We start from the raw sequence: 60,948 nt of genomic DNA on the forward strand, positions 1-60,948 counted from the left end.
CCCTTTAACCAATATATACTGGCCGAAATGTCTAACGCCCCACTTTTAATATTTTGAAATCTAAGATACCTTAATTAAGGTGGCTCACTACACCATAAAATATTTTCTCAAATCAGCAGAAAATTACTTGATTATGAATAGATATCATAATGGATAAGAAGTATTTAAGTCTAATAGGCAAAAAATGTCCAATTTTTTATTTAAAAAAATTACATTCTCAACAAATTAATTCAGTTAACATGAACAAAAGCTCCAGCTTGATTCGAACTCATGATCTGCGGTTCTGAAGCCCAATACTTTAACCACTGAGCTACGACGAAATGCAACCCAAACGAACGACATAATCAGTTTAACAAAGCATTTAAATCGCCATCTTGTGACGTAGTGTCTTTAAAAGTATAAGTCTGAATGTAGTGAGGTACCTTTAACATTGATTTTTACGTCGTTACCACTATCGTCTGCTTTTTAAATTGTTTAACTGTCCATGCGAAATAATTGTAATCGAGCGAAAAATCATTCGACCATGACCGTTTCTGTTGCAGACGTGGGGTGCGAATTCGATAGGTTTTTCGAGTGTGTTTTTGAAAACGGTTTGATTCAATCAGTTCCCTGCCTTAAGTTTCTTATGAAGACCATAAATCAAATTGTTATAATGCGGCGTATGACTGTGTAAGAACGTGCAAGAGCAGTTGGCTTAGTTCAAGCAGAGCGCAGTTAACAAGAGGTTTGTTTTCTTTAACAATAGGCCTAGTTGCTTTATTTACTTACAACTTTTTCAAATTTTGTTCTTAAACACTAAGAGGTAATCTAAATTCATAATATTCTTACAGGTCGCTAGAGTTTTGAACAGGGGCAAAAAAAAAACAATTCAAAGGCTTGTCCGAAGTTCAATGTGACCGGAACTGTTGACAATTTAGGTACCTCGCAAGGCAAAACGTCGTGTGACGACTCGTCAACAGGATCGTTACACTAGTGTAACTCACGTTCGAGATAGGAACCTTACAGAAGCGAAACAAAACGACACACTTTGGGATCGCATGAAAGGCCCCTAAGTGAACAAACTGTGCGAATCAGGGTGAGGAAGGGAGGATTGCGTGCGAGGCGACCTTGTGTAGGCTTAGTGTTGTCAGCCAGACACAGACAACTTCGTTAACTCGGCCAAGACGTCATCTGAGGTATACACGTGCAGATTTGGGGTCGAGTTCTCTTAAGAAAGTCAAGGTTCAATTTGCGGACGGAACCATGTCTATCGCAGAATGGGAGAACGTTATAAAGACGCATGTGTGAGAGAAAGGGGGCAATTCGGTGGTGGCTCAATAATGATATGGGCGGAAATATCATTACACACGAAAACTCCGATGGCCCCTATTCTCTAATTCTTCAGACAGTGGCGATTCCGCACATTAGAACATATCGTGAAATGGTTCTGATGCAAGATAATGCCACTCCCCCACACTGCCAGAACAACACGGCAAATGCTGCAGGCATATTACTTCCTCTTAATAGTACTTGACTAGCCCTCATGCAGTCCTGACCTCAACCCTAAAGAGAATGTATGGGACGAGATAAACAGGAGAGTTCAACAGCTTCCCCAGCCATGAAATTTAGCAGGACATTAGAGAGACCTTATACATACTTGGAATAACCTTCCTCAAAGGTTTTCCTGTGATTATGTTAATCCCATGAGAAGCAGATGTCTTGCCGTTATCCGTGCGAATGGAGGATGATACATGCGGTAAAATTGCTGTGATTTTTACATCACGTTTCTTGATTGTGTGAGAAAACCCTTGAATAAAGTTTGATTTCATTTTTTAAAAATGTTTACTTGATACTCTTTATTCTTTACACTTAAAAACAGTTACGGTCGAAATTTTGACTAGTATATATACATGTATATTGCTCAGTGGAAATTGGGTTTGATGTGTTTACTCACATAGATTAAGTCTGAAAAATATCTGTCCTTGATGTTGAACAGAACTGATGCATCGTTTAGGCAGATGAGTTCAGACATGTCCTCTACTTTGTGGTATTTTGGGGGGTTCATTTTCTGACACTCGTCCCTGGTCACTTTTACTTTCTTGCCACCTTCCTCCAGTAGGACTGTCAACATGTCCCCCTCCTCTGCAATGATCCCTGCCGCACAGAAACTCTGCACTTCATGCGGCACCCACACCAGTTTTCTGGCCAAATCAGACTGCATGGTTGGGGCATTTTCTTTTCGGTTAACAATTAAATATTTCAATTCTTCAGCCTCCATTGCTGATTCCATGAATATCACAATTTTTCCTGTACGTGACAGTTATGTCCAATGCAAAATTAAGTTTATTATCACGCTTCTATCATCAGGTGATAATATTTAGTGACATTATAGCACCAAAAGAGTTCGTGTTAAAAAGCAGTAAGTTAAAGCCATATCAAACACAACGACTGACACCGTGGAGCTATTCCAATGAACCACAGCATCAAATTCAACCCCTACACGGTCAATATATCCATGTCTCCCCACTCTCTATGTTTACGGTATAATTTCGCCCGCACACCCTCTAGGAACGACACCGTGTGTCCGCTATAAAAGCTATTACGGCCATTTACCTGAAAGCAATCTGCACTTTGAACATGTATCTTAAGTGAATCGATAGTTATCATATACCTGTTATCAAGATAATATATGATATATAACAGAGGGGGTATCTCCGCATAATTATAGGTTTCTAAGTAAACCACCTTTCTATGAAAGCAATGAATAGTCATATAATTTATAGCGGAACTACAAACAACTGGCCATTACACGATTTTGTAAATTGTGTATTTTAAATTACAGTGGACATTTCCTGTGTCTTCACGATTGACCCAGTTTATCAAATAGGGCTGATTATAAAGAAGAATCAGAATATGATTTAATCAGACTTAGTATATTTTCATGTATATATATGTGTGTGTGTGTAACGTGTCGAGGGGTCCGTTACCTAGTCAATTCTAGGGTCTGGGGGTTGAATATAAAAATATCAAACAATAATAATGTTCCTCTCTAAATGATTGGTGATTACAATTGACCTACAAATATTTACAAATTGCCTTCCCTTACTTAGGGTAAAATCACAGAATGAATATGGTCGGCCGGGATTGAGACTTTAATAATTCCACGGGATAAACTATATTTATGCCTTATTCAGGCGGTAGTCATGATTTCCCGCGGCACGCCCTAGCTGGATAACCTATTGAAGAGGTAAACCCCTAGTTGAGGCAGACACTGTGTTAATGGCTTATGCAGGACGGACAGTGTACAACCTCTAACTAAAGACGTACCCCTTCCCCACTACTAGAGTATCAGCGACGACGAAGCTAGGCTAACCTCCAAGAGGACAGCCTCTATAATAAGCAACTAGTGGTCAAACACGATTCGTCCTATTAATATCAATGTGGTAAGCCTCTCTCTCAAGGCAACCCACCTACCAAAACCGTAGCTTAGATTTGCAATTTCTATCTCTATTCTGCCTCTACTGCTAGGGAAAATAAACGCTGCGACTGCGACGTGATCGTTTATATACATGTATATATATAATCGGTGTAATATGTCAGTATTGAATACATGCATTCAAATCTACCACTGTTCCGTCGTATGCATAATCAAGAAAACGATAGAGCTACGCGTCAAAAGCCCTCTACAGACACCATTTATTTTAGAGGGTATATATATATATATATATATATATATATATATATATATATATATATATATATATATATATATATATATATATATATATATATATTCGGTGTAATGTGTATTGAATACATGCATTCAAATCTACCACTGTTCCGTCGTATGCATAATCAAGAAAACGATAGAGCTACGTCAAAAGCCCTCTACAGACACCATTTATTTTAGAGGGTATGGGCTAGGCCTTCTCTGGACATCCTATATTCTAAGGTGATGGACCAAGCCCTATCTGGGCATCATATATTCATGGGTGATGGACCAAGCCCTATCTGGACATTATATATTCTAGGGGGTGTGGGGTAAGCTCTCTTTTTCTCTGGACCCCATTTGTTCTAGGGAAATGGACTAAGCCTCTCTGGACATCATATATCAAGGGGGTATGAACTAATCTCTCTCTCTCTCTCCCACCATTTATTCTAGGGTTTTGACTAAGTTCTCTCTAGACACCATTTATTCTGGGGGTATTAAATAAGCCCTCTATGGACACCATATATTCAAGGGGGTATGGGCTAATCTCTCTCTCTCTCTCTCTCTCTCTCTCTCTCTCTCTCTCTCTCTCTCTCTCTCTCTCTCTATCTGTCTCTTTGACTGGACACCATTTATTCTAGGGAGTATGTACTAAGCTCTCTCTGGACATCATACATTCTGAAGGGTATGGGCTTAGCTCTCTCTTTCGACATTATCTGTTATAGGGGGTATATAGACTAAGCCCTCCGTGGACACCATTTATTCTCAGAGGTAAGGTCTAAGCCCTCTCTCTCTAGATCTGCCCCCCCCCCCCAAAAAAAGAGAAGAAAATATTGCAATGAATTACTTAACAAAGGTCTAAAATTGCCCAATTGCCATGCCCAAACTGATTTCTTAAAACAAGGATTTGTAACCCCCCCCCCCCCCCCCCCATGTAAAACCTACTGAATAACATAGTAAGGTGGAAACATACTTTTTTAAAAACATTATTTTATTTAAAAGTTACAATAGTAACAATAATACGTAAACAATACAGGAATGATAATTGAAAAACATAGATCTAATTATTGTCGACGAATACATAAATAGTTTGTAGATTTTTTTTAAAAACTATATTGGATGAATTATATTTAACCCCCACCCCCCCCCCCCCCCGTGGAAGGGGTGGGGGGGGGGGAGAAGTATACTTTTAACTTCAATTCCACTGTTTATTTCTTTATTTTCAAATCAATTTTTACATGGTCCTATAAAAGTGGCGGAGGAGGGGGGGGGGGGCAACTCCATGTTAAATTCAATTTTTTGTATGTAAATTTAAGAAAAATCTTTCCTGTGCAAAAAAGAGGGGCATATTGTTATTATATGTTGTTTTAAAATATCATTAGGTATATGTTATCGAAGTAACACCTTTGTTTACATTCGTTAAATGAGCTAAGTCTAAAGAGTTTGTTTGTAGAAAAGCGGAAGTTTGCCTATTCTATTTAGTTCATTTAAATTATAGTTTCAGAAAATTGTAAGACATAATTAAGATTTAAAATCGCTTTTTCCATAAAACTCTCAAAGATTTCAGATAGAGTGCCCTTAGAAGATACCATTAGCGGTATCCACGCTACTTTCAGAGCCTTGAACCTACTTTCAATATCTATAATTGATAAACCTCCATCTGTTATATCGCCTATCAAGGTATTTCGTCTGATTCTTTCATATTTGTCCCAAATGAAATTAAATAATAGTCTTTGGACCTTACAGACGTATTCTTTATCTGGTATACGTACATAATATAGATGCAATATAGATCTAAACTAGTTTTGAAGTTGATAATGTTTTGATTATACACGATTTGCCAAACACTGTTAGTTTTTTACGTTTCCACGATTCAAAAAACTTTTCAATGTCGTGATATATTTTCATCTAATTTTTATTGTAACATTCTTTTCTATCATGCCCTATGTAAATAACTAAGCACTTGACAGCTTTATTTGTTGCTTTAACACCGTTGATTTCATCATACACCGTTGCTTTCATATCATACATATTTTAAAGTCAAATAAGTATAATACAGCAGATATTGGACACCCCTTTAATCCCTCTTGTCATACTACATGTTTTAAATAACCATCCATCATTTCTCATTTTAAATTTAGGGTTTTTATATACATGTAATATCTCTACCTATTTAAGAAATTGATCGCCAATGATAATTTTTTAGTGTTTCCAAAAAAAAAAGGTTCAATTCTACAGAATCAAACGCCTATTCAGTCAAGAAATAATAATATGCCATCTTTGTTCGTTAGCGGGTTATGTTAATTTTTCTGCAATGTCGCTACCTTCATTAATATGTATATTATGACGTCATAAAGGCGTGAATTCATATACTTCTCCATGGCGGTATAGATTTAAACCACTATACGATACATCATGTGTTTTTCTCCAACTCCATAAAATTGATGTATTTATGATTAAAACATGTCTTATAATAACATTTTAAAGGAATTACTGTTATAACATATAATTGATTCTGTTGACAAATTTATATATTTACATCTACCTAGTAATATGTTTTACGGTGCGACCGTTGGGGCGAGCACAGCATGTGATCAAACAATGAATTATAATAAATAAAATAAAATTAACAACTTGAAATTTGAATGCCCAAAAATAAAACATACCTATTTTTCAGTAAATTTTCATTATTCATAGTTTATAAGATTTGTTATAATTTATTTATTTATATGTAGAACAATAGTTTAATCTCTTTAATTGTTAAATAATAAAGATTTTAATATATAAATATTCATTGCACTGCATCTCCTCTTTTAAAGTGATTGTGATTATGATTGATTGATTGATTTCCCCCCCTTTTTTTGCAGTAGACATTTTTTCTTAAACTTACATATAAAACTTGACTCATCATAGAGCTCCCCCCATGCTAATTTTTTTTTTTCATTTTTGTCAATTTAACGTGATGTTGGAACGTGAGGTTGGAAACCATTGGTACTATGAATTGTGGGTCAAAATTTACTGACTCCGAAAAAATATATCGGATCAATGTGTAAACGTTTGTGACGTCACACGATTATTTTTGATTGAAAGTGTACTGAGGTGAACTTTAGAGGTAACATTGACTGTATGTCGCTTACATCGTTATTGTTTTTACTGTCTAAATTTGTCTTGCTGATTCTCGTGAGAGTGTGAAGTGATAAAAATTGCCATGATTACAGGGAACTACTGGGACGATTTTCAATTTCTTTATTGCAAAGACATAAAACGATTAAAACGATGCATTACTGGTCCGATTTACTGACGCCAAAAAAATCTGTTGAATGAATGTTGAATTTTTTTTTATAGTCCGAATTTTCTATTCACACACGCCTTGCCGGTAGAGCTCGCTTCGCGCCGGCGCTCGCTATTATTCCCACTATTTCTTAAGAAAACTTATAGTTAATTCATAGCTCTATAGAAAAGGCCAGGCTGAAATCTACATGCCCCGTTTATCGATTGGTCGAAATATACAGCGGCTGAAACTTAAGAAGAAATTGACAGGTCTGAAATTGACACGCCCTGTTTATCGATTGGTGATAACCTACAGCGACCTACAAAACATCACGGACTGCACGAAATAATCATGATGATGTGAGACTCAAAGTCTCACAGGAGACGATTTGGCTGTTTCTTTTAGCTAACGTAATTATGTACGTTAACAGTAATTTAGTGAATTTTACTTACTTTTCAGAATTAATTTATTGATTTGTTAGAAGAGTGATGTTAATATAAACAAATATTTACATTCTACTGTGTTTTTTCATTAAATTCCGTGATGTTTAAATGCCTCTAAATGCAATACCTATTCACTGCGTATGAATTTACATGTAATTTACATAAGTAGATCTCAAAAAGTGATTTCTATGATATCGGTTAAAAAATGTATTTCATAAATGTTGTCAAAACACCATGTTTTATAATTATTCAACAAAACAGTTGACTTTATTGTTAAAAGCAACATTTCAATAGTTATTTTTCATGGATTATATTTTCATGCTCGTCGATCTCATCTCAACGGTCTCTGTGAAAACCAGTTTAAACCGGTTTTACAAATCGGCTGTTCTTGCTGTTACTAATTTACTCCCTCCGTGATCTGCACTTTATATCGATTTATTTCAGTAAACAATTGATTTCTTCAGTAAGGGAATGTAAATATAAGCATTAAATGATTTATTTTTGACGTCGTCGTGTCAATAACTGCCGTCAGGTGAGCAGACAAATTATCATAACGCGCTAACGCGCGTTATTCAATTTGTCTGCTCACCTGACGGCAGTTATTGACACGACGACGTCAAAAATAAATCATTCAATGCTATATAAAATACTTTCTTTGATGATTCATGCGGGTTATGAAGGTAGCGATCATTGCAGAAAAAATTTACTTCTGCAATGTCGCTACCTTCATATCCCGAATGAATCACCAAAGAAAGCATTTTATTGTTTAAGTGAATTAAAAGGATACATTACAGTCTGAATGTTTATTTTTGATGCAATAGCTAAATGTCAAGGTCTAGGCTAATACATGGTATTTGCGAGTGGTAAAATGCAAATATAAGTAATAAACAACGATTATTTAGTGAACATGGTGTTAAGAATAGCAACTGCTCTATTATTTCCTTTTGAGCCGAAAAGTAGGGGGAAACGATTTTTCAAATCAATTATGACGTCATAATGGATCTACCACCAAAAAGGCACTCTGGCATCATTTACTAGATCTTGACCTTAACATCAATGATTAAAAGTATATGTGGCATGTTTGGAGAAAATTTTTAGACATGAATTTTTTACAAACCCTAGGCCCATACAAAAAACATGTTGTGTCTTTAGTTATTTGTCTCTAAACTTTGCTACACGTCCGGTGAATATTTATGTGGTCCACCGTTTGTAACGCCACTGCATGGTGTTAAATGCAGAACTGTCCTTCAGGCGTGCCACCTTGATTTGCAGTTGGTTGACAGGATCAGTCCTGACGTTATTTTGCTTCAGCTGGGGGGTGACCGTAAGAAGAAACGGGTCTACAAATTCTCCATAAAGAAATTGCACCTACGTGCTTTGGAGAAGGGGAAGAAAGTTTTTTCCTCACAAACTCTTTAAGAAGAAACACTTTGACAGGGATGGAGTTCACCTCAATGATGATGGAAACAGGTGTTTCTAACACAGCATTTTTTCAGCCCTTCGTCTGGCCCTGTGATGCACAGCTGCCTCCTTCCTGTTTAGATTGGTACATATAGATTTTCTGTTAGCTGACCTTTGTTGTTGACCCTATCACATTCAGCCAAAACGGCCTTTTACAACGGCATCAAATGATTAGAAAGGATGTATCTATTACAATGCAGAAACATCATGTGTAAAAAAAATTCAAACAATAATGCTTAGTTTAATTACCTCGGATGATTAATTATATGAGTGCCAACTCAAAACAAGCAATTGTTTTATGTTTGTTGTGAGCCCTGTAAATAACAATGTAATTATTTTGGTATCTTATTGATAAGATCTTTTGTTTAATCAATAAAGTGACTGTTCTAATCCATCAATACACTCTACCTAATAATGCTTTCACACAAGTTTCAGCTTTCCGGGCCAAGTGGTTCTTGAGAAGAAGATTTTTGAAAATTTATAAAAAATTGTCAATAATTCCTCATTATCTTCCCCTTAAAAGAGGGCATGGTCCTTAATTTTAACAACTTTGAATCTCCTTTGCATAGGGACGCTTTGTGCAAAGTTTGGTTGAAATTGGCCCTGTGGTTCTGGAAAGATGTTGAAAATGTGAAAAGTTTACAGACAGACAGACAGATGACACACAAATGTGATCAGAAAAGCTCACATGAGCTTTCAGTTCAGGTGAGCTAACAAACCACAAGATAGTGATACTAGTACAATCTTTATTGATTTTTCTGATCAGTATCACATGGTATCTGCTTTGATAAAAAACAACAATGTTCATCTTCCTCCCTTCTTAATAACATAGGGGAATACAGTTAAGTTTTACACAACCAGTACCTGCTGGTCTCAGCATCTGCAAACAGAAACAATTATTACAATTATCAATAAATTAAGATATACTTTTAATTAGTCAAATTTTATGTATGATACATAAATAAAACTCAATAAATATTTTCAACACAAAAATGTTAAATGTGCCTTGAGAATGTTTGAATTGCTTAAACATTATTGGGATAGTGACCATATCAAAGGGCCCTGTTTTATTAATTAAGGATATTAAGATGGATAGCATGTTGACTTTAAACTCTAATGTATAAATTTAGTTCAAGATCATTGCACATCCTTTATCCAAGAAGCACTCTATGGGTGAAGTAAAAAGCAGATAGAAGAATAAATAAATATGATGAAGACAAGGATTTTTATAAAGGATTGTAATGACCTTCGCATTTGACATAGGAACTTAATTAAAGGCCACTACAAATCCTTTACCTAAAGACAGTTTTTTGGTAAAATCTGAATAAAATTAATTTTAATAAGAAAGGTTTTAATGAGTAAAAATTTACTTAAGGGGAGGATGATATGTTAATAGAGAGAATCAATTGCAGTATATATATTTACATTATCCAGTGTCTTTGCCTGTGATAACACTATGTATCGATTTTGTACTATATAACTCATAATACAAACGACGCCAAATCCAGGCGCCAGTGGGGTTTGTTTATTTATATTTAAATATTTAATCGTACGATGGCCTAAGATTATACAAATATAAGTAATAAGGAATCATTCTTTGAATATTATGAGGTGATAATTTCGGTCGGGGCGTGATCAAATCTATCATAAAGCCCTTTGGGCTTTATTGGATTTGATCACGCCCCGACCAAAATTATCACTTCATAATACTCAAAGAATGATTCCTTATTCCTTCAATATAAACAACCGATAGGGTCTTGCAAATGTTAAAAATTAGAAATATTGAATAAATTATCCCATATACACTTCTTGCCACCTGTAGCTTAAATACCTTGAATACTGAATCATACCTGAATTATTTTTTTGGTAAAAACTTCCTTTTTTTGCTAGGACTTTGATGACGTTTCAATCTGCTTAATTTTCTTGTCCTAAATAAATAAAAACCATGATAGGAATATCTAATTTGCTCACATGTGCTCTTTACCTCCATCATCAAACCTCACAGTGAGATTGTTTTGTATTATAAAATCATTCCACAGCAATTAATTATTGCTTAAACATTAGCCTCTAACTTTTTTGACATAGTTGGCTGATTTAGTATCACTTTGATGAAGAATAAACGGTGAATTGAAGCAAACATGCATTTCTATTTTCAATGTTTACAACAACTAGCTCTTACCTTATGTTTAATGCACAACAATGAAAAATTTTCTTCATCCATAAAGCACCCTATAACATAGAAAAATGTGTGAAACTGTTTAGATTGCATACAGGACATGTTCAACAATTTTTTTCAATATACATGAATACATTTAGTGTCAATGGTGGTAAAATGAAACCCACAAAAGACTCTGAGTATAAGTCTGCAACTTTTGTCAAACATTTACAAGAGACCCTGGGGCCACATTGCCTGAGTATCAATGATCAAAACTTTGATCAAAGTAGCATTATTAATTTTTCCTTGTTTAAAAGATGCTTTTGATAATTTACCACATTTCTAATGTTGAACTTTGAACCCTTTTTGGGCCCCAGTGTTGTTTAACAATTCAGACTAGCCTATACCAAGATGTATTAATACATAACTAGACAACATTGAGATGGTGACCATCTCAAAGGGCCCTGCTTAAATAATGGACAATAGGATGAAAAGAATTTCAGAGAATTTTGCTTTGACCTTGACCTATAACTTAACAATTTTCCATCTGGCATTGAACTTCTAATTCAATCTCGTTACCTCTTACAAACAGGCATTTTTGTTCAATCTGAGCGAGATTAATCAAATGGTAAATAATCTACAATCTTAAACTAATCATAAAGAGATCTGCTACGACCTTCACATTGTCTTGGTTCAAAGTAACTACACGCCATTAACCAAAAAGCTCTGTAAGTATCAGCCAAATAGGGTTAAGTGGAGAGTATATATATGCTCTTTAAAAGGGATTTTTGTGTGATTTAATATTACCTTGACACTTCACCTTCAAAAATCATTCAACGCCTTTTATCAAAGGCACTATGTAGGTAATGTATGAGCCAGATTGGAGCAAAGGGAGAGAGGATATTCTCCGGACAAGGATTTTACATATAACTCTGCTATGACCTTAACAACTGACTTTGAAAATTGGTTCAAGGTCACAACACACCCTTTACTTAAAGCTCTGTTTATGAAAAGTATGAGCCAAATAGGGCTAAGTGGAAAATATATATGTTCTGAAAAAAGGAATTTTTGGTGGTCTGATATGACCTTGACTCTTGACCTACAAACTTCATTCAAGGTCACTGCACACCCTTTGACCATAGACACTCTGTAAGTGAAGTATGAGCCAGATTGGGCCAAGGGGAGAGAAGATATGCCCCGGACAAGGATTGAATATATAATTCTGCTAAGACCTTAACCTTTGACCTAGAAACATGGTTTAAGGTCACTGCACACCCTTTGACCATAGACACTCTGTAAGTGAAGTATGAGCCAGATTGGACCAAGGGGAGAGAAGATATGCCCCAGACAAGAATTGAATATATAATTCTGCTATTACCTTAACCTTTGACCTAGAAACATGGTTCAAGGTCAATGAACATCCTTTTCCCAAAGGCACTCTGTGGGTGAAGTATGATTGGACCAAGGGGAGAGAAGATATGCTATGTTATAGAAGATACGATCTCGGACGAACAGATGGATGGAAAGATGGATAGACAGATGGACAGACGGACAGTCAGACTGATCACTATAAGGCGCCTGCAAAGCGGGGCCCTGATGATATTACAAACTAGACACGATCTTGTTACGAGCAACAAAGAGGACTTTCGTCTGATTTAAGAAGTTACATATGTACGACATTGAATTTGCTATTCAACAGCTAAACATGATTTTGAAATGGAAGAAAGGGGTCTTCATTCTAAGGGCCAGATACTAATTGATTGAAAACATTTAGACCCCTATTGGTTCGTGATTTGAGGAGCGAGCCCCTTTTTCTTGATATTAAATAAAAGGTCTTATAATTCTATATACATACTGTTTAACAAGTGTTTAGAAATTCATTACTGGTCTGGAGATATCTGGAAAAGATTGTTTCAGGGGCCGACCCTTTATCTCCTAATAGGGGGCGCCTGTAAAGTGCGAAACGAAATCGAAACCAAACGAAACGAAACAAATCGAAACCAAACGAAACAAAACCAAAAATCGAAACGAAACGAAACGGAATTTAAACAAAACTTATATCAATTTTGACTACATAAAAGTGAAAATAAATTTATTGAAATAATTTTTTGAACCATAAAATATAGCTACCTGTATGTTTCAGATTGCCGCTGTAAATTTTTGAGCCGATTATCCGAAATTTGCAAAAATTATATAATTATGTAAATAACTGATGTACATTCCTATACCTTTTAATGTTTCTAATTTGTTTCATTAAATGATATTCAGACGTTTAGAGAGAGAGAGAGAGAGGCCTTAAAACTTATCAGCGACATCACATAGCAAAATATATATACGCAAGTTTGGGAGAGATAGAAAGAAAAAGAGAGAAAGAGATGGAGATATGATGATGATAATGATGATGATACTGAATGGGAAATTCTAACAACAATTTTCTTTCTATCGATTTAAATAATTGTAAAAATGAAACAATCGAATACAATGTAATTTAGAGCATACTGGTTGGTTACCAGTTTCTAACATATAATAAGAATTGTTTTAATATGTATAGCATGAATTTGGACGTCGTAATTTGACAAAATAACTTGCAATTATAAAGAGATTTTTAATCTGTGTATTACCTTGAAAGAGAGAGAGAGAGAGAGAGAGAGATGCCTTAAAACTTATCAGCGACATCACATAGCAAAATATATACGCAAGTTTGGGAGAGAGAAAGAAAGGGAGAAAGAGATATGATGATGATGATGATGATGATGATACTGAATGGGAAATTCTAACAACAATTTTCTTTCTATCGATTTGAATTATTGTAAAAATGAAACGATCGAATACAATGTAATTTAGAGCATACTGGTTGGTTACCAGTTTCTAACATATAATAAGAATTGTTTTAATATGTATAGCATGAATTTGGACGTCGTAATTGACAAAATTAACTTGCTTTATAAAGAGGTTTTTTACCCGTGTATTACCTTAAATCAAACATAATCCCCTCTTTCTCTCCCTTTCACACGGACGCACATTTTATTTGATTCATTTTTACAATATTTCATATCAATATAAATCAAAGTACTGAAGTACTGTCGGGAATTGATTTTATTGAGCATTATTAATTTTAAAATTAACGATATGTTATTTTTCCTGGCAAGTAGTTTTTAATCTGTATTTGAATTTCGCACATATTTATAATATGAATTCTCCAACTTTTCTGACAAGAATTTCGAGAAAACCCCGTATGAATCATGTTGTGTAATATTTAAATATAGAATTAATTCCATCAAACTGTTAATCAGTAATCGAAATGTTTCTAAAAATTGTACACGTCTGGATCCAAGCAATATTGAACTCTAGTCTCGTTCAACCAGACGATCGGCTGTCTCCTCTGCTTGTCGGAAATTTACGGAGACAGCTGAGCGTCTGGTTGAACGAGACTATATTTAACTATGGCGTAGGAATACATGCAACTACAAAAAACAATTAAATTGTTCGTACCATATAAAATCTGACTATTTTCAAGGTATTTATAAGTACATTTCGTTTGAAAAACAATGGTACAGCATACAGTACACTAAATTAATCTATTATTTTCAAGATTTATGTCTTGTCAGCGCTGATGATTTGTGCTTAGGTCCAAACACTGTTTCACTTTCGGTTTGCCAGAGTAACTGCATAGGAGAGTTGAATAAAATCAACTCCCAAAAAATCATGTGGTTGGAATGTCTCCGTTAATACTGTTAACGTACTATATTTAGGGTGTACAATATTTGGCGGAATATAATTTTTCAACAAGTTAGCATGGATTTGATTTAGCGCATTTCTGAATTTACCTTTTTATCTACTTATGTATTTAACATTTGGCAATGTACTTGATTTTGCGGACGCCATTTTCCGCCAAAAACAGAATAGAATACACAGCCAAAGGACTAAAGACAGTTTTTTAATACGTTTGAATATCATTTAATGAAACAAATTTGAAACATTAAAAGGTATAGGAATGTACATCAGTTATTTACATAATTATATAATTTTTGCAAATTTCGGATAATCGGCTCAAAAATTTACAGCGGCAATCTGAAACATACAGGTAGTTATATTTTATGGTTCAAAAATTTATTTCAATGAATTTATTTTAACTTTTATGTCATCAAAATTGATATTCGTTTTGTTTAAATTCCGTTTCGTTTCGATTTTTGGTTTCGTTTCGATTGGTTTGGTTTTCGCTTTGATTGGTTTCGTTTCGTTCGATTTCGTTTCGTTTCGCACTTTACAGGCGCCCCCTAATAGGGGCCATTAACAAAATTTTGTTTGTTAACATCAAAATCATTTCGAGCATCTTCTCTTCAAAACTCAGTTAAGTGCTATTAAAGAATGACCTTCTGACCCCTTATTTGAGGGTCCAGTCCCTATTTCTTGATATCAAATGAAAGGTCTTTATGTATTGATCACATTCTGTTCAACAAGTGTTCAGAAATTCTTTACAGTTCTTGAGAAATCTATCTGGGAAAGAACATTTTAGGGGCTGACCCCTTATCTCCCTATTGGAGCCATTTAGCAAAATTTTGAGGGTTGAATATTGTTTAGAACATCTTTCTAAGCATCTTCTTCTCTATGTTGCATTTAAGAATATTTTTACTTTTCGAAATACAGAGGGTTCCCCTTAATCTGATAGTCAATTTGTCAGAGAAAAATTATCAGATTAACTGATTATTATATTAACCGATTTAGCGCTTTTGTGGTCTTTGATTTTGGTATAGAATAAAATATAACTTGTTTCAAGACATAAATTATCAATGAAAAGATATAATCTGTATGTCAATAGTTTGAATTGAAATAATTTACCTTGCATTAGCAAAGAAATTGCATTTCAGTCTTTATTTTGTTTTTAATGCTTGAAAGAAAATGTTTCTCTTTATCACAATGGTTTCAAAGTGGCCGCCATTTGACAGGAAGTAATAAGAGGAAATGGCTAATTGTCTGAACATTCCAACTATTCACCTGGACAATTTATTTTAATTCTTTTTCTGTTATATAAAATGCTCTAAAATAAATGATTATGCATGATAAAAAATTATTTGAATTGTATTCATTAAGTTTTCTACCCTGTTGAAAAATTGAAAAGTAATCAGAATTTCCTCAATGTCACATGTTCCAAAGCCAGTCACTTTTGATTCAGAAATTACATGTTTAAATAATTCTTAATGGTGCAAGCCCAGCATGTAATTAACACATGCAGTTGGTAAATAAACAATCAAATGTGAACACAGGTAAGGCCAGTCCTGTGTGCAGTCATCCAGAACAACTATAGATGTTGGTTGCTTTTATCTTCTAAGAAGGGAGCCACCCATGTGAGCTGAAGTGTAACTAATGCCCCGTAAAGAGTTACTGTGTACACAAGAGGGATGTCAAACAATAAACAAAGAAAATACAGGTGTAAGAGGGTGGGGATTACAATTAGAACAAGATATCTTTGAGCCAATGCTAACTAGTAGTACACCCGCTCTAATGTGAATATGCAAAACAAAATAAGCAAAGTGGACATTTAACAGGAAGTTGGCATCCGATTGGTACAAAAATTAATCCCACATTATGGCATGCCTAAACAAATAGTGTGTTAAAAATTTAAGCATCTGCAATAAATAGTTGCTGAGATATCTTCCACGAAAATTTGGATGAAAATTTAGGCTGAAAATAAACAAAGTTGTCATTTAACAGGAAGTTGACGTCCAATTGGTACAAAATTATATCTCACTATATGGTATGCCTAAACCAATAGTGTGTTAAAATTTAAAGCATTTGCAATAAATAGTTGCTGAGAAATCTATGTAGAAAATTTGCTTGAAAATTTAGGCTAAAATTAACAAAGTCGTCATTTAACAGGAAGCTGACGTCCGATTAATAAAAAAAATATATCCCACAATATGTCATGCCTAAACAAATAGTGTGTTAAAAGTTCAAGTGTCTGCAATGAATAGTTGCTGAGAAAAAATGTAACGGAAATTTGTTATGGACAGACAGACGCTGGACAAAAAGTATCAGGTGAGCTAAAAAGCTTACAATGGTGACAATGACAGAAAACTGACATATTTTTATCAGAAATGCTTTGGCTCTGTTGAGTTAATTTTTGTTTTTAAATTATCTAAATATTTTAGAAATTTTGTACACACCTGACTCTACAGCACAAATGTAATGAAACTTTTGGGAACATCCTTTGTGTAGACATCCAACCATAGCACCATTTTCTTTGCAAGCTGAACACATCTACAAAAAACACGTTTATAAAAAAGACAAAACTTACGCAAAACTCAAATACAACATAGGTATTCATATCAAATATAATCTGTATCTATACAGATATCCCAAGGGTCTTTAAGGCCATTGGGTTTAATACAACCCTAATAATGATTTACAAAATGGCAATTTAATATTACTTGATAATATATAATAAATTGATAGAGGAAAAGATGCTGATAAATAAATATTTATATGATTATGAAATAAAAGGGTCAGGAATTGTGAAGTTTTTAAAATATTTTATTTCATTCAATGACTGAATAACATTGTATGATATTGTACAATATAATATTGTATCAAATTGTACTGTAACAAGAGATGTTTGTGAATTATGCCCCCTCCCTTGGAAACATCCACAAAGAAAATGAACATAAACTGCAATTAAATAATTGGAAAATTCTCTACATCCAAGGGGCTGTTGAAAATTGCACAATCGTACCCAATATCAAACTTGACCTAGATATTATCATAATTAATCTGTATACCAAATTTCATTTCAATATGTGAAACTTCTGTGTAGAAAATGAACGAAAACTGCAATAAATAGAATTTCTACATTCAAGGGGCATAACTCTGTCGAAGCTCTATCATACCTAAAATCAAACTTGACCTAGATATTATTTAGATAAAGCTGCATACCAAATTTCATATCAATTAGTGCATCCTCTGATAAGAAAATTAGCGAAAACTGCAAATATTTGGAATTTTTCTACATCCAAAGGACATAACTCTGTCGAAAAATTGCTCAATCGTACCCAATATCGAACTTGACCTAGATATTATCATGATAATTTTTTTTACCAAATTTCATTTCAATATATTTATCCTATTAGCAGAAACTGCAAATAACTGGAATTTTTCTAAGTCCAAGGGCCATTACTCTGTCAAAAATTGCTGGATCGAACCCAATATCAAACTTGACCTAGTTATTATCATGATAAACTTGTATACTAAACCTCTGCTTTGCGTTGGTTGACAATGGTTTCCTCAGGGTGTCAATTTCAACGGTTACCCACCCAAACAGGCACTATCTATATAATATTGGCCAGCTCAAGTAGCCATTGATGATCGTAAACCAGTAGCTGATGTCAACAATTTACGTGTTCGAAAAGATTTAATAAGTAGATTAATCAGTAATGCACAGAGTCAATAATCTCTTAAACATATCTCAGAGAAATGAAGTAAATATCATAAATTCAATTGGAATGAATCAATAGGTATGGACAAATAATACTGCCTAGCAGAATGTGTGCTACCTTACACGTCATTGATTCATTGATCTGCTTTTAACATATTAAGCTTATAAATTTAAATATACAACTATCATTAAAAGGAGAACAATAGACAAACATGTGCTGACTATGTATTAAGTCTGTAAAAAAAGAGGGCGTCCTCATTATCCTATGGAGATAAAAAAAAAATGTAATGACCCTTACCTATGAAAACGACTTCATACTTTGTAAATTTGAACTTTTAATTAATATAATCGCATCAAGCTGCAGCTAAGACATTGAAAATTCCTACAATTTAAAGAAATATGCCCTTTTTAAAAATTTATTTTGTCGCAATTAAGTGCAGTCCTCCTTATCAGACTATTCTATAGGGAAGACAAAATTGCATCTACAGATAGACAAACAGACAGACAGGGTGAATCCAATATACCCCCTTTAAACTTTGTTTGTGGGGGTATAAAAACAGATAGCGATGGGTCACCTATATGACTTAGGAGACCTAGAAATTTATTTAGTTGGAATTTAGTTATTTAGTTATTTAGTTACAATGAGCAATTTAACTTTTCTCTATTGAATGATATACATGTATTGCTTACTGTGGTTGAGGCTATAGCTGTAGCCTCTTCAAGGCCATAGATTTTCTGCCCTATAAGTAGAACCCCATCAGCCCAGGCAATACAGTCTTCATGCACCCATACTTCGTCTGATCTGGACAAATCAGCTAAGTTTGTGCGCTTTTTAGTTTTCTGCTGCAAATCACCTACATCTAAATTAGTCACAATTTTCTGTTTGTGTTTTTTCAAATCTGAATTTGGTGTATCTTGCGGGCTAGATGAAGGAATATTTCCTTCACAAAAGTATGGTCCAAATAGATCCCCAAGGAATTTAAAACTACTGTGTTTATGACACAATTGACACACCCAATTTGTCTCTGTGAGGGAATTGCTAGGCACATGGATTGATTTCTCTGCCGAGAGTTTAGACATATGAACAGTAGACACAGTAATCGGTGTGGACACTTTCTTTGTAATCTTTTGGTCTGACATCTCAGACCCTTCCTCATACTGATTCACTACACGACAACAGCATGGTTCTGTGGTCTTGACACGTAAAAAGGGTCCAGTAATTCGACTTTTGTTCTCATCAAGTTTGACTCTCTCAGGTTTCTTGTGTTTCTTATTCATGATGCTGATGGCCTTTCTTAAGTTTATTTCTTCAGTTTCATCATCAAGCAGCTCAAACTTTGCATGAGATTTTTGCAGCTTTTTAAGTCTTCCTTTCCCACTTTTATTCCCACTTTTCACATTCTGTGATTTTAACTTCTTCTTGTCTTTTAATAATGATTTTTTCTGTTTTTCTTTCACCTCTTTTCCCAATTCATCATCACTGATAGAAATTACTTCACCATCTTCATTAACCAATTTTGCAATATAGGAATTCTTTTGCTGCTTGAGTTCTGAACAGTTATTTTTTGTCATAGTACCAGAAAAATCCTCCACTGACACATCTTCTAAAGTGACTTTTGCATTGGTTTTTGATTTTGTCCTCTTGCTGCCCTCAACAGCTGATAACACAGCTACATCCTTGTCTATTTTTGACTTATTATCATCACTATCATCATCATCATCATCATTTAATATGATTACATTAGCTTCCTCATTTTTCCCACAATCTTTAGTGCTACGGGAATTATTTTCCCTTCTTTCTATCTTACTTTTCTGTTCTACTTCTTCTTCAGAATCAAGGACATAATCAGCACTGTAATACAAATCACCATACTTTAATGATGAGGCAGTCCTTCTCTTTCTACTAGATCTCTTGGCAGGAGTTCTACTTGGAGTTTTATTGGCCGATTGTTTATTTTTGGTAACCATTTTCTCATCATCATCAGAGTCTTTCTTAACATTTTGGGCAGATGAATGGTTCTTAGATTTCCTAATTCTGCCTGATTTAGAGGTACTTTCAAACTTCCCATTTTTCTGCTCAGACTGAATATGGCCATTTTGGGTGTTAGTGGAATTTCTACTTAAGCCTTCGACTAGATTGCTTTTGTCATCTTTTTTTGCACATGGACTTGATTTACTTTTAACTTTTGCCTGATTTTTTGCACCATCAACAGCTAATGTTTGTGAATTCTTTGTTGTGTCTAAGGCTAATTCATGAATATTGATATTCTCCACAGATTGTACGGATCCCTCACCTTCTACTACAGAAGAAGGTGGAGAGGACTGATTCTCCTCTAGACTAATGATGTCATCCCTTTCTGTATCATTGGCAGAGCTGACATCTCCTTCTGGGGACACTTCATCTGACACATTGTCCAGTGGAAGGGGGGATCCCTGATCCTGAGTAAAATCTATATCCTCTCTGACTAAAAGTACACCACCATCATCACTGTCTGAATCAGTATAGTTAGCAGAACTGTACTGTGCAGCACTTGCCAATCTAGCTGGGACACCCCTTAGTGACATTGACCTGGGCATTTGTGACCTCCTCCATCGATATTTGGCTGCAAGTTGGTCTCTCCTAGAATATGTCTTTACCAATAATGGATTTTCCCTGACTTTAGCAAACATTTTTGAATTAAAATGAAAGCTTGAATTTATATTTAACTTTTTCTTTCGCTTTGTCTTTTTAATACACTTTGGTCTGTAATACTGTATACATGAATTTTCATCCCCATTTAACTGAGGAATTATCTCATTATTGTTTTCTTTGGCAACATTTTCATAATCAATTATTTCAGAGAGTATGTCATCATTTTCCTTACAACCTACTGATTTGCAGATTACCTGCTCACAACCATCAGTCTCTGGATTTATCATGGTTTTGCACTGAAGAAGACCACAGTTTGGATATGCATGAACCCCACTTTCAGATATTTCTTTCACATCAAGAGTCACATCTTCTGCATCACTTGAAAGCAAGTTTTCTTTATCTTTTACCAGTATTTCCTTTGTCATATCACCTTGCTGTACTTCTTTGTCACCTTGTGTTTCATTTTGTCCCTGATTTTCAAAATGTTCCTGTATTTCTTTACTATTCTGAGCTTCATCAGATAGCTGTTCAACCTCATGCTGCTGAGATATATTACATGTCTGAAGATCACTGTGATGTTTGGTTTCCAACATTTGTTCAGTTTCTTCCTTCACAAGCGAACTTTTCTCTCCAGATTGAATAAATTTTATATTTGATACATTTTTACTTTTGTCAGATTCTACACTGTTATCAGAAAACTCAATCTTTGAAAAGTCTGGAGATTCAACATGGCCAAGATCTCTATTTGAGGAATCTAATGAACATGATTCATGGGATAGGTCATTTGAAATGGCTAAAGTATCACTACATATAATATTTGAGGTCTTTGCCATTTTAGTTTTTACATCACTAATATTATCACAGCGTTCAGGACTGTTTGTTTTCGATGCCGAAACCTGGTCCTGGTTTTGAAACTGGTTGTCGACATCACTATTCAAGTTTTTTGGGTGTTCATTTGACTGTGTTAATTCAAGGCAAGCATCATTGATGACACTTTTAGGATCAATCACCTGATGGTCAGGTAACATACACAACTTTTGTAGAGACTGAAGAGGATTGGAGTTGGACTTTTCTTGAGGAGAAAGATTAGGTTCTGGAATGTCTGAAGCACTGTCACTAAAGAACTGACCAGAAATATTGGACAGGGGCATAGAGGACTTGTGCTGTGGACTATGCAATGAAGATCTGGATGAGTTACTGTATGGCGACACATTATGACTAGCAGGTGGGGTGACTGGGTTGGTCTTTGGTGAGTACTGATTCAAGGAGTTTTGTTGGTTTGGTGATGTTATCAGGCCTTGGTACACTGAGTGATTTCCACTTGGTACATTCACACACAGCTGTTGGTGGTGTGGAGATGCATTGGGAGCATTAACTTGACAGCTGATGGGAGAAGCCATCTGGCAAGGTGAACATACTTCTCCACCTGGAGAAGGTGCAACAGAACGGGGGGACTTGACACATGGTCCACTCATTCCATAAGTTGGGCTATGGATTGACTGTGGACTGGAATTGGGCATGCTTTGTCCACTGTGATGAGAAGTAGTTGGACTGTGTAGATATGCAGGATTTGGACTCATTGGAGATGCACATGGTCTTTGTGAGGCTTGATGTGGAGAAGAATTTGGGTAAGCAAATTGATGAGCTTGTCCCATGTGTTGCTGCTGCGATGTTGAGCTTGGACAGTTACCCTGCATAGAATAGCTGTTATGGGGAGATTTGGGTGGTATGTGATATGGTGCTGAACGATTTTTGGACAAAGGAACAGTAACCGTTTGATTTGGCATGTATGTAGATGCTGCCATTTGTAAAATATTGTTGGCAACTTCCTGTGGATTTTGGTTTACGGAGTTGTGGCGCATATGTGGATGCATCAATGTCTGTGGCACTTGTTGATTAGATACATTCTGAGACAGTGGTCTAGTATGGTAGCCTAAACAAATAAAATAAAATAATATTGTAATACATAAGATCAACATGTATTGGATAGAATTAAAAATAATTTGAGATACAATATTCCCCTAAAATACAGAGAGATGAATAAAAATGTCTGCAATCTGGAAAAAACGCCACAAAAACTTGTAACTTGCAACAAAGCTCCACCATAAAAAATGTTTGTACTTTGCACACCTTATTGGAGCCCATTATTGGAGGTCAAATTTTGAACTAAAATTGTCATAATGGGACTAATTACCCTACAAAGAATAGAGCAAATGTTAATTTTCCTTATTACAGTAACTAAAATTGTTGAAACACAAAGTTTTGTGAAACTTCAAAATATAATAGCAAAAATATATTGTTATGAATTTATTTCCTGTGTTTCCAATTACCAAACAACAACTAGTAGCCTAATTGTTCTCAAACAATTAGAGGTCTTTCCACCTCATTGATTTTTATGTTTGAAATAAGATTGCTTCAATAGAATAAAGTATTTTTTATAAAGTATTGCGTTACTTCGTAAAAAAGTGTCAAAAGATTAAGTTTGCAATTTTTTATTGCATGACCTTGACCTTTACGTCATTTTGATTGGACACATATATTTAGATAAATTCTCAAGATTGATCAACTAAAGGGGCATAGTCACCATTTTGATCAAATTTTATTTTTCTATTTTTATTTTTTATGATGCTTTAGAAATCGATTTCTAATGATCAACAAGAATTTAGATATCAGTCAAAGAGTTTATTTTTTTTTTACATTCATTTGGTTTAATAAACCGGTACAAGTGCTTTTTCAAGGTGATTGTTCTCTCTTCTAATTTGTTTTAAGCATAAATAAATAGTTCCCTGCGTTTATCGCATTCATTTTATATCTAAAACTGGAAATTTTACTTCAACATTTAAAACGTAAACTAAAGCTTTGTTTACATGACAGAGAATTGTGAGCCCCGTATCTCACTTATAACACGACGAATGACACTCAAATTTTGGTTGACTGTTAGAAATGCCTTACTAAAGCATTTTAAACATTTAAAATGGAAATATACATTTTGACCAAAATTGTGACCATGCCCCTATAAGCCTAATAAATAAACCAAGAAAACGTTAAAACTTTTAGAAAAATCCACAGAATACTGATGTATAATAGCTTTTTTTGACAGTTCTGAAGATTTTAGATACAGTTTGCAACCACAAATTTTCTTTGTATTGAAATTTACATGCATTATATAAAGCAAGGAACCGGTAATATGGGACTACTCCATATTGTGACATACTTCCTATTGAAATAAACAATAAAATTAAGTATATATAATTTTACAATTTTCTTCTTTTCAAATATTGTTACCTAATAGCGTACCACAACAGGTTAGAGCATTAACTACCAATCTGTAAGTTGGGTTAGAGTGTTATAGACTGTCCCAAGATATTTATGCAGCACATTTGGACGATTTTTAATAAAAATACACATACCTGTGAAAGAGAAATAGTTGAGAGGGATAATTTCCAAGATTGACACATTATAATCTTTCACTCGAAAAAAATGCACAGGAGTGAAAAAAGATTCCTTACAGAGATTTATAATGGGGAATGTTTACATCTTTTCTCCATTCAGAATACACTCGGAATACATTCTGCAATTTTACAACGTTATCATCCGGGCTTACAGATATACAAAATCCCCGTAGACATAACATTTTTGGGAGTTGATTTTAAACAACTCTCCTATGCAGTTACTCTGGCAAACCAAAAGTGAAACAGTGTTTGGACCTAAGTACAAATCATCACCGCTGACAAGATTTAGTTCTTGAAAATAATCGATAAATTCAATGTAATGTATCTTGATGCATTGGTTTTTAAGAAACTTATTTATGAATAACTTGAAAATAGTCAGATGTTAAATAATAAGAACACTTTAGATATTTTTTGCAGTTGTATTTATTCATACGCCAGAGTTCAATAAAGTCTCATTCAACCATCAGCTGTCTTCGTAAATATCAGACAAGCAGAGAGTCATTCTATATTTAGAGGTCGCGTCATCAAGTGATCACGTGATCTGATGTACACATTCTCTTGCTTGTTCAAGATAAACGGAGACAGCCAAGCATCTGGTTGAACAAAACTAGAGTTCATTATAGCTTGGATCCATACAATTTTTTGCATATTTCGATTACTTATACATAGTTTGATGGAATCAATTCTATCTTAAATCATTACACAACACGATTCATACGGGGTTTTTCTCAAAATTCTTGTCCGAAAAGTCTAAGAATTCATATTATAAAAATGTGCATAATTCAAAGACAGATTATAAACTACTTGCCAAGCAAAGTTATATATCGTTGATTTCAAATGAATAATAATTGATAAAATCAACTCCTGTCAGTACTTCAGTACTTTGATTTAGCATTGTATTGAAACCTGATAAGCTAACAGGTGCATTTCGACTGAGAAATCTTGGAAATTTTTCATACTTTTGAATGAACATTGTTTAAACCCTGAGGTATTTATAAATATCATGCAATTAAGCAAAATTTAAATCCATGATATCTTGGGACAGAGAATAACTATAGACTGTCCCAAGATATTAATGTTGCACTTTTGGGTGATTTTTTATAAAATTACACATGCCTGTGAAAGAAGTGCAATTGAGATTGATTAAAGAAAAAATTTCCAAGATAACTTCATTTACACATTTCCATTTTTCCATTGTAAAAATTCACAGAAACAAAATCAGATTTTCTACAGAGATTTATAATGGAGAATGTTTACACCTTTTTTCTTTAGGAGAATTTTTCAAGGTTATCATCTGGGTCTGTTTCAATGCAAAATCCCCGTATACATCACATTTTTTAGCCATGTATTGCAACCTGATAAGCTAAAAGGGGCGTTTCAATAAATTTTTATCCTTTTGAATGAACATTGTTTGAACTCTGAGGTATCTATAAATATCGAGTAATTAAACAAAATGTGAATCGAGGATATCTTGGGACACACTATACCAATCTATACGTCATGGTCAAAAGGTCAAAAGGTCAAAAGGTCAAAAATTTGAAAATCAAAGAATTTTGATTATAATGTACTTTTATCCACATTATATCGACAGGTACTCATACCACCTTAATAGTGTATTTCACACATGTGTGTTGGAGAGTACTCTAAAGATGTACTTTATTTTTAACATGTACTAAATAAAATAAGATTTATAAAACTTCACCATTCGGATTTCTTTGGGGTCCTATGTCAGAAGTATAACTGTTGCCTCCCCTCCTGTCTACGGCAGAATATTGATATTGTCTGGGCTCAGCAGAACCTCCGTATCCCAGGTATGCACCATGCTGACTCATAGAGTACATTGAATTGTGCCCAAGGTACTGTGTTTGCTGGTGCTGTTGTTGTATCATTGAAGCTTGATTATTCAAATAACTTTGGGAATTATATCCTGTCATATTTCTCTGAATACTATTCATGGGCTGAAATGTAAAAAATCATCATTTAACCTCATGAATCATTTGTAAATTTTAAAATATTAAAAAAGTACAGTACTCTATAATAATAGTGCTGCCATGATTAAGAGATCTTTCCGTTGCTTTGGTTTAAAAAATCAAACTTTAGTTTTCACAGTTTTTAGTTTTATATCTTTTAGAAATAGGGTCTTTCCACCTTTCAGGTGAAAGACCTTTTGTATTTCTTATGTTTTTTATTATTTTTTTCTTCTCTTTTTTTCCAGGGACAGTTTTTTTTATTTCTAGAGATATTGAAACAATTTTTTCTTTCTGTTATTAACCATTAAAAGTTATGGTACCAAATGACCCTTTGCTTGATAACTCCCAGAACTTACAAAGTTATTGCCCTTGTGTACTAAAAGCATGTTATCGCTGCTCCTCTGAAACCAAAAGGGATAGATACTTGAAACTTTTACTAATGTCTTCAGTACACACAGAGGGTTCTTCAGTCTATTCGTACCTAAAGGATCTGAGGCACCCTTCTAGTAGTTATTGCCCCTGAATGTATTTGAATTTCTATAAAATCACTTTAACTTTTTTATTATTTGTCACATAGACTTCGGACCACTTGGGATGAAAGCGTCTAACTTGGCCAAACAAAATGACGTAAAGGTCAAAGGTCAAGGTCATTTGGAAATCTGTTTATTAATGAGTTTTTAGATCTATTTTGTTTAGGGTGGTAGGGAAAATTTTTTCATGGATGTAGTAGGACATCTTAAGACATATTAAAATATAGCCCATTGGCTCCTACCTTAAAACAATTATAGAGTTATTGCCCCTATTGTACAAAAAGCTTGTTATTTTTAAACTTTACATCGTAGGCCCATCAAACCACTTTAAGGAGGCCGACTTTAGTTTGCATTGCGCATGTTTTTGCGCATTCTAATATGATACAGTTGTTTTATACTTCTTATGAATTTTTTTCGATATCATTTATAAAATTGAACACAATAAACAAAATACAGATAATTTTTTTTAGATTTTTCAAGGAAATTTTTATTTTTAACACGATTTTTACGTTGTGTGGTAGGGGAGCATTGCCATTGCGCTTTTATGACGTTATGATAAAATGAAGCTTTGTAGGAGTACGTTATAAGAAATAACATAAAAGAAAAAGTAAAAATTGTACGCTGTTGAAATTTTATATACAGAATGATGCTATCCTCGAGGATATTTTCCTCATTTTTGGAATGAATCCATTATACCAATCATCATTCGTGATGATCCAAATATATAGCAAAATTTGGTGCATTTTAATATTTTGAGATGGCCCCCACTAAAAACCAGACGGTAGAATTTTGTGTTTTTTACATATAAGGTAGGAAATGATATTACTTATCATATATAACAATTTGAGAAAAAAAGCTATTGTAGTATTTTTTAAAACTGCTTTGATGTGCGGAAAATGACAGTTTCCTATACATTCCTATAGTAAATGTACCTCTATTTTGAGATGGTCCCTTAAAAGAACCAGACGGTCGATTTTCATGAACCTTCGCATATAAACTAGAGTTGGTTTAAATCACATATGGTTAAAAAATAAAGAGTTTTGCTATTGTAGTTTTTCCGCAAAAAAAACCCAAATCGGCCTCCTTAAATTGTAATGTTGACCTTTGCACGTCAATATGACGTAAAGGTCAAAGGTCAAGGTAAAAAAAAAATTGCAAATTTAAGTTTTTGACTTTATTTCATCAAGTCACACAGAGAAAATGATTTACTGGTATTAATTATGTTGAAACAAAACATTAAAAAAATAATGAGGTGGAAAGACCTCTAATTGTTCGAAAACAATTAGTCTACTAGTTTATATATCTTTTTTTTTTAGAAATTTCTACAAGCATAAAATACACAGGCAGTAAGAGATGTTTGTGAAACACTTATGCCCCCCTCCCTTGGAAACATTCACAAAGAAATGAACGTAAACTGCAAATATTTTTCTAAGTCCAAGGGGCATAACTCTGTCGGAAATTGCTCCATCATACCCAAAATCAAACTTGACCAAGATATTATTTAGATAAACCTGCATACCAAATTTCCTATCAATATGTGCACTCTCTGCGAAGAAAATGAGCAGAAACTGCAATTAACTCGAATTTTTCTAAGTCCAAGGGCCATAACTCTGTCAAAAATTACTCGATCAAACCCAATATAAAACTTGACCTAGATATTATCAAGATAAACCTGTATACCAAATTTCATTTCAATATTTTTATCCTATGCGAAGAAAATGAGCAGAAACTGCAAATAACTCGAATTTTTCTAAGTCCAAGGGCCATAACTCTGTCGAAAATTGCTCGATCAAACCCAATATCGAACTTGACCTAGATATTATTAAGATAAACCTGTATACCAAATTTCATTTTCATTGGTAGAGGGCTTCATGGACATCATAATCATGTATTCAGTTTTTTGCCCACATGTTTGGGAGTAAAGAAGAAGATTTTTGACACAGGGGTCATGAATTTCACAATTTTGGTAAAGGACTTTATGGACATCACAATAATGCATTTAGTTTTTAACAAATATATACGGGAGTAAAGAAGAAAATTTTCAAAGATTTAATACATTTTTACTATATGGCCATTTTGGCCCCACCCTAGAGCCTGAATCCCTGACCCAGGGGCCATGATTTTCACAATTTTGGTAGAGGTCTTCATGGACATCATAATCATGCATTTAGTTTTTAACAAATATACATGGGAGTAGAGAAGAAGACTTTCTAAGATTTAATACATTTTTACTATATGGCCATATTGGCCCCACCCTAGAGCCAGGAGCCCCAGGACCCAGGGGCCATGAATTTCACAATTTTGGTAAAGGGCTTAATGGACATCATAACCATGCAACCAGTTTTTTCCTCACATGTGTGGGAGTAGAGAAGAAGATTTTTGAAATTTGTCTTTTTTTTTTGCATATTTTGACCCAGTTGTGGTGCCCCGGGGACGTTAGAGCCAGGAATTTTACAATTTAGATTCCTCTTACAATAGAGACGCCTCACGCCTAAATGGTAACTATTAGCTTTCTAGTTTTTAAGAAGTTAAAAAAGTAAAATTGTTAACAGTCGACGCACGATGACGGACGAAAACGGATAGCAATAGGTCACCTGAGTTTACTCAGATGACCTAAAAATCCATTTTTTTCCACTGAATATTCTTATGTTTGTTTTTAAGCCCCTTCTCTAACAGGATGATTTTATAGTCTTAACGCATACTGAGCATTGCAGTTCTCAAAAAGAACAAGGGATCATGATTTCTACAAAACTGGAATCTACATTAACTGAGGATGCTTCCACACAAGTTACAGCTTTTCTGGCCAATTGGTTCTTGACAAGATTTTTAAATATTTTTTTCTATATAATTGTATGTAAAAATTTGACCCCCAATGGTGGCCCCACCATACCACCGGAGATCATGATTTGAACAAACTTTTAACTACACTACTTGGGGATGTTTCAATGCAAAATACAGCTTTTCTGGCCAATTGGTTTTTGAAAAGAAGATTTTTTAAAGATACCAACAAATTGTTAATAATTCTTATTTATCTCCCTTTAAAAGAGGGTGTGGCCCTTCATGTTAACAAACTTGAATCACCTTCACCTAAGGTTGCTTTGTACCAAGTTTGGTTGGAATGGGCCCAGTGGTTCTGGAGAAGAAGTCGAAAATGTAAAAAGTTTACAGACGGAGGGACAGACAAATGGACGCTGGACAAACATCAGGTGAGCTTAAAGGATTTTTAAAGATTTACTCTCCATATTCCTATGTATTGCATTGTGGCCCCACCCTAACTCTGGGGATCATGATTTGTACAAACTTGAAGCTACTTTAACTGAGGATGCTTCCACACAAGTTTCAGCTTTTCTGGCCAATTGGTTTTTGAGAAGATTTTTAAAGATTTACTTATATACCGGTATTTCTCTGTAAAATTTGATCCCTTATTGTGGCCCCATCCTACCCCCAGGGATCATCATTTGAACAAACTTAAATCTACCCTACCTGAGGAGGCATTCACACAAGTTTCAGCTTTCCTGGCTGTGTGATTTCTGAGAAGAGTTTTAAGGATTTACTCTATATATTCCTATGTAAAATTCAACAACCCCCCCCCCCCCATTGTGGCCTCACCTTACCCCAAGGGATTATGATTTGAACAAATTTAATATATATATACTACCTGAGGATGCTTCCACACAAGTTTCAGCCTTCCTTGCCAAATGGTTTTTGAGAAGAATATTTTTGAAAAATATCAACAAATTTTCAATAATTTTAGTTATCACTCCTTAAAAGTGGGCCTGGTTTTTCATTTCAACAAACTTGAATTCCCTTCATCAAATGATGCTTTGCTCCAAGTTTGGTTGAAATTTGCCCTGTGCTTCTAAAGAAGTTGAAAATGTTAAAAGTTTACAGATGGACAGAGAGATGCGGAGGAAAGCTGGTGAAACGTCAGGAGACTAATAAAGTTATACTGCATAAAAATGTTACCTAATATATTCTGGTCTTTATTTTTCTAAATACTCACTCTTTGTGATAGCATGATTCAAGTTTTAAAGAACTAGGCACAGTTTCAGTCATATTTTGCCCTGTTTTAGAGTGATTATTAAAATATCACAAGAAATTGAAATGTAACACTTATTTACAAAAGAATACCCATGAACAAAGAATCTATGAACAGTAACCTGATTAGACATTCACATAGGTATTTGTGGCATCGTAAACAGTCCATTTTCTGGTAATTTTCATAAAACTGAGCAGTAGACACTAATGTCTGCAGCCATCGCCCACAATGATACTCACATTTTAACTTTCTCATGTGATATCACATAAAACATATCAATTTCTTGGTGGGTGGTGGCTGCGGACACATTTTCCTCTTTAAAAAACTATGAGAAAATGCTATTTTTCATCCTTATTGACAAAATCTTAAAAATATGCCATAACATTGAAGTCATTTTTTTTTTTGAAACAAGATTTTAAAGTGTATAACTTGGTACTTAATATACACACATATTCAAGATAATATATGACTGTGTATTTTCATTTGATTTCAATATATACATTTAAATTTTTTACCACTGGCACTGCTGGACTATTGTGATGCATTGGACCAATGTTAGAGGGTCTGTTGCCATATGCATTGTACATGCTATCCTGATAATGGTTTATGCCACTGGTACCTGAGAAAAAACAAAAAATGTAAAATTTTAAAAGTAAACATATAATTATATGGTTATAATAAAGTATGTGGTTGAGTTGTACATTTAAATGGGAAGGAAACAAAGAATATGCAGGCCTCTCGATTCTCTATAATTGGGGCCGATATTCGGCCCCGTTCCCAACGTGAAAAAGGCATCTTTTTTCCCAAAATTGAGAGTTTTTTTCCCCAATTTGAGATTGCCTTAAATTAATAATGTAATTTAAAAGAAAATTATTCTAATTCTAAATTTATATCATGTATGTTCAGCAGTCATAAAAGCTCTGTGAAGATGTGCAACACTACCGCGTTGTAAATTGTTTTTTTGTGATCGGTAACTTAGCCAGAATTTCCTCAAACAGAGACAGTTTGATTTTAATAAAAACGATGTTTATTACTTTTAATCCTGATATTACAGATAGTTGATAAGATGTTAATAATTTATAATTCTGCAATAAATGTTAACATTTTTATAGAAATGTTTGTCTAAACAGATCCTCTACAAAACGGTTGTAAGTGGGTCAAAGGGTTGGACTATACCCCAAATACACAGAAGTACAGAGACTGATTAAATATTGTCATTGAGCTAACACAATCAAGAAACATTTATCTGTAAAAGGTATAAATACAAAAATAGTTTAAATTTTACATTAATACAAATAAGATAACTTTTTTAAAATTCTAAAGAAAACTGTTTCATTTCTTTTTCTTTGTCATTTGGCATATAGTAATTACACAAAAACCTTTTGGGAAATTTTACATCTTCTTTTTAAACTTGTATTACACATTGTGGATAAACTTTTTTCCCTCTCATTATTTATACACACATGTTCCCAGTTTTTAAAATATTTTTTTTTAAAATAATTTTTTAAAAATCCTATCGATCTACCCTAGTTTTTTGTTCAGGGGACTGTACATAAAGCAAGGAAAAACATTCTCAATTTCTATCAAAACGTCGCATTTTTCCCAATCCATTGGCCCCGGCCCCAGTACCAAAAATGGGTGTGAGAGGTCTGATATGTTATACAACAAATTAATTAATAATCATCTAATGTCAGTGAATTATTCTACACCCATTTGGGTCTGAATATCGGCCCTTTCCCCCAGTAAAAATTTCCGATTTTTCCCAATTTGATCTGGGTTTTTTTCCCCAATAAAAAAAGTGTAAAATATTTACGTTGTTGTTCTTATTTACTTGAATTTTTCTCGTATGACTTATCTACAATTGAACGCAATGAATCTTCGTCATTCAGACTCTTCCGTCAATACTGAAAATACAGGTGCTATATGATGCATATAAAAGACCAAGACAACACACATGGTTCAGGGGAAAAAAGACAGAGTTATTCATTAATCTGTCTGAAATCATATGTCGCATAATGCAAAATATTATATTAAACGACTTCGCATTATGTAATTGTAAGTTGCATTTATTTTCACTGAATAATCCCAGAACAATGAATAAATCAAGAAATATCAATCGCTTAATTTAAATTTCCAGACATTATTGGAGCTGTACCATTGAGATGTCACGCCATCTGATTTGATTCATTTTATATAAAAAGTAGTTTATCGATTTTCTCTCATAATTTTTTGATTTCCCATTGAATTTTTTGATTTCCCATTGAATTTTTTCTTTAAAAAAAAAAATCTATTTAATTTTCTAAAAATATTTTTTATCCATAGATGTAAATAATAAGGCTGGTACAACCATTTTTCATATAGTAACTATAGATTCATTCATTGAATAATTGTAGCACATGTTTTATTTTCTTATTCCACCCGATCAACAAACTGCTTTAAAATGTATTGTGCCAAATGTATCTACATAACTAGCAATGCTGATAATTTTTGTCTTATAAAAAGAAAAAACATACGTTCAAGAGGAAAATTTATGTTCAGTGCAAGAATTCTCACAATTTCAATGATAAAAAATTCATCCTATTTTTCTTTAATTTGCAGCAATGGAGCACTGATATTGGTGAGTCTTGGAGAGTAAAATTGCTTCACATTGCTTTTCTTTCCCGGATTTTTCAAATTTAATTGGAATTTTTTATTTATTTGAAATACATCATAAATATCTCGCACTTAAAAGAGTGTTTTTATTACTGTAAAGACTAAAGAGAGATGATCTCGCTTTAGCGAGACTATCTCTCGATCATAGGGGAATTTCTTCCCAACCTGTTTAACACTGACCTATATAACAGATGTATAACAAATACCAATACATGCAGTGGGACAAATGCATGGTAAATCATACTTTCATTTATTACTGTGTCATATTTGAAAGGATTATTAATGAACCATACCACCCAATATTGACTGTCTGAGAATATCCACATTGTCCAAAATCTGCTCACAATGTTCTTGTGCAACTCCCATTATTTGCAATTGTTGAAGTTGAATCTGACAAAGCTGAAAATGTATTAGTATTAGATTCACAGATTGAATTAATAAAAAATAATTTAGGCTTTCTCATTTTCTTTAGTTTACCAGTAGCAAAATAAAGGACGCCATTTTGATTTTAAAAAAACATGAACAACTTACTGATTGAAGAGTTTTAAACCCATATGCCTCGAAAGTCTCTGCATATTGTTTACACATAAACGTTTCGAGCCACCGTTCCACCTGTCCAGGCATCTTTTGCACCTCCGTTTTCTCTAAAATAAGATTGTGTTAACCCATTGCCTTACACATTCCTAAACTTAGCATAATGGCTGAAGTCACGTGATCACGTATAATTTTTCTTTTCGTGGGATTTTAATTTACAATGGGCAGTTTAGGATAAAGGAACGGTTTACAAACAATGCAAGCAATTATCAATTAGAGTCGATTATAGCATATCTTCACAACATGTTGTGTTTACAATCCGGATACACAATGAAAACCGTTCAGCTGTTACTTTCTACTGAGCATTTCCGTGTTTTAAAAATTCGCCAGAGCAGGAAAGCAAAACCATGTGAAATCATTTTAAACAAAACTTTAAAAGTACTTTGCAGAGAGTGCATTTTTGAAAAATTATTGGTATGTGATAATTATGTCATAATTACACCCAAGTTGTACCCATGAGATAATATACCCGACGAACACCGACCCTACCCCCTCTTCTCCATATATCTGTATATGTATATGCATATATCAGTTATAGAGGTTAGAATTTTATGGCCAGAAATTAGTCCTGACTTTTACCCTATTTCATATGTAACCAGTAACAAGGCACTGTTTTCTGGTGACAAAAGTATCATAACCTTTGACAAAACTGTTTATTTTCTTTCCGCTGGATGGTTTAATTTCATCCATCAACAATGGTTACATTACTATTCTATTGGTGACAAAAGGTAACAGAGGTGACGAGCCTTTTTCTGTTTATCAGGGGTTCTTATTTTATTTGGTTACAATGATTACAACTATATTCTATAGGTAACATAGGTGACGAGCCTTTTTCTGTTTATTTTCAACCTATATGGCTATATTGGAGAATAATGTCCGCGGCATCTCTTTGATCTCGGCAATAACTGTAGTAGAATGTCTCATAACACGTTTTTATTGATTTGCAGCATTGAACAAATAATGCCGATCAGAACATATATTAATAACTACTGATACCCAAGTAACAGGGACCAATTTCTAAATTTAAATGACAGTCGTGATTCAGAATGAAATGATCGATCGTCATTATATCCTTATTGACACAAAAAGAAAAATAAACTCAAAGAAAAATAACAAACAAGACAAACAAAATCACATCTGAGCTGGATGGATCATTTAATTGAATTTAATTTTTTTATTCTTTATTTGAGCAGTTATCATTCTGAATAATTTGTGACATATAACTGAATGCCTGTGCAATATTTTTCAACCATTAACGCCCTCCCACAACTTTCACATCAACCATGCTGAAGCATAAATAATGAAAGTAGCATGTCAAGGATGTGTGAAAATCTCCATCTCAAAAGCGCTTAATCTCGGAAGGTCTGTAAATGTTAATTTTCAAATATCGTTTAATGATCAAAGATAGAAAGGCTTATAGTTTGTGATCAATGCATTTATTTATTTTTTCTGCTTCAATTTAAACAAAGTGACATAAAACACACACAAGACGACCCTGAATTGGCGACTTCACTGTAGTACATGAAGTCACTAATATGTAAACGATATGACCGTTGGACCAAGCGCATATTTAACACAGTGCAGTTTGATTTGGCCTTTAAACTTTTTTACAATACTTCTTTTCTAAAACCAACATGCCAATATGCCAATATGCTACGAAATAGAATATAACAAGGAACTGATGTTCGTTCAGGTGAACGATGTGGCCCATGGGCCTCTTCTTTTCTTTTTTGAAGATACTTTTTTCTTTAATTTTAAATGATCAGGAAATTTCCAGAATTAAGATTGTTATTGGTTTTTTAGCTCACCTGAGCTGAAAGCTTGATTGAGCTTTTCTGATCACTTTTTGTTCAGCGTCTGTCTGTCTGTTCATCTGTCTGTAATTTTTTTTTACATTTTCAACTTCTTTTCCAGAACCACTGGGCTAATTTTAACCAAATTTGGCACAAACATTATTGGGTAAAGAGGATTCAAGTTTTTAAAATGATGGATCACGCCATCTTTAAGGAGGAGATGATTAGGCATTATTGAAATTTTTTTGGTATTTTTTCAAAAATCTTCTTAAAGACTATTTGACCAGAAAATCTTAAAATTGTGTGAAAGCATCCTCAGGTGGTTTAGATTCAAGTTTGTTCAAATCATGATCCCTGTGTGTAGGGTAGGGCCACAATGTAGGGTTGAATTTTTACCTAGGAATATATTAAGAGAAATTTTTTTAAAATCTTCTTGTCAAAATCCATTTAGCCAGACAAGGTTAAACTTGTGTGAAAGAATCCTTAGGTGGTGTAGATTCAGGCTGGTTCAAACCATTATCCATGGGGGTAGGGTTAAGCCACAATGGGGGGAGGGCAAATTTTTACAAAGGAATCTATATAGAAATTTTTGAAAATTCTTCTCAAAAACCATTTGGACAGAAAAGCTGTAACTTGTGAGGAAACATCTTCAGGTAGTGTTGATTCATGTTTGTATAAATAATGATCCCCTGGGGTAGGGTTTGACCACTTAGTAGAGGAGGGTGTTAAACTTAATTATTATCAAAAACTTAAATGCTATGATATATGGTATTACTTACATGCAAGCATGTTGACATATTGTTGATTCTTAATAGTGTAGACTGTGGCCTTGGAGCAATTCTTGTGCTGTACTTAAAACGTGTCTAAGTCCCATTAAATATTATTTGCATAAAAATAAATGTGCACCATATTCAATGAATACTTTTACATTAAATATCAACTTCAAATTAATGTGTTTAAACAGTCTACACATACAATCACATAACCATATAAACTATCAAACATGCTTAATACCTTGTAATTGACGTCTACGAATGTTCAAGCACGAATCAAAAAGCAGTCACGAATATTCAAATATTTATGTATAATGTTTGTTCCAGCATTACATGTTATTCATGTGAGTGATATTTTGCCTCTTTTGATTGTCTTTCAGGAAAACTTTCAGAATGGAGAAACCAGATGAACCTACTGCAGTTATCAAAATGAAGCGGGACTTTGAACAGTTCTTGTCTGGCTCAAGGCACAATGGAAGTGGATTACAATTCAATCTGGATCAAGATATTACGGAAGACCTTGGTTTATCCTATGAGAGCTCATCTCTCTCTAGGAATTCCTTATTAGGTACATCTTCTGTTGACATGCTCTTTTTCTGCCACTTATTTACTGATATAGATATGCTTCAATTTTTTAGCAGTGAAATTTGTCAAAGAGCAATTCATTTTATGTCCCACATACCCCCAAGGAATGATAAAGAAATGAAAATTTATTATATTGTGATATTAGTATAATTTAGTAATGATTTATGAAAAGCTGAACAGAAAAGGCGTGACATGTTGTTTTAACAATCATTAATGTTGTTCCGACTGATTAATCAGTTAACTGGAAAAGATTGTCGTCCTTAATATTTTTTCATGTTTCTTTTCAAATTTTTTTTCAGCGAGAGAAAAGAAAGATGAAATGTTAAAAGACATAGAGATGAAGAAAGCAATGTGTGAAATTAATAAACTCAAAAGTGAGCTGATGTCTGAGCAAACTTCGAGAAAAAGATCTAGAGTTGAATTTGATAAGGATTTTGAATTCGTTCAAAGTGAGAAAGAGGTAATCAGAACAATTTTAGTTTTACTTAACTCCTTGAATACATATTAAAATGATAAACTATAAAATGTTATACATGTACATCTCATGAATATTTATGTCCCCAAATTTTCATTTTGTTAAAATATTGTAACTGATTAATCAATTTGATAGTGTGATTGATTGAACTTATAGAGACTGGAAGAGAAGGTGAGAGAGGTTCAGAGCAAGCTGTTGGTGTTGTGTGGCAGAGAGGAACAAGTGACAGCCGAGAACCAGGAGCTGAGAGCAGAGCTCGCCCACAAAAAGAAGCACTACAATGACAGTATGTCTGCCATGCAGAGTGACATCTTTAGACTGCAGGAAGAAGTGCAACAGGTCCTCTTAATGTTTTGTTGAAGATCTCTTGTTAGTGCATGTAATGATTATTTATAGGGCATGACATTTTGATTGAATCTATGGTTTTGAGTTTAGAAATTGGCATAAGAAAAAAGTGTATTTTATACATGTACAAAATACCGGTAATACAAGTAATAATACTTAATATTATTTTTTATCAATTGTAAGGTTCTTTTCTAGACCAAAGACATAGCCTCAGCTGAGCAAAGTGAATTGAGGAATCAGCTGTTTGAAGTTGAAGCCAAACAGAGAAACACAAAAAGTGATCTGGAGGAAACCAAGGCTCTACTAGAGCTCCAGAAGAGGTATATATAAAGTACTGCATTCATTGGGATAGCACATAAATGTAATACTTTCTGGGTTTTGTGTTCCTAAAATGCCACGTTTCACCAATTGATTTGTAATATCTTACTGTATACATTTATTTAATATGTGTACCAGTTTTTGATAAATGGTATTTCTGATGTTTTCAGTGCAGCAAAAGATTTACAAGTGAAAATTGCTGATCTTAACCAATACAAGGCAAAATTTGAAAAAGCAGAAATTAAAATCAAGGTAAAATCTATTTTTAAAAAAATATATTGTTTCTCTGGTTTTTTAATTGATAATGAAAAAGGTCGGGCTTTGTTTTAATTGGTCAACCTCTGTTTTGAAAGAAAATTGAAGTTTTTAGTAGTACATGTATTTCTATCCAGTTTATTCTGTTAGCTTCTCTATTCCATGACTCTTGGTGATTTTATGTAGGAGCTTGAGTACAAGATCAGCCAATCAGAAGAGGATGCCATAGTGAACAGGTCAATGAGGGAAAAACTGGTTTCTGTGTCTGGTCTTGAGAAGGAAATTCAAAAGTTAAAGCAGGAGAATGGGCACCTGAGGTTCATGTTTATTGCAATTTATATGTACTGGTAGGAAATAAATGATATTTAATTTCAAATACTTTGGTATCCAAAATCCATACTACAGGTACACATTTGAAATTGCGAATCAAAGTATCTGCTTGCAGAAACAATTAGTATAGACAGTTACACACAGTTGTGTGTAAATTAGTGAAAAAATGTTGTTCGGGTGTACAATACCCACCAAGACTTTTGACCAAACTGTCATTGTAATGCAGGGAAAAATATACAAGGAAATTTTAATGTACTAAAAAATTCAATAAACGATAATGATTCTGACACAAATTTTTTAAAAATCTTGACACTCTGCATAGTAGTTTTCTTCAAACAGCTCAATTTAATGAGTAAATATATGCAAGACTAGCCATTGGTTTCCGATGATGATATGTATAATTTAAAAATATTTTCTACAAACAGATCACTAAATATATCATAGTTTTATAGAGGATGCAAAAAAGCAACTTCCTTATGAAATATTGGCTTCAAAATATATGCCATATTACGTTCTGAGAGCATTGGCTTTGACTTTTTATATATATATATATATATATATATATATATATATATATATATATATATATATATATATATATATATATATATATATATATATATATATATATTTTCAATTTATTGATTTTTTAATTTATTAATCTAATAGAAGTAAAAAAAAAATTAAATTAACATGACATTATCATTTTTGACCAAAAAATATTCAATCGTAGTACTTTAGGGGATTCAAACTCCAATTATTAAAAAACACTTCAAACAAAAAAAACCTGAAATCATGCGAAGCATTGTTGGGCTGTGCTACAATACACATTGCATTTCTAACAACCCCTTATACTGCAATAAACAAACAGAAGTAGCATTTCTGTATAAAGGTTACGATATCCAATGCTTTACCTGTTAAAAAAGTGTCAAAATTCCATTGTGATGTAAAATACTTACTTCTTTTTCACAAATTAATATTCTAGAAAAAAAGTGTGTATTATTATATTAGGCAAAATACAGTAATATAATCTACACAAAGTATGACGTTCTGAATCCAGTACCGCAACTTAAACATTTAAGTCTTGTACAGGGACTGTAAAATAAGCAAAATCTCCATCATGCAAGCAACCAAGGATCAGAAATTTGACAGATGTAATTCTAAAACCTATTTTTAAATAAAAAGAAAGTTCAGTTCAGGTTTTTTTTTAAAAAATCTATTTTGCAAGCATATTTAATGGCTTAGATTTTTAAGTTTATACATATGTGTACTCAAGTTCCTCTGATATGATCAGATGAGTATTTTGTTAGATGTTTTAAATACTAAGTTATTTTGATTACTGTTGGATTGATTCAAACATTGAGGTACCGGTACATTTTATAAGTGTTTTGTTCATTTGTTTATAGTATGATTGATTTTGATGGAAGAATGGAGAGGTTAACAATTTAAACGTGTATGAGTATGTGTAACTTGGAGAATCCCCTAGTTTTATGTGTATTAGATCATAATTTCTGTACACTGCATAATTCTACAAGTAGTTCATAACTTGTAGAATCAAAAGTACATGGATGTTAAAACTTGTAGCAACTTTTGATAAAAATGTAGACTAAGTGTACATCAGACAATGTTTTATGTAAAGCAGACGATAAATTCAAGATGACTGTTTTCATCATGCAAATTCATTAAATCATTTCATTAACAGTTAGAGTAAACTGAAAGTGTTAAAAATGTTACCCGGTAATTATAATTATTTTACATGTAGGCATATGCCGGTACTTACAATTTATTAAACTTAACCAAATTTTGGTATGTGTACGTGTAAACATACTTGTAGCCCAACACATACCTATAGATGTACACGTTCAAATGCTAAACCTTTCTAATAGATACTGCTGGGCAGGTATTTGATTACAATTGAATGAAAAAAATTTTATGCAGAGAAACTCAAGAAAACAATGCTTTATTGAAAGAAGAAGTAGAGAACATGAAGCACAAATTGGAGAGAAATGAATTTCGCTGTGAGAGACTGTCTGTATTGGAAGCTGAAAATGAGGTAAGATAGCTTATATGCTACTTAATGGCCAGATTGATGCAAATGTGCAGTGTTTTATAAAAAGAAAGTAATAGTTTTGCTGTTAATATTTTTGGAATTTTCAATATCAGCATTAGATACAGATGATAGGCTTTAAAATTTATAAAAATTTTGTAGTAATTAATGGACCATTTCATACATTCTCAAGAAACAATAATATCTGTAAAATCATCCTTGCTTTTGTTCATCATCATATTTGGGGAAAGACTCTATCTAATTAATAAGTACCATAAAATCTAGTGTAAAGCACACACCTGTGTATAACACGCACCCCCAAAGTTTGTTGTAAAATAGTGAAAAAGCTGCTGTTCCTATTTATAAAATGCACCCAAAAAATGAAGAAACTGTTGATCAAGATTTTTGAAACATGAAGTACTTAAAAATTAACGTTTACAGATCTAAAGTAATAGTCTGGTGATAATGACAATTTCTGCATTGCATTATCAACATGTTATTATACCCCCCGCAAACGAAGTTTGGGGGGTATATAGGAATCACCTTGTCCGTCTGTCCGTCCATCTGTCTGTGCAATCGTGTTCGGTCCATATCTTTCTTATGGAGAAACATTGGTATGGCAGAAAAAATACAAAATTCGTGTCCGGTCCATATCTTTCTTATGGAGAATTATTGGAAGTTCTTACTTCACACAAAGATTGCTTATGACCTAAGGGTGTGTCATGACCTTGACCCAAGGTCATTTGGGCAAGGTCAAGGTCACTGGCAAAAAAAATACAGAATTCGTGTCCAGACCATATCTTTCTTATGGAGAGTTATTGGAAGTTCTTACTTCACACAAAGATTGCTAATGACCTGAGGGTGTGTCATGACCTTGACTCAAGGTCATTTGGGTAAGGTCAAGGTCACTGGCAGAAAAAGTGCAAAATTTGTGTCCCGTCCATATCTTTGTTATGGAGAAACATTGGAAGTTCTTACTTCACACAAAGATTGCTTATGACCTAAGGGTATGTCATGACCTTGACCCAAGGTCATTTGGGCAAGGTCAAGGTCGTTGGGAAAATAGTGCAAAATTCGTGTCCGGTCATTATCTTTCTTATGGAGAAGCATTGAATGTTCTAACTTCACACAAATATTACTTAGGGCCAAAGGGTGCGTCATGACCTTAACCCAAGGTCATTTGGGCATGGTCAAGGTCACTGGCAGAAAAAGTGCAAAATTTATGTCCGGTCATTATCTTTTTTATGGAGAAGCATTGAATGTTCTTACTTCACACAAATATTGCTTATGACCAACAGTTTTAAAAAAAATAGAGCAGTTGTTATTTATAGAAAATGGACGGTGAAATAGATTCATCCAATATTTTCTATAATTGGAAAAATACACGCATTATGATTTTTATCTTAGCGGGGGGTATCAATTGTGAGCTTGCTCACAGTACCTCTAGTTTACATCTATTTAACTGAGTGAACAGGTTCATATATTTCCTTATTTTTGAGTAAAAGCTATAATTGTTTTCTCTTCACAACCTAGCTGTAGGTTGTAGCTCCCAGTCTGAAAAAATTGAGACCTGGGAGCTACAATGCCTCCCATAGTAAAAATATGCATTTTACGGCTAGTTTTGGACTTATTTCCGAACACATTATATACAAATATTTTATTTTTAAAAAATTCCTTGGACATTTAACTACAGATATAAACACTTGTTTTAAAAACCATCACCTAGCTGCCCTGCAAAGTGAAGTGGTGCAGTTTGTTTACATACAAAAATGGCGACTCTAGATCTTGACAGTGAATTTAACATACTTCAATTTCTGAGATCAGCGTGTTTAAGAGAGAGTTTGAGGCAAGTTAAGTACCAATATTAGTAGTAAATTGACTGAAAAATAAAATGGTGCTAATTTTTTCCACAGAATTTGTGTGAAAATAAGGTTAATCAGTTTAAAACTAGCACAAATTTTTTTGCGCTGTAACTTGCAGATTTTTACTATGGGAGGCAGTGTAGCTCCAAGGTCATCCATCCGAACTTTTTCAGACCGATAGCTAAAGACCTGCAGCTATTCACAACTTAAAAAAGATCTTTTATTTATCATTAAATTTTGAAAAACTCATGATTTTGTACAATGTTGACATTACTAAATAAAGAGAAGCACAAAATTGAAAATTTATAGATTCCTTTTTCATACAGTTTTTAATTTCGGGATTCAACCATTTTGCATCAAATTGCGAGAATATAAAATTGCATATATCAAAATTTGATCATAGTTTCATTTATTATACATCTGTCCAAAAATAAAAGCGAGATTCCAAAATCAGCAAGATGTGCATTTCGCAATTTTTGTGGATATTACTGGTAATTCCTCATGTTTGATAAGGAATTTACAGTAATTGCTCACTAACAGTAAAACAAAGTAGAATATGAGCCATGTGTGTGTATATATATATATATATATATATATAAATCAGCAACTATTAAATGTTAAGTGCTTTTCTTTAGGAACTGAAGGACAAACTAATAAAGTGGGAAGAGGTCAAGTCTGAAAATGGATCACTTGAGTATGCTTTTGAATATTACACATTTGCAAAAGAAAGTTATTAATAAGCATGAGCCACAGCTTGATTAGACACAACTTGCTAACTTTAACCAATGTTAGAGGTCCTAGGTTAAGGTCATAGTAGAGTTATGTGTAAAATTCTTGTCCAGATCATATACTCCCTCCCCTTGGTCCAGTTTGGCTTATACTTCAACAACAAAGTACATGTGGTTAAAGTGTTTGTTGACCATGAACAAAGTCTCTAGGCCAAGGTTAAGGTCATAAGAGTAATAGCTTTTCAAAAAGCTTGCCTGACTAAACAAAATTATTCCATTGGAAGCATACATATTAATTAGTTTTTAGAAAATGAATTTTGATTTTTGCTGCTGTACATAAATTCATTAACGAAACATGCAGATTCAGAAAGTAATAAGTCTCTTTCTTCAACTTTATAGCATTATATTATTCAAAATTAAATTATTTCAATATTTCAAATTATTTCAAGAAAGCTTCAAATGATTGTAATCATGAAAGGGGGAAAGGAAACAGGTTTTATAATGTATTCGTTATATTAATTTGAAAAATCAAAGGCCTTCCTGACAATTCCAAAGGTTTCTCTTAAAGCAATATGAGCTGCATTTTCATGCTGAATTTATTTTTTATAAAAATGATTTTTTTCTACTAAAATGGCAAAAATAACATTACTGCTCTTGTTACTAAAAAAAATATGAAGTATTACACAACTAGTTTTGTTTAAAAATATTTTTCCAGAGTGACCACTGGTTATCAAAAATTGACAATTTTGAATTGTGTATTGCTACACATCCTACAATGTAATATTTCATTCTTAAATGATATGAAAGTCCACACAAATATAAGTAAAACATATAAAAAAGAGTAAAAAGTAAAAAAAAAAAAGTATATTGTTTGCAACATAATATAATAAAATTTATTACCTTGTTGCTGCCATTTAATGGTGTATCATATAAAATAATATTGATAACATTATAACTGACTCAATTAGAGGTTGTTTATACATGTATATGCAAGCTACACAGAGGTAATATTTTTTCACACATAACAAACATGTACAATATAGTTTCTATATCAGTGCCACAAAATCTACAACAGTCATCGGTTTTAATTTTGAATTTTTTTTAAGGTAATAACATACAGGAAGAATCGTATGAAGGATTCTGTACTGTTCTCATTTAATAAAATATTTTCAAGATAATAAGGTTAGAGATATGGACCACATATTTCTTCCACAACATTTCTGTTCAATGACACACATTTCAAAAAACTGGAAATAGCAGTAATAATACTATTGTACTGCATTACACATATTCTTGAAATATTGAAATTTTGCTGAAACATGTTTTTTGATAAAAATTACCGTCATTTGATAAAAAATCACCAACATTTTTAACACCATTTTGATACCATTGTTTAAAGAAAACATTGTTATTATTAATCCTTATATTAGAATTTAACCATACTGGAACATATGAAAAAATTGTTTTTCACATACATATACAATCATTTTCATTATTCTTCATTACATATATCCATGAGGTAAAAACATCATACCAAAAATCATTTTTAGGTATCAAAACATCTGAGATAAATGCATCACCAAAATCAAGTATTTTATTTACAATGTCTCTACCATTTATTGTTAACCATGACTTGTTATTTTTTGTTAATTTCTTAATCCAAAAGCATTTTAATGACTTGATAAAAAGCAGATAAGTCGTCTTGAGATTCAACAACTCTTTTTACTTTATCACATTTTTATTTCCACATAAATTCAAATCTTAACAAAGTAAAGTTATTTTTTCACATTTTGGTGAGGGAAGAACTGAGAAATAAATGAATGATTAAGTTTTGGCAAAATTAGGGTTTCAACAATTGTAACCCAGTCCTTTAAACCAGAAAATTTTGAAAAAAAAATTCTAAGTCATCAAGAGCAGCAAATAAAGAATTAAGTGAGTTGTCAAGAGTTAATTAGCAAATTATCGTCCGCATATTGTGAAAATTTATGTTCCTTATCATTAACAAAGATGCCTTAGTTTTATATTACTGTTTTGTTTTATAAGAATAGATAAAATTTCTGCACAGAGCAGGAATGAATATGGGGCAATAGGATCTTCCTGTCTACAACCTCTTCTATACTGATAGATAGATATGATAGATGTCCACATTGTAGAACAGATGCTTTAAAATTTGTGTTTAAAATATCAATCCAGTCTATATAGATTTTCCCCAAACCAAAGTAATTTAAAACCTTGTGTATAAAGGACCAGGAAATTGAACTGAAAGCTTTTTCAAAGTTGATCAAAACTAATAACCCATTTATATATTCTGATTTTGTGTAATGTATGCCATTATGTCATAAACAAATCTTGTGTTTTCACCAATATATCTACCTTTCATGAATCCCAACTGTGTATCAGAGATAATCAATTCAAGTATAGGTTTTAATCTATGACTCTAACATTGTTTGAAAAATGCTTAAAACCTGTGTGTCATGTCTTGTATGAATGGAAATGATTAGAAGGTAAAATTTAATACAAAGCTTCCTTTGTTAATTGTTAAATTATCATTCCCCCCCTCTGAAATGGCCGCGTTGATGTATTTTTATCCTTTTTAGCTCACCTGAACAAAGGTTCAAGTGAGCTTTTCTGATCACCAGTTGTCTGTCATCCATCTGTCTGTCCGTCTGTTAACTTTTCACATTTTTGACCTCTTCTCTAAAACTACTAGGCCAAATTTATCCAAATATGGTACAAAGCATCCTTATGGGAAGAGGATTATAAATTAAGTGCTAAGCCCTTTTTAAAGGGGAGATAATTGCAAAACAGTGAGTATAGGTTGTGTGTCTTTAAAAATCTTCTTCTCAAGTACCAATGCACCAGAAATGCCAATATTTACACAAAAGCTTGTAAATATTAAAAATCTTCTTCTCACGAACCTCAATGCTATAGTATATAGGATATTACTTTGCATACGTCCTTGGCTATTGTAGATTCTAACCCCAGGCTAAGACTATGCCACCAAGACGGGTTCAAAGGTTAACATACAAATTGAAAAATTGTTTAAAAATTTTCTTCTACACTACAGTGTTACAGTTGGTGAGATTACTATGCAAAGATCTTCAAACTGTAGATTCTAAATTGTAAAAACCATGACCCCCGGACCAACACTGGGGCCCCAGAAGGGGTCCAAAGTTTAACATAGAAGTATATAGGGAAAGTGTTTGAAAATCTTCTTTTCAAGAACTACAATGCTACAGTTTGTGAGATTATTATTCAATCATCCTCGAATTGTAAAGATTCTTAATTGTTAAAATTGTGATCCTAGTACTGGGGCCCAGGGGATGTTCAAAGTTATCATAGAAATATATAGGGAACATGTTTGAAAATTTTCTTCTCAAGATCACAGTGCAACAGATTGTGGGATTACTATACAAGCATCCTTGGCTATTGTAGATTCTAAATTGTTAAAATCATGACCCACGGACTAATACTGGGGCCCCAAGAGGGGTTCAAACTTTAACATAGAAGTAAATAGGGAAATGTTTAAAAATCTTCTTCTCAGGAACTACAATGCTACATTTTGCGGGATTACCATGCATGCAATGTTGGATAATATAGATTCAATATTTTTGAATTAGTGACCCCTGGACCAAGGACGGTTAAAACTTTAACATAGAAATATGTATGGAAAATTTGTCAATTTGTCAAAATACTATGTTAGCATTCTCAAAAAGTGTAAATTCTAAATTATTAATGCTGTGACGCTCAATCTAATACTGAGGCCCCAGAAGGGGGTCAAAATTTAACATACAATATTTAATATTCAGGGTTGTCTCTAAAAATTGAAGTAGGAGGAAGAAGTAAAAAAGTAGAAGGGGGTTTGGGGGTCTAGCTTATAGATAGATTGTGTTTGAAATGCAATATTAGCTGGGTAAGTAAGAAATTATAAGCGGGGGAATTCCCCGCCCCCCGGGTCTTAGAGACAACCCTGAATATTATAGAGGGAAAATGTTTTTAAAATCTTCTTCTGAAGAACTACAGTAAAACACGCTTATTACAAAGTGCTAGGGACGGGTGATGTTACTTTGTTATAAGCAAGCTTACAATATCTCTAGTTGTTTTTGGCTAAGAGTAATAAAAATATATACATTTAATAGCAAAATATAAAACTTGTATGCTTAATTAACTGAAAAAATTCACACCATAATGTCCTGTCACTCAATGAACTGTTAACATATGGTAGTTAGTGTTTGTATAATGTTTGACAAAATTAATGATTGATTTTTCAACAAGTTTGCATTGGTTTGAATTAAAGTTTTTCTGATAGTACCTATTTTCTTACATATATGCAAGGATTTAACTATTTACTTGATTTAATTGAAGCCACTTTCCTCCAAAAGCATTAAATAGACTAGAAAATCAAATATAATACCTTTACAGTAACTGATCATATTCCTATTACAGTGAAACTTGTATAGTACGAACACGGATATAACAAATTCTCAGATATAGCGAAGTTTTAAAAGTCCCCAATCAAATTCTTATCAAATCTTTGCCAAATTTTACGGATATAACGAATTCTCATATAACAAATTTACAGATATAGCAAACTTATTTTGAATCCCGTAGAGGTAAATAATAATGATGAAATTTAACACTTTTATAACGAATTTCTTTACAAAATAAAAAAGTTTGCACTACCATTTAACATAATAATTTGAATGAATTTATTTTCATATAAATTTTTCAATTCACAATCTGATTATTAAAGGTATCAAAGTAATGTGTTTTATTTAAAGCCCCAATTAGCAAAAATTATAGTCTGGTGAAAGAAAACATGAAGTGAATTTGTTATAGTTATTATTACAAATTTGTTATTATATAAATAGTGCCTGTTTGGGAGGGTAACAGTTGAAATTGACACCCCGAGGAAACCATTGTCAACCGACGCGAAGCAGAGGTTGACAATGGTTTTCAAGGGTTGTCAATTTCAACTGTTACCATCCCAAACAGGCTCTATTTATTTTATTATACTGAATGTCTTAATATTAGAGAATTTTTTTACTACTTTTATATAGAAATGACGTGAATTCTACACAGAACCGTATGCGCATAATTAACGCGCATGTAACAATTTGTTGTGTTACCCATTGCTAAGTGTGTTGCTAACGCTGAGGGTAATAGAACGGATTGTCAACTGTGTCTTAACCAATCAGATTTCAGTATTTAACATGAAAGTATAATAAACTGATATAACGAATTACGGATATAACAAAGTAAATCCATTGGTCCATAGGACTTCGCTATAACCGAGTTTTATTGTATATGAAACCTTTCGAACTAGACATTTCAAGTTAAACTTTGTTGAACTGTAAATTTACAAGTACTTTTTATGTGTAGAACTCCATCACAGTTAAACCAAAGATTAAAATACCTCCAAGAATCCCAAGCTATTATGTTGGAAAAGCAAGGTGAATTACAATCAAGGTTAGTGCTTTTGAAAACCAGTTGATATTTCAACTTAACATACCTGTGTTTAATATTATAAATTTTTTTTTATCAATGCTTAGTTATTTACATTCCTGCAAGCTCACCCATATTTTTAATTATAATTCTAGATTGCTTTTATATCATGATAAGATCTAAAAATAAATTATGTTGCCTGCAATGATCCAACACATAACACCTGAATGACCCAACATTTAATTATACAAGGTTGGCAGGTATTATAATTATGGGAAAGATGGATTTTTATTATTCTGAATAATGATGTTCAATAAAACGACAATGTTGACAGTGTGCATTTAAAAGAAGAAGCATTAAAAAAAGCTTCACAAAATCAGGAGAATTTGGTTGCCCAGCTGACCACAGAGAAAACAAAGACTCAGCAACAGATGCAGTTTATCAAAAGACTCCAGCGGAAGCTTCTCCTGATATCAAAGGTAAATTATAAGAGGTGTGATTTTCCTTGCAATTGTATTATAAAAATTTATCATTATGAAGATCTTTGTAGCAATTATCGAAGTACAATGTATAATGGTACTAGCGCGAGATTTTTTATCAGGCCAATTGAATTTGATAAATCTAAAGACTAAGCTTTGTTTTGACATCAGGAAAGAGATATGTACAAGAGCTTGATTGACTCTTACCAAAGTGAGGTTACAGTGAACATCTCTACCACAGCATCTTCACGGATCCAGCAACTGGAGGATATTCTTGAGAGTTACAGGAAACAGATAGAGTCTATGGAAACGGAGATTTCCAAAGTCCCAACAAACCAGGATATAACATTAAACATCACTGAGGTAAGAACCTAATAAAAAAAAAAGGAGACTGTAGTCTTTCCTCCAGTTTTTTTGGAGGGGGTATGGGAGGGGTGGTGATGAGCAAATAGTATAGTTTCTAAAATATGACATTGTAATTTATTAATAGAAAGCCTCCAGTGGAGTTTCCCAGTCTCAGGAAACCTCTGACCAAAGTCTCATATTACAATTAAGGTAATATATGGCACATGTGATTGTAATCTAATATGTGTACTAGACTTCAGCTGGTTTTCTTTAAAAAAAAAAAAAAGGATCTGGAAGAGGTTTGTTAGCTCACCTGAACCAAACGTTCAAGTGAGCTTTTCTGATCACCTGTTGTCTATTATCCGTCTATCTGTCTTTGTAAACTTCTCACATTTTAAACTTATTGTCTAAAAGTCTAGCATAGAAATATATAGGAAACATGTTTAAGGTGGAATAACACACCTGGAAAAAGTCACTACAATTAATTGGAACTTTTTGATAATGAAAGATATAATGATAAATAAACTGTACAAATGTCAAATAAGCAAAAAATTTGCAGCTTGGGGAATAAAAATGAATATCTAAAATAATTATTCCAGTAAGTACCGGTAACAACAAAAGCCCCTGCGGGATTTGAACTTGGGATATACGGATCACAAGTCTGACACTTTATTCACTCGGCCATGGAGTAAGTTACATGTTTCAGTCCATAAAATCCTTTTAATAAAACAAAATGTCGTTTCGATTAGCGGTCAGCCATTTTGTGATGATGTGTTATTCCACCTTAAGAATCTCCTTCTTTAGAAGTACAATGTTACAGTTTAGGCTGTGTAAGAGTATAGATAGTGTAAGATTACTATGCAGGGATTCTCAAATAGTGAAGATTCTAAGTTGTAAAAGCCATGACCTCAGGACCAACACTAGGGCCCCAGAAAGTGTTCAAAGTTTTTCATAGCACATTTAGGGGAAATGTTTAAAAATCTTCTTCTCAAGAAGTACAATGCTACAGTTTGTGAAATTACTATGCAAGTATCTTTAAATTATGAAAATTCTAAATTGTGGAAGGCTAATACTTTAGCCTCAGAAGGAGTTCAAAGTTAAACATAGAAATACATAGGGAAAATGTTTAAAAATCATTTTCTCAAGAACTGAATTGCCACAGTTTGTGGGATTACTATGCAAGCATCCTTGGCTATTGTAGATTCTAAATTGGTAAAATGGTAAAAATTATATTAGTGTATTGATAAACATTGTATTTTACAATACCTGTGAAATAAACATGATTATCAAACATTTTTTTTATTTAACATATGATATAAGATATTTTGTCAAAACAGTATCCATGAATATCCAAGATCATTAAATATGATTTTCATTTGATATGATAAAAATGGTCTTATAAAGGTGATGCCTCATTAAGGTGAGCTTTGTAATCTGTGATTACCTATGTTTTTTTCATCACTTCTAGAGAAAGAATAGCGTTTTTAGAAAAAGAATTAGAAAAAACATCAGAAGAAAAATACACTTTGGAAGCAAGAATTGAACAGAAGCATCTTCAGGTATTAATATACTGGTATATAAGTCCATTATAATAAGTTATACTATAGAAAACTCAAATTATTGTTAAACTTTTTGCTACTTGAACATTAACCTTATTACAAATACATGAAATCCTGGCTTTGATAGATTTACATGATATTGCCGAAAAATAGCAAATCAACATATTCAAGCACATCATATTAATTCAAATAATTGTCTGTTTTAGGGTGACTATGATCCCAGCAAACTAAAGGTTTTACACTTCACCATGAACCCTGCAGCGTTAGCTCAAAAGAAGAGAGCAGAAGAGCTGATCAAACTAAGGGAAGAAAATGAGCGTTTGAAAAAAAGAGTGGAAGTCTTAGAGGAATCCAAAGGGCAGGCTCAAGACGTAACCTTTCAGGTTGAGCAGAAAATGTCTGAGGCTCCTTGTCCCTCTAAGGAAGTGGAGGAAATGAAGAAGATGCTGGAGACAGAGGAACTTAAAAATAAACGGTTGTTGGAAGTGTTTAAAAAGACTAGCCAGGAGCTCCGTGAGGTGTGCTATCAACTGATGGGCTATAAAATAGACATGCCGTGTGCTAACAAATACAAAATCACCAGTCTGTATGCAGAATCCCCAGAAGACTTCTTCATGTTTGAGGTATTATTCTTGGCAGATTCAACCTCTAATCTGATAAAGTGTTTGTATAAATTTTTTTTCCATAAAGGAACATTCTTTTTTTAAGCTCACCTGAGTGGAAGGCTCAAGTTAAAATCAAAATCTTGAGGAGTAGGGTGGAGCCACATTGAGGATCCAATTTTATAAAGGAAAACATTTTAATAATTCACTAAAACTGAAATGTTATAATATATGGTTTAACTTATACACCAGCATTTTAAGATATTGCTGATTTTTTAAAATTGTTAAGATTTGGCCCCTGAACGATTTATCAACCTCACAAGGGGTTCAGAGTTTAATGTAGGTGTATATCCCAAATATAAACAATTGTTTAGAATTTTTTTTGAGAACTGCACTGCTCAACTAGTGATATGACATAATGACCTTAAAATCATCCTGTTAGAAAAGGGACTTGTTTATAAACATAAGAATGTCCAGGAGAAAGAATTGATTTTTATTTAAACAGGATCTACATTTATTTTACTACATTGTCTAGATATTTTGTATATTGACTTCATTAAGCGATGTGGCCCATGGACCTCTTGTCTTTTTCATAATAAACTTTTTCTATTTATGTGATAAACGTATATGTATGACTGTATGAACATGTATTTGCATGTTTAACCTTCGTTTTCCCCTATTTTCTTTGGTAGCAATCACCAGGTGGAGGGGTTCAATTCTTAGCAACAGATTTTGCTGAGACACTGCAGGATCACATAGAAACATACATCTCTAAAAGAAACTCTATCCCAGCATTCCTAAGTGCTGTGACGTTAGACTTGTTCAGTCGTCAGACTGTGAATATTAGTTAAATGTTTGTGTTTATTCATTTAAGGAGGCCTACTGCAGCACTATCATATTAATTTAAAGTCTGTCCCAAGATATTTATGCTGCACATTTGGACAATTTTTAATAAAAATACACATACCTGTGAAAGAAGTGCAATTGAAAATGATTAAAGAGAAAATTTTCAAGATACCTTCATTCACACATTATCATTTTTCCCTTGTAAAAATTCACAAGACTGAAAACAGATTTCCTACGGAGATTTATAATGGGGAATGTTGACATCTTTGTCTATTCGAAAGCTTAATTAATTAAGTCTCTTGGAATACCTCGCACAATTTTCTTTCATCTCTTTAGCAATGGAAAATCCCCATAGACTTTTTATCTTTAGGTGTGTTTTGAAACCTGACAAGCTAAAGGGGTCGTTTCAAGAAGAAATCTCAGGATTTTTTCATATTATTGAATGAACATCATCTGAACCAAGAGGCATTTCTAAATAACAAATAATTTAGGAAAATATGTGACAAAAATATCTTGGGACAGACTATAAGAGAGATAAATTCAAAAAGTGCTGATAAAGGTGAAATTAAAATATGATTGTTTATATAAGCTGTTTTACTTGAAGTAATGTTGCAATCTATAGAAATGGTATGTGCTTGTTAGGAATATGATGGAGAATTCATTTTTGTTTTAGTTAATCATAATGTTGTAAGTGAGCAATGACATCTGCATCCACTTTTTTATCAATTTGAAATTTTTTCAGTTTCATTTTCTTTTAAATTCCTTTTTTCTGTTGTTTTTTGATTGTTTAATATTTGAAAAATAATGGAAAAATAATTTTTATTTCATGCTGCTATGCTGTGCAAAATACAGGTATTGTGCAATGAAAACCGAAGTTGGCCACCTAAATATATTTCTTGTTGATGAATGGATTATTATTAAATATGTAGAAAATAAAGGTGTTAAGGTCTTTTGATTGTCGCATGACCTCATTGTGAGCAATCCGGAATATTTTATGGATGATGTAGAGAGTTTACAGTTATCGGTTATAACATAAGTGTTACGTGATGCATGGTTTTACCAATATTTCTTGATTTATACTTGTTTTTAACACATTTTAAGCAATGTAAAGTGAAATGGCATTAATGTTTAACAATTATAGAAAGTAGTTTGAGTTGAAATCGCTGAATTCAATGAAAAACTTATAAAACCCTACTTATGCAAACTTGACAGAGAGTACAATTCATAAATTTTTACCTGGCTAGGTAAACGTTTCTTAAATGAATTACAAATGAAACAATTTCAGTGAGTTTGAACTGATATAGTGTAAAAGTTAATAAACATTTTGTGTTGCTAAACTGTGCTTATTCATGGTTGAAAAGCTGTATCAAAATGCACTGTAAATGTTATAGCTTTCATACTGGCAAGTTGAATGGCCTCAAGATGTTAAAATACATAAAATAAAAAATTGTGATTAATATCTTTAAAAAATGCCTTAATATTTAGATATTAGTAAAAAAAATAATGTGATGTTTGATCGGAGAGCAGTTGTCGCTATACATGTAAATATACATGTTCGAAATGCCTAAACGATGTTTTTCATCAAAGGAAACCCACAGCCAGTCTCGTATATATGCTTGCTGACATTTTTGACTTCTTCTCAAAAACAACTGAATCAATTTTAACCAAACTTGGTACAAAGCATCCTAATGGAAAAGGGTTTCTAAAATGTTAAAATAAAGGGTTTAACCTTTTTTAAAAGGGAGATAATTGCGAAACAGTGAGTATAGGGTGTGTGTCTTTAAATAAATATTCTCCTCAAGAACCCCTGCTTCAGAAATGCCAATATTTACCCAAAAGCTTGTATATATAGTAAAAAAGAGTGGCGCCCCAGAAGGGGTTCAATGTTTATCATAGAAATGCATAGGAAAAATGTTTAAAAATCTTCTTCTCAAGAACTACATCACTACCATATGTGAGATTGCTACGCAAACATTCTCAAATAGTGTAGATTCTAAATTGTTAAAGGCAACCCCGGGACCAATACTGGGGCCCCAGATAGGGGTTGAAAGTTTAAAATAGAAATAGCATATGTTACAAAATAGAATGATACAAGGAACTGTTGTTCAGGTGATCGATGTGGCCCATAGGCCTCTTGTTTAATATTATTAAAACTGTAATCCATATTCAAGGTTTTTTTGTTTGTTTTTTTTAGAAAATGTAGGATTTTCTCAAAATTAACATTACATGCTTTGACCACTAGTTCCAAACCAAACAATCCAGCTCTCTATTCGGATTAAGTTGCCTGAATGTAAAATCACGTAGGTAAACGTAAAGAAACTGTCATATACCTAAGATACCAGAAATAATTAAAAACGGTAGAAGATGTAGACAACGAATGTCGATATAAGAAGAAAGAAAGGAGACTTTGCATGGCATCAAGATCCAATAAAATGATTTTGTTTACGATTAAATGATCTCTAAAATAGTGAGACGAAAATGTATAAGCAAACATATGTTGCAACAAACCCTCGTAACGATGATAGTGGATGCTATTCTTCAGTCACGTTTTTTATATCAATACTACTATTAATAAATCTTTAAAATAGTATCGATCACTAAAACTTCAATGTGGCTGAGAATACAATCCGTTTTAATTTGTAAAAATAAGTTTAAAATCCCAAGCAAGTTTCGAAGTCACGAAAACTACAACCAAACTCTTCAACCAACTGCCCTACACTATTATTCAAACAATATTACAAAAGGATAATAAGTAAAAAGTGATTATAATAGCTTATTTAATCACAATGAGTGTAAATTTTATTTTTCCGTTTCGTACTTTATTAAGCAAATTAAATGCAATGGTTTAGTTGATAGACATTAGTAAGAATGATATCAAATAATTAAGATACTAATCATTCATAAATTATGAATAAATGATACAAAATAAATAGTTTACGTCCAATTTATATAAATATTTAAGCGATATATGTCATAGTATTTTCCCATTTCCTGTTCCGCTCCGCTTTTCGTAACGCGTTTTAGCTATAATGGCTATAGTGTCTGCAATAGTATTTTTAGCAATGTTAAAATGACCATGAACAAGAAGCTAACAGGTCTTAGTGGTCACCAGAGCACCATAGCCCATACACAGACCTGTAGAGGAATCTCATAGATGCCATTAATTAGGTTTCATTCTGGAGTAAAAAAAATAAACTCTTGTAATGACCACCCCCTTCCTACCTGAGATCTTGCAAAAATGACTGAAACCTATAATTTCGGTGAAGAACTTATAGTAACTGTTTTTAAAGTTACAAATAATATAATTATCTATTAATTCGTGAGTTCACTTAGGTTTCCTTTCCAAGAATCAAGTAATAATCAACAAATGCAACAAGACCAATATAACACGCAGTTATTATCAGATTCTACTAGGGCCTTCCTTGGCAATTTAATTGTAGAACCATCAAAGATTCAAAATCCAAAATCAACCTATAATCAGCTACCTGTAGACTGTGGGTTTAAACAAACAATTACCTTTGCTACCCCTGGGCTACACAACCACTATCAATTAAACAAAAAAAGCTCAGTCGAAAGTCACATAGACACACTCGAAGTCACAAAGACACAAGTTACAGAAGCAGGATTAAGAACTGAGTGATCTAGCTAACGATTCTGTTGTTCTGTAGAGTTTCACCAGAAGACCTTTTGAGTCGTTCACCGGCAGAAGACTGACCAAGAATGATAGGGTGGCTATATATACCCAGCAAGTTCTCACTGATTGGTCTAATCATGCATCTCTATTGGGTATACTGATTATCACTGATTGGTCAGAAATAGAGGCATCTGGTTAGTTAAACATATGATATATTTCAATCCGGAAGTAAAATCATTACTTTACCCACGCCTTTGACAAAAATCTGCGTCCTCGCATTCAAGCGGTATGAAAACAGTTGATAGACATAACAAAATCATTATAATTAAAGGTATCAAAACCTTTTTAACTAATTTATCGATAAAATGAAACTATTCTCATTGTCTTTGGCATTGTTTTATATTAACAAAAACTGTATAGAACGAAACAAAGTCGTCTAAATAAGCTGGTCGTTTGATCAGTCTCTTACTCGATGTCATGTCATTGACACTTTTTTCGTCGTCAGTCTGATTATATTAGTTACTGTTTCCTGCTTATTTAGATGTAACTTCTTTGTTTCTTTGTTTGGTCTCCTCTCAAGACTTGTTTCACAACTGGTCGGATCTGATCTGTATGTGTGACGTGATATATCCCCCTGGAACCACAATTGACTTTGTATGTCACGTTAGAACGTTTTTCAATCACTTCAAAAGGACCCTACCAGTAAAAAACAGAACTTTGGCGATTTACCTGCTTTTCGCACTGGAAAATAAGCATTAACCTTATCGCCCTTATCAAGTGGGTGTAGCAACTTATCGACCTACCATCATCATGTTTGGTGTTGTGCATGTAGTTTCGTGGACAGCTGATCTGTAGGCCATCATCACGTATGGGAGGTGCTTATCCTAGTCATTGTGATGCTCATCGACATATGCAGATAACATGTTGGCAAGAATACTCGGATCGTATGGTTGAGAGATTTAATACCCCTGGTATACACCAGGGGTATTAAATCTCTCAACCATACGATCCGATTGATGCTGGAAGGGGTTGTATGCGTTTTCTTTATGATAATAATCTGCACATTTCTGAAAATAGTTGGCTTTGAATTGAACACCCTGATCAGAATGGATCACACGGGGTGCCCCGTATCTTGTAATGACTTCTTCCACAATTAATTTAGCAACTGTTGCTGCCATTGCCATTGGAAAACTTTCGGTCCATTTTGTAAAGTAATCCGACACAACTAGTTTGTATCGGTTAACCTCGTTTGACAGAGGAAGTTTACCCTGTATATCTGTAGCGATACGTTCTAAAGGTGACTACAGTGACAACTTGCATTGGCGCCTTCTTATTTGTTGTTGGTGCTTTGCGCCGTTGGCATTTCCCACAACCAGCATTGTCCTGTTTCACCTACTTCTGCAATCCAGGCCAATAAAATTTTGAGTTAACCTTTCCAACGGAAAAATCCGGTTATTAAAATGGTGAAAATGGCGGGCGGGCGGGCGGCTGCCAAAAGGGTACCCTCATTGTACGGATAACTCCTCCTACAGTTTTCAAGATAGGAAGTTGTTCTTTTGCAGATCAATTGTACATATATCAGAGGTGTGCATATTGCTAGGATTTTGATTTCCGATAATTTATGAAAAAAATACCAGCTTTTGAACTTAGTCATTTTTTGGCTAAATATTGCATATAGGGTACCCTCATTGTACAGATAACTCTTCCTACAGTTCTCAAGATAGGAAGTTGTTCTTTTGCAGATCAATTGTACATATATCAGAAATGTGCATATTGCTAGGATTTTGATTTCTGATAATTTATCAATAAAATACCAGCTTTTGAACTTAGTCATTTTTTGGCAAAATGTTGCATATAGGGTACCCTCATTGTACGTATTACTCCTTCTACAGTTCTCAAGATAGGAAGTTGTTCTTTTGCAGATCAATTGTACATATATCAGAGGTGTGCATATTGCTAGGATTTTGATTTCTGATAATTTATGAAAAAAATACCAGCTTTTGAACTTAGTCATTTTTTGGCTAAATATTGCATATAAGGTACCCTCATTGTACGGATAACTCCTCCTACAGTTCTCAAGATAGGAAGTTGTTCTTTTGCAGATCAATTGTACATATATCAGAGGTGTGCATATTGCTAGGATTTTGATTTCTGATAATTTATGAAAAAAATACTAGCTTTTGAACTTAGTCATTTTTTGGCAAAATGTTGCATATACATGTAGGGTACTCCATTTCACTGGATAAGGGTTGACATGGATTATGGATACAGTTTACATAAAAGAAAACCCGGTTTGCTGTCACCTTGACAGCTTTTCACTTGTTTAATTTTTTTTTAACCTAAATAAGTGGTCGTCATGAAATTGACTAAGCACAGTTCAGCGCACACTCTATGGCAACACAGCCTGATACAAAACTTTCAAAATTTTGCAAGTCTTTCTTCTAAACAAAAACAGCATCTTTACGTTCAAGAACATCCCAATGTGCAAAAATGTTACAGAAACAAGGTTCAGAACTGAGTGGTCTAGCTAACAAGTCTGTTGCTTTCCGACAGAGCCCAAATCCCTGTTCTGTAAAGCTCTAACCGAGGACCCATACTATTTGGGCGTCCTGTGATAAAATCTCTTTGAATTTAATTTATTCCTTCGATGTGTGAGTTGTCCCATCCTGGAGCAATCAATACACAACGGAAACGGAATTTTATTGTCAAACGACAAAGTTACAAACTTCTAAACTACAAAAGCTGCTGTGAGAAACCTATGAGTTTTCCCCCAAAGATGGCGGCCAAGGAACATAACTTTTGTAACGTGTGGATTGGTCTATGATAGGGTGGATGTATGGTCTATGATAGGGTGGATGTATATATACCAAGCAAGTTCTCATTGATTGGTCTAATCATGCATCATTTCTATTGAGTATACTGATAATCACTGATTTGTCAAAAATAGAGGCATCTGATTAGTTAAACACATGATGCACTTTCAATCCGGAAGTACACTTATTACATGATCACGATGGAGTGCATGACCTGATATCGGAAAGGTGCAAGACTCTGATAGGAAATAATTTTCCCATTTTTGTTAACTTTCAAGATAGCTTTTATTTATAATCGGGGAGTCTCAGCCTCAAAGTATTTTTAGCTCACCTGTACCGAAGTTTCAGTGAGCTTTTCTGGTTACCTGTTGTCCCTCGTCCGTCCGTCTGTAAACTGTTCACATTTTTGACTTCTTCTCTAAAACCACTGGACCAAAGTTAACGAAACTTGGTACAAGGCATTATTATGGAAAGGAAATTCTAAATTGTTAAAATAAAAGGCGTAACCCCTTTTGAGAGAAATCATCGCAAAACAGTTAGTATAAGGTGCGTGTCTTTAAAAATCTTCTTCTCAGTAACCACTTTTGCTAACTTTTTATAACTTACATTTAATGTCTGGTAATTAATATTATGACTGTTTGAAGACCACCCCTTCTTGCCTGATTTTTCTTATTATCAAAAATAAATGGCAGTATATACACAATTCCATGTTTTATGTTTTTCTATCAGTCCTAGCCAGATCAACACTGCAGTGTTAGTGTATTTAGCTATACTACATGTTTGGGTTTAAGACCACTTGTTAATTGTTTATAAAGTAATAAAGATCATTGTAAACGGCAACTTTAACAATACACACATGTATCTTTGAGTTATCAGGAATGGGTTTAACATTTTTTAGTTCCTAGTTAGCCTTTACGCGTGCAGGAGAGCAAAAGTAACACACCATTTTTTATTGACAGAAATGTCTCTTGTACAAATTTAAATAATTAAAATCTGAGACAATGATAATTCTGGCTTAACCATGAGATCAGTGTAATTTGGAAATAATCACATTGTCCACTAAGTTTTTAACGATCTCCGATCCTCAGCAATGCTCGATAACTCTAAATCATCCGGATTTCTTTTTATTCGTACCATAAATCTGCCTTCCCTATAGACAATGTCAACTAGTCTTGAATTGTTAATATTACACTAAACAATTACATTTCAACGAACTGCTTGGCTCCATGGAGACCAACTTCCTAAAGGTAAAAGGTCTCGAGCCACTGATGCACCGATACATTTTTTTTCTTATTTAATCTCCACTTGTATACGCTATTTATTCCATTATATTCATCGTAGCCTAAATTGCATTCAAAAATTCTTTTAATCAATTTTATTTCATTTATAAAGTTTGAA

At 33.3% G+C, this 60,948-nt stretch overlaps 3 protein-coding genes across 3 annotated transcripts; 1 reads left to right on the forward strand and 2 right to left on the reverse strand.

Moving 5' to 3' along the window:
• Positions 1-1,900: 1,900 nt before the first annotated feature.
• Positions 1,901-2,257, reverse strand: LOC136269836 (myosin-11-like). Its single transcript, XM_066065206.1, has one exon. The coding sequence runs from the start codon at positions 2,255-2,257 to the stop codon at positions 1,901-1,903; it is 357 nt and encodes a 118-aa protein (XP_065921278.1).
• A 7,338-nt stretch (positions 2,258-9,595) lies between these two features.
• On the reverse strand, positions 9,596-34,501 carry LOC105329103 (transcriptional regulator ATRX). The gene is made up of 9 exons (XM_011430275.4): positions 34,254-34,501; positions 34,016-34,121; positions 31,586-31,689; positions 26,234-26,489; positions 19,138-23,012; positions 17,183-17,276; positions 11,043-11,092; positions 10,714-10,791; positions 9,596-9,743 (listed from the first exon to the last, which is right to left on the reverse strand). Exons 1-8 carry the CDS (start codon positions 34,344-34,346, stop codon positions 10,750-10,752), a joined length of 4,620 nt encoding a protein of 1,539 aa, XP_011428577.3. The 5' UTR covers positions 34,347-34,501; the 3' UTR covers positions 9,596-9,743; positions 10,714-10,749.
• Positions 34,502-34,583: 82 nt separating this feature from the next.
• LOC105329118 (mitotic spindle assembly checkpoint protein MAD1) lies at positions 34,584-54,560 on the forward strand. The gene is made up of 16 exons (XM_011430291.4): positions 34,584-34,730; positions 37,263-37,450; positions 37,767-37,927; positions 38,099-38,281; positions 38,483-38,607; positions 38,776-38,857; positions 39,047-39,177; positions 41,129-41,243; positions 43,735-43,793; positions 49,210-49,296; positions 49,607-49,751; positions 49,923-50,114; positions 50,242-50,306; positions 51,565-51,655; positions 51,862-52,278; positions 52,950-54,560. Exons 2-16 carry the CDS (start codon positions 37,276-37,278, stop codon positions 53,106-53,108), a joined length of 2,187 nt encoding a protein of 728 aa, XP_011428593.2. The 5' UTR covers positions 34,584-34,730; positions 37,263-37,275; the 3' UTR covers positions 53,109-54,560.
• The last annotated feature ends 6,388 nt before the right edge of the window (positions 54,561-60,948 follow it).

Source organism: Magallana gigas, chromosome 7, assembly GCF_963853765.1.
Source record: "Magallana gigas chromosome 7, xbMagGiga1.1, whole genome shotgun sequence".
Classification (NCBI taxonomy): Eukaryota; Metazoa; Mollusca; class Bivalvia; order Ostreida; family Ostreidae; genus Magallana; species Magallana gigas.

What these genes read in the sequence shown, in the direction of transcription:
- LOC105329118 (XM_011430291.4), top strand. Translation starts at nt 37,276, where the DNA reads ATGGAGAAACCAGATGAACCTACTGCAGTTATCAAAATGAAGCGGGAC. An exon ending in CAAGGTGAATTACAATCAAG is followed by an intron (nt 49,297 to 49,606) that starts GTTAGTGCTTTT and finishes CAATGTTGACAG; the next exon opens with TGTGCATTTAAAAGAAGAAG. An exon ending in TTGAACAGAAGCATCTTCAG is followed by an intron (nt 51,656 to 51,861) that starts GTATTAATATAC and finishes TGTCTGTTTTAG; the next exon opens with GGTGACTATGATCCCAGCAA.
- LOC136269836 (XM_066065206.1), bottom strand. Translation starts at nt 2,257, where the DNA reads ATGGAGGCTGAAGAATTGAAATATTTAATTGTTAACCGAAAAGAAAAT.
- LOC105329103 (XM_011430275.4), bottom strand. Translation starts at nt 34,346, where the DNA reads ATGCCTGGACAGGTGGAACGGTGGCTCGAAACGTTTATGTGTAAACAA. An exon ending in GGTTTAAAACTCTTCAATCA is followed by an intron (nt 34,122 to 34,253) that starts GTAAGTTGTTCA and finishes ATACATTTTCAG; the next exon opens with CTTTGTCAGATTCAACTTCA. An exon ending in ACCCCAAAGAAATCCGAATG is followed by an intron (nt 23,013 to 26,233) that starts GTGAAGTTTTAT and finishes TTATTTGTTTAG; the next exon opens with GCTACCATACTAGACCACTG.